The 51,194-nt window shown below is 43.0% G+C and overlaps 1 protein-coding gene across 3 annotated transcripts; it reads left to right on the forward strand.

Moving 5' to 3' along the window:
* Window positions 1–5,326: 5,326 nt before the first annotated feature.
* Window positions 5,327–50,496, forward strand: frmpd4 (FERM and PDZ domain containing 4). Of its 3 annotated transcripts, none has more exons than XM_061692601.1 (17): window positions 5,327–5,414; window positions 32,495–32,611; window positions 37,315–37,466; window positions 37,667–37,769; window positions 38,635–38,680; window positions 39,561–39,665; window positions 40,722–40,829; window positions 41,030–41,161; window positions 41,679–41,798; window positions 41,944–42,080; window positions 43,157–43,283; window positions 43,499–43,588; window positions 43,701–43,883; window positions 44,898–45,030; window positions 45,108–46,061; window positions 47,053–48,220; window positions 48,866–50,496. In XM_061692601.1, exons 1-17 carry the CDS (start codon window positions 5,371–5,373, stop codon window positions 50,034–50,036), a joined length of 4,890 nt encoding a protein of 1,629 aa, XP_061548585.1. In that variant the 5' UTR covers window positions 5,327–5,370; the 3' UTR covers window positions 50,037–50,496. The 3 variants fall into 3 exon arrangements, with proteins under 3 accessions (XP_061548585.1, XP_061548586.1, XP_061548587.1); XM_061692602.1 differs by lacking the exon at window positions 5,327–5,414 and adding an exon at window positions 12,504–13,159; XM_061692603.1 differs by lacking the exons at window positions 5,327–5,414; window positions 32,495–32,611 and adding an exon at window positions 32,886–32,968.
* The last annotated feature ends 698 nt before the right edge of the window (window positions 50,497–51,194 follow it).

A 51,194-nucleotide genomic window follows, 5' to 3' on the forward strand; every position in this document is an offset into this window, starting at 1 on the left:
CCCTGCCGAGGGTGTAGAGCTGGTCCGCTGTTCCAAGGCCAGGACGAAAACCACACTGCTCCTCCTGAATCTGAAATTTGACTTCCTGACGACCCCCCTCTCCAGAACCCCTGAATAGACCTTACCAGGTGATGAAGTCAATCCGGTATTTAGTACAGTATTGGGTATTTAGCATCAGAGCCTTAACACATCCTTAACACCCAGCCATCGCCAGGGGTCCCCTTTGCCTTGTTTGCCTGCTCTGTCGCGGCGCCTCGGTTTACGGCCTAAAAGTGTTTTTCATCCAAATATTTACTAGAATGATGACTTTACCACTCTGTTCTTGTAGGTTAGTGATAGACTAAGGCTCATTTGAATTCAGGTTATGTCGTCGCCTTAGGAACTGAACTCTGTTGTACATCGAGGACTCTCTGGCTTCCTTCTTCGTGGCTGTTCTGTATTAACAACAACAGCATAGAATGAGGGCGACAAAGTCAATGTGGTCATTTTTCACCAGAGGAGGTAGCGGTGCAAATTTTAACACCGGACACTCAATTCCCTGATGTATTTTATATGCCACACCAGACCTATTCGTCACTGTGTGCAAGGTGCAGCAATTTCCAGTTTCATTGGGTTCTGTGTAAAATCTCTCTGATGTAGTGTTTAAAGAAAAAGAGGCTAATGTGTCCATTTCGACCTATTTTGTTCATATTTATTTTCCTTTTGACCAACTAAAACCGGTTGTCCTCCATATGGTCATATGGTCCATAACCATCCTAATTCATGCATGACAGTAGAAACAAAGCTTGACCAGCAGGCTCGGAGCCTGACCCAAAACGTCGCGCGGCGACTGAATTTGAGCATTGGCCCGATGACCTTTGCTAGCTTTCCACGGGCACATTGATTTTTTCTCTCACATTACGGCTAATGGCTGGATGCTGTGAATCGGATCTTCCCGGGGGGGCTGCAGGAAGGGGAGGGGCTTGTGCAGCCGTGTTGACACTGATTTGAGGAATGTGATATCCTGTCATCTCATTGACTGAAACTGACCGACTTCTCTGCACTTCCTGTCTACGGACGTTGCATATTTTTCAGCGTATCCCGGGGTTGTTTTGATCCCTTTCAGAATTGGTCAGCTTACAAAAAAAAAAATTAAAAATCATCATGGAGGAGTTGGTGAAGGCACATCCTTAAATTAGTGCTTGCCTTTCTTTGTCCAGCGCTGTTCATAACTGACTAATTAGAGTTGATTAATGACCTGTTTGGCATTGTTCTTTGTTTGGGAAAAAAAAAAGCAGAGGATATATATGCAGGAGTTGTTGCCAAAGAATGCAAATTACATCCCAGCTTTTCTAAACACGACTGCAACCTTTTAGCAACAGCCAAACAGAAAAAAAAATAACTCACTGTATTAATATGAGATTTTGCTGCCATGCTCTATGCATAGAGCCACTCTCATCATTTTATGCAAATGAGTGCATCTGCTGCTTGCTGTGCATCATAAAATAATGAGCGAGAGAAAAAAAAAGTCTTTCCGCTGCTCAAATCTTTCCCGATAGACTGAAAATCAATTTGTGTAGCACTTCACCCCACAACAACATATAATTGGAATTAATTTCACATTTTGTTTGTTTGCTTTCTTTAGCTGGGATGCATTTTTAAACTAGTTTACAGCACTGGTCTTGTTGGATGGCTTTAACAGAAGAACCGTCACAATTTGTGCCTGGATGCGATTTGCTTATATTTTTACAGTGAAACAAAATATTGCAACCATAACACCTTAATCAACTGCACAGGGAATGTTTTGAGAAACATTTTTATTTTCTTTCTAAAGTAAGTGAACTGATGTACAATAAAACTAGACTTAAGGTGAGAGGTTATAAATGCCAAAGAAGTATGACATCATGGTTGTATTTGGAGGAGGAGCTAAGGTTAGCGCGTTGGTAGAAAGTGACAGAGAGAAATTGTGCTCTATCCATAAGTGAAGGGGGAACATTGATTAAAATTGGAGAGCTGATGTTTGTGAAAAAACATTTTTTAGATTTTATTTGAAGGATATACTGTATCATCCAGTCCTAAATACTCATACAGTGCAATAACACTTTTTCCTCTTTCCCATCACGAGTGCAGTTTTGTGGTGATCACAAAAAACAAAAAGCCAAAGAAAAAGCTTGAGGAGATAATCTTTCAGAGGCTTACTAAACTAAACTACACACGGAGTCTTGTGAGATTAGTTTCTGAGGCCTATTTTTATTTATTTGTTTTACAGAAAATGTGTGATGTTTCCAAACTGAGGTTCCACTGTATACTACAGATTAATCACAACAAGGCAATGCTGTCATCCAAGCCATCCATTCTCTGTACCGCTTCTCCTCACTAGGGTCGCGGGGGTGCTGGAGCCTATCCCAGCTATCTTGAAGCAAGCGGCAGTTTACACCCTAAACTGGTCGCCAGCCAATCGCAGCGCACATAAACAAACAAACATTCGCATTCACATTCACACCTATGGGCAATTTAGAGTCTTCAATTAACCTAGCATGCATGTTTTTGTGATATGGGAGGAAACCGGATTACCCGGAGAAAACCCATACAGGCACGGGTAGAACATGCAAACTCCACACAGGCGGGGCCGGGATTTGAACCCCGGTCCTCAGAACTGTGAGGCAGATGAGCTAACCAGTCGCCCACCGTGGCGCATCATTCAAGCCATTAGAGAAATTTGCCAAGAGGCTTGCAGCATGACATTGTAAAGAAAAATAAAGGAGCAGCCCGTGAAAACTTATTAACCTCGTCTTCAATTGCTGGCCGTTATGACCCCGAGACAACACGCTAAATGCGGGTCTTACTCATGTGCGTTTGGCACAAGGGCTAGTGCACAGCCTCTGTTCTTACTCCAAATGCCGTGACCTGTGTGTCATAGAAAAGCAGGCCACTGATGCAGTGTGGCCTCGGGGTAAGTGCCGGGCCCCCTGATTGGATGGATTCGTGTGCTGGATCTTGCTCGCACAAAAAGGTCTGCTTTTGTCTGCTTTGCACTTTGACCATATGCTCACGCACGGCTACTGCATGAATTATATGTGAGCAGTGAAAGCTGTGTTACAATTAATGGAACTGTAATCGTATATTGTATGATACCACCAAGGAATAAATTGTGAAATTACATGAAAAAAAAAAAAAAAAAAACACACAATATTATGACAATAGGTTTGTCATGCTGCAATAACAAAGACTTTTTATTTATTTTTTTTTTTTTATTGCTGAATTGATGAAAACGATTATGGTAAGAAAATTCGCACATAAAAGAAAAGGTAACAGTGTAATTTAATGTATAACTTAATTCTTGTGATAATATTACTTTATTCTTGTAAAATGTTTTTTCATCAGATTGTTATGACATTTTAACAAAAATTACAGCCATTTTATCAATTAATTGCTTAATGACTTTCTCCTAATATTGTATTCTTTTTCTCACCAAGTTAAAATTGATTCTTGTTAAGTTGCAACTTTATTCTTGTAGGTTAATATTCATATATACATATAATATCATAATATTGTGACTTCAGTTGTGGAAATTTAAAATTATAAAAACTAATTATTGTAATCTTCTGACTTAATTTTTGTAATATCATGACTTACATTTTTGAAAATTAAGATAGTTTTCTCACAAAATCAGTACTTTGTTCTCCTAAAAGTATGACTTTATTCTTTATTATTTTATAGCAATATTTTAACTTAATGATACAACCATACTCAGGGATTTACAAATTCATTGTCTTATATTAAGACTTAATTATTGTGACATTAAATTTTTTTTCCTTCCAAATTATGAACTGATTCTGAACAATTTCTGGATAATTACACATTTTTCTTGCAATATTAAAAGTTCTTGGAAAATTGCAACTTTATTCTCATAATATTTTGACTTAACTTTTATAATATCGTCTTTTGTCTTAGTCTTGGAAAATAAGTCGCTTTTTTTTCTCATAATGTACTGACTTGATTCTTGTAACATTATGATGTGAGATTTGGAAAATCTGTGATTTTTTCCCCCCCGTACAAGATACGGATGTCAGTCCCCTAAAAATACAACTTTATTATAATAACATTCCAACTTAACATTACCAATGTTGAAATGATCTTTGTCAAATTATTAATTAATTATTGCAATACAGTATTCCAACTTTATTATTTGAAAATAAATTAAAAAACACAAAAATAAGAAAAATATTTCTGGAAAATTACAACTTTATTGTTGTAAAATGACAATTCATTTGTTTCCCCTCCTAACACAATATTATTATTGTGATAATATTACTTTCTCCTCACAAATTACCACTCCATTCTTAATATTATTCATATTTCTCTTTAATGAGCTCCTAATATTCAGCCTAAAGGATACAAGTTAAAAAAAAAAAAAAATCCCAGCCTCTTGGAGTCCAAGTTGCGAGCTAAACTTTCAGCGCTGAAAGGCTTCTGCGTGTATACATGCACGCGCCGTGTTACGCAAGCGCGTACATTTGCTTGCAGAGGCAAAGACACGTGCCTTCCCTCATAACTAATGGAAGACTGTGTACGCCATTCTTGCATGGCTGACTGAGCGTGAACAGTCATCATGCTAAAACACCAATGAGGAGAATGCCTTTAAACGGAGAATTAAAATGATCAACTATGGATCAAATAATGATGCCACATTTAGGTTAAGATCCAGTTCGCTGGTTTATATAGGATTTAGGCTTGGCTCGTTTATGGTTGACAGTTGGCAGGCAGATAATGATAGAGTTGGATTATGTTTTCAGCTTAATTTTAAACTCTCCTGCCTGTAACGCATGCCATCTTTAAAAGCCCCATACCGGGATCAGATTTTTATGTCAGCTATTGCAAATCGGTGTGCAGAAAAATGGTAAATAACTCCTCGGCGGTTATTCCTCTACTAAACTGCGTCGTCTCCCTGTCAGCGGCCTAGTGGAGCGGAGGTGAATTTTGCCCAAACAACAACGTGCTCATCGAGGCAGCCTGGGCCGGCGCGGCGCCCCATTGGAGTCCAGCTGTTCGCCATTGATCCCTCTGTTTTCTGATGCACTGGCCTGGAATGTAATGTTATTTCATTACCGAGGCAGAAGCGACAAGCTCGCTCTATTCCCCGGGGGGGCACGGTGCCAGTCGCTTGGACGGGGCCACTGTAGGCAATCAGAAGTGAACGGGGCTCAGTCAGACAAGAAAGGAAAAGTCCAAACAAAAAAGCAAGAGGGTGGCAAACTTTGCCGAGTCGGGGGAGCGCAGGCCGGGAGCGTTTCAGTGCGAGGCGGGGGCGGGGGTGGGTGGGGGGGGCTCTAAATGCCTTGACGGGAAACGCCGGGAAGGAGCACCCGTGCCGAGAACCTGTCAGCAACGATGAACCCGGACGACAACGAACTCGGCATCTTCACTGTCATTCAGTGAGTAGTCCCCCGGTGGCCCTTGTGTTGTCTTGTGATATAACTCAGTCAGAGGTGATCATCACTCGCTCACACTAGATGCCTGTCGTTGCACAATCTTGTTGGAAATTCTCCAAAGTACCATCAGTGTTGTGTTACTCCTGTTGAGTTCTTGTAGAATTTGCAATAGCGTTGTCCTTGAGATCATTTTAGAACTGCATTGCTTTCAACAGCTTCGAAGAAGAGGTTTTTGTTTGAAACAAACATCGCAGGACTACCAGTAGTTCAGGCATGTCGATGTAGCTCCTATCGCTCACAGTACAAAATCGATAAACCGGCAGCGGAGCTGTTTCTAGCTGATGTTCAGCTCTATGCAATTTCGCACTAAATAAATCTTGCTGTTTTCTTCGTTGTACCGGCAATACTGCATGTGTAAACCAGACCAATGAAAACCCATCGTATTATGTAGTGTTCTTCACAACTGCTGCATATTTGTAATGCATAAAGCATTCTTTTTCTCCCTCAAAAACTACACTGTATTCACCCATTTGCATTGTTAAATTTTGATGTATGCTTAAAGTGCAAGCAGGGTGTTTCTAGCATTATTCCCTTCTTCAGTTACACAGATGTCCTGATTGTGGATGTCTTTCCTCCAACGTACGGATTATCGCATAATCGCTGTATCGTGATTCTAGGGTTATCGTCATCATCGCTTGGTGATTAGTATTGCGTATGGAGCCTGTTTGGCTTCAGATCTGTGACAGTAGAGGCAGTGGAGGGTTCAAATTTGGGGCTGTGGAGATAAAGAGAAGAAGCAGACTTCTTTAGTCAAGCCCCTGCTTGCAGCTCGAGGCTACAACGTCCGTGCCTCGAATACATAACTTGTCAAATGTGTGTCGTATTGAGTGAATTAAACTGTATTGTTTGGACTAAAACACTAAACTTCATGCTGGGAGAGGCTAGTTTCCTGGAAACATGAGATAAAAAGGACCACGCTTGCCCTGGCAGTGACCCAGAGGATTACGTTCAGAGTAGTATTACTATGAATTTAACAGCAGGTGAAGAGAATATTACTACTCAACTGAGTAACATTTTATCCGTGCCATCTTTAATTTCACTCCTAAAAAACATTTAATACACTGAATACATCAGCAAAAATGAGTAAATTGCAATGCTTTTGCTGCTGTGGTGGCAGACCGATGTCAAAAATGCAAAACTATCCTGTTCCCATGTCAATTCAGTAGGAAACATATGAAAAGTACACCGGAACAAAAGTTGTGAACTGAGAGATTTTCTATCCCTTAAAATCCCCGCAAAGTGAATTCAGAGATTTGCTTCTAAATACATTATACATGTTTCAAGACAATTGCTGAAAAGAGGTACAAAGACTGGAAAGTATGCAGTGCTCAAATGTGGAGATAAAGCGTTAAACTGTTTTTCACCATTACAGTTTTCCTCATTTTTGGGGTGTGGCTAAAACGGGCCCCACATGCTCCCCAGCTTTATATTAGGCGCCGTCGTTCGAATCAGCGGCCATGTGGTACAATTGCGACATGCAGTTAGCAGCTAGCAATGTCTACACCCGAAACTGCATCTTCCCTTCGGAAAGTCCACTGGCGTGGCCGCTTTGGAGTGCCTGGTTGTCCACCGTGAGTGCGCGTAACTCACGCAGGGAAAGGCAGAAGAGCGAAGAAGGTGGGAAAAAAAAGTCTGATTTGTTCTGCCTGTCACTATACAATGGCATACATAGATAAACAAAGATACATTATTTGTAATAAATATTTAAGACATTTTGGACCAATTAAGTGAACTTGGATCATTTTCCACGGCACACTTGAGGTCACCGCATTCTAATCACACCAAATACCAAACCTTAAGAAAATTTGACTGTATTGACACAATGTCTGAATAGATCTGGACACTCATAATTTGGTCAGGTTCCTAATTATTTGTGGCTTTACCTCGTTTTAAGAGGCTAGACTAGCAAATTTGATCGTAGCATGGTCAAATAAGTAATGCAAGGGTGCTAGTCATGTAGCTTACTATGAAAAGCCTTTTTTTGCAGTGCTTAGTAACACATATTTTGTTGAAACCGATGCAACAGCAATCAGCAATGCGATACACCGTAAAACCTTAATAAAACACATAATTCGTAATGCAAGGCTGCGCCGATTCCCAAATGATGCCAAATCTCTGCATCTAAGTAAACATTCCTGCCCCTGTTGTTTAGCGCGATTAGCAATTCATGCATAACAGCTGCACTCTGCGTATTTTCAGCTTTTAGAGTCCTGCGGTGATCCGAAGGCAGGGTCTTGCAAAATGTAAATACTGATTCGCTGATTCGAAAGTGACTCAGATGTTAGAGTACGTCATCAGCGGGGCAGCGGGATTGGATGTGTAAAGCGTCAGCCATATTCTCCTTAGATCACGCTGCCGTCTGACCTTAATATCCGCTGCCGCTCACGTTGGCTTCGGGCCCGCAAGCCCGAATGGGCAAACACAACTGTCCAGAATATGCTGAGACTCTCAAAAGCTACAGCCAAAGGACACTGTTGCTATATTTAAAGCAAATCAGACCTCATCTCTTCATTCACTTGGTCCATTCCCTGTACCCTATGCTCTAGCAAAGACATTGCTTTTTTTGTCCCTCAACAATCTGAGACATCACGTGAGAAAAACCAAGTGTGCTTCTTATTTTTCCATTAACCTTGCCTTTGCGATGCTGGCCCGGAAAAACAACAACAACAACGGGAGACTGACCCTAAGTCAGAGAGACAACATTCTTTTTTGAGCGTATCAGTCGCAGCAAAGGCATATCAAGTCAGCCTGCAGGAGCTTACAAGTTGTGGCATTTTAATAGGAGGAGAGTTGCCTCTTGACTTGAAGAAGGCAGCTACGAATTGGGGTTCGAAAATCGCCTGCTAACATCTGCCGCTTTTTGTTTTTTTTTTAGTCATCCATTAGCATCGGACATATTTATTGATTTATGTTTATTATTCTGCCGAGCACCCAGCATAGATTTGCAATAATTATACAGGAGGGAGGAATAACTTGAGGAATGTTATTACTATACTGTGGTACCACTGAAATGATTGTGAACGTTTCGTCAGTCGTGAGCCAGGACTGTATGAAATTTGGGGCAGACCTGAGTTTCTTGAACGAAATTATGACTCAATGGCTCAAGCCAATATCTGTCACCATTCTCCACCCACATGCATTGATGAAACAAAAAAAATCTTCGATTGGCTAGCAACCAGTCCAGGGTGTACGACGTCTTGAGCCCTAAGTCAGCTGGGATTGGCAGTGACTATAATGAGGACAATCAGGATAGAAAATGGTTGGATGTATTTGTCTTATATACTGTACTCTAAAGGACGTTATGACACGTAATGTTTAGACATTTCCTGTCACCACAAGTAGCTGTGGCCACTATAGGGAAAATGGCGTGCAAATCTTTCAGGGCAGAACATTCATCATCCAACTTGTCTGGTAATGATTATATTTTTTTGATTTATAAAAATAAAAAAAAAAATAAAAAAATCAAAAATCAAGGGGAAATTCAACTCCCACTCCGATGTATACTTTTGTGTTGCATGCAACAGATCACACACATGTAGACATGCAAGGAGAGCTTCAGAGTGAAAGAAACACTTGAGGGGGGTGGTGGGGATGATGAAACAACTAGTTGCCAATTTTTACATTTTTGCCGATAGTGGGACTCAAACCCAAAGTCCTTACAGACTGAGCTACTGCTAATGTCTTTTTTACAGAAGCACATTTATTGCCAACATTAATTAGCTGTCCACAGCGGGGCAGATGCTCTCAGTAGGATAGACATTGGAAATTAGCGATTTCTAGCAGAGTGCTTCCTTTTCAGCAGAGATGCTGCTTTCATCCCCCCAAAAATCGTCAGAGGTACATGAAGAAATATCAGCCCGACTTGGATCACCGATGAGGCTAATTGACTCTTGGTGGGCTTTGACAGAGGTGCTCCCATCCATCGGGTTTGATTTATGAGGGCTAGTTTTTTGTCGGCGGCACGGTGGCCGACTGCTTAGAGCGTCAGCCTCACAGTTCTGAGGACCCGGGTTCAATCCCCGGCTCCGCCTGTGTGAAGTTTGCATGTACTCCCCGTGCCTGCGTGGGTTTTCTCCGGGCACTCCGGTTTCCTCCCACATCCCAAAAACATGCGTTAATTGGAGACTCTAAAACTGCCGTAGGTGTAACTGTGAGTGCGAATGGTTGTCTGTTTGTCTGTTTGTATGTGCCCTGCGATTGGCTGGCAACCAGTTCAGGGTGTACCCCGCCTCCTGCCCGATGACAGCTGGGATAGGCTCCAGCACGCCCCCGACCGTAGTGAGGAGAAGTGGCTCAGAAAATGGATGGATGGGTAGTTTTTGTCTTTGAGATAAAAGACAGACGGCGATTCTTCATCTGTTGTCAAGATTTAATGAGTGTTTTTTGGATGCTAGTTCTACTAAAACGTAGGCTAAAACTGACATTTGTTTTTCCACTTGTGTCATTGCATGACTTCAAGGTGTACAGTTATTTCCTTACACCTAGGAAATTTAGTTCGTGTCTAAGCAATTAAGTGTGCTATTCAGCAGTAATTTAATTTCACAATCATCCTCCTTTCTTTGATTTACCATGGTGGTTAATAAGCCTTTTCAGGAAATGTCCTTAAGGTATTAATCTGCGCTCTGAACACTTGGGCTTTTCCACACTGCACGAAATGGACAAATTCATAACTGCTCATTGTAAAGAGTGTCGACAGAGGTTTTGGCCCAGATCCATGCACAAATAATAGGAGAAACCATGGCTTTGCTGTTTGTGTTTAGCATTAGCATTCCTTCTTCTTCTTGATTTGTCCGACATTGCGCAAAACCAACAACTACGAGGCCAATGTGGAACAGCAAAAATACAAAGTGCATGCCCAGCATTAGCTCCTAGACCCAAAGCAAATGAGAAAGTCAAGTCAACCAAATTATGGAGCTCAGTGAGAAATGAAGAAATGTTAAATGAAAGTGCAGTCGCTCGTCAACTCTTAAACGCCTAAAGCTGTGCATAGACGGAAACTTCAGAAGTGGCAGCTTAAAAAGTCGGTGTAAATAGCCCACGGCTGTTAGCAAAACGCTAACGAGTGAAGTGCTCACACAGTAAGGACTGACTGAGAGCCACGACTTGACGTCTTCACACTGTTCACAGCGTGCGTTTCGAACTGTTGGCAACTGTTAAATGGTAGCAGCTGCCTCAAAGCAAGAAGTTCAAGTTTCATTATCAGTTGTGCCTTCATCTGTGCCGAAAACCCAAAGAAATAGCAACACTGTCGGGAGCCACATCTGAAATTCATCCGATCGCTGTACGACTGGACGGGAGCAGCCAAATGATTCTTGTTTCCTCGTGAGGACGTCAAGAGTGCCGACTGTAATTGTCGTCCATTGGGAATCAGGGTTGACACTGGTTATATTCACACAGTACATTACGCACAGTATGCCCAGTTTTACAGTCCATACAATTTGGATGATATACCGCAGGCTGCATTTGCTTTTAAATTATGTTAAAGTTAAAACAAAAGATATGTAAGGTGCATCTGGAACACGACTTCCACCTTACATATTACGCCTCCTCATTTGTCAAAGTCAGTCTGTGCTGTATTTCATGCTTTGTGTGTTGTTGTTTTTGTTTCCACTTGTATGATAGACAGGAATTTTAAGTTTTAAATTTTGTTTTTATAGTGACAATTTTGGATTTGCAAGCAATTGTTCCAAATATCTAACTGATCTCCGTGGGAAATATTGTTTTGAATTGACTAAATTAGCTTCACAGAACAGATTGGGAGCAGCATGGTATGCTTTTCTTTTCTCTTTCACTCATTTCCTCTCTTTGTATGATCACAATACACCCACAGCGACCAGAGTAATGTGCTTCTACCTTGTCAATGCCATGTTGTTTGGGGTTCAATAAAAATCAACATAGTCGAGCATATGAGAAGAGCCAAAACAGTTTTTTTCCCCGATAAGAAAATCAGTGATAGCAGTTTTTCCATTCCAGTGTATCAGTCAATGTCGCAATTGGTTCAGTTTATTGAAGATGTGAGTGTGAATAGTTGTTTGTATATATCTGCCCTATGATTGACTGGCAACCAGTCGAGGGCATACCCCGTCTCTCATCCAAAGTCAGCTGGGATTGGCTCCAGCTCACTTGCGACCCAGATTTTCAGGTTCGGGTTTTCAAGGTGTTGGAGGCAAGAAAGTGGAGGACCAAATTGCATGACAGCAGGGAAGCAAGGCAGGAGTGTCAGAATCTCAAAAAAGTATTTATTTATAAAACCAAAAAAGGCAACCAAGGATCACTGAGGCAAAAAGCTAAATGAACAAAGTCCAAAATCTTAACACAAAATAACAAAGAAACACCAGGGAACAAAGAACTGAACTAATCTCTCCACCAGAAACAAGACGGGACTAAGGGGACATGACGACACATAATGATCGACCTATGAAAATGCAGCAACACAGACTGAAAGAAAGCAGGGAATCAAATACGAAAAACAAGAAATACCAGGACAAGACACAAGTGGCTGGAGGGAGCTGATTGGTTGACACGAGGGAGAGGGTTGACAAGAACAGGTGGACACGTAACCAAACAGACACACAAGACATGAACAACATGGGACACAGAAAAACATGAAACAAAACTAAATAAAGATGATTCTGATTCTGACTAATGAGGACAAGCACTATAAAAAATGAATAGAGGGAACGGATTGTGTTCGACTTTGAGGGTTCCGCTAGAAGCGCTTGATGCCCTTTATAACGCTATAGATAACAGTCCTCGATGTTATCATCTCTGTGGCCCCAAAAATGTGTTTGGATTCAAGTGTTTGGACGCCCATCGTGATGTGGCATAATGGAGAGGAAGCTTTAACAGTTTTGAAAGGTCAAAATCATAAATGCAGACTAGAGTTGTCCTGTGCAGCTGTGAGCACAGTTGGAGAAGTAGGGGGTGGTTTGTTTGATGGAGGGGTGGAGGGCGGTGGGCGGGGTTGGGCGGGGGGGCGTCTACATTAGGTGCATGCTCGCTCTCCAGCTGTTGCTTTTTCCAGCAACAATATATTGCACGCCACGCTGCGTCGTGGCTGCGCAACTGATTGATGACAGCAGCCTTCGGGGACTTCTACGTAGCCGGCTGCATCCTTTAGATGGAATTCCTGTGGCTCCTATGCACACCCTTTCACATTCCCACATCCGTGTACCTCCCTATTTCCCTCCCTCTCATCCATCCATCTCTCTCTCTCTCTCTCTCTCTCTCTCTCTCTCTCTCTCTCTCTCTCTCTCTCTGTCTCTCTCCCTGCTTCTCTCCAAAGCTGTTGTTCCTGCGCGGCTCCCGCACATAATTCCGCCGCGATGGAAATTAAATGAAGGTGGCTTAACGCAGGCATGCTTTGAAGGATGTAACCAGCGGGGGGAAGCTCCACACACACTGCCAGATCCTTTTCCATGCGCTGTAGTGGATTTGCGAGGCGAGGACACAGCAATCACTCAGCCATGCAGAAGCCCAGACAACACGAATAATCTCTCCACCTGACTTGTGGAAGCGCCACTTTTTTTCAGGTGTGTGTTGTTCTTGAATTATTCACCCCTTTGCTGTCAAAGACGGTGTTCGGACAATGGAGCACGAGTGAAGCAGTTGGCACATTTGTTGCCTCGACTGCGACCTGCAGCACACATGGATGTGTTCAGCTTTGTGAAGATGCCAAAGCTGTCAGGGTGAGTCTGCTGCTACTGCTGATGCTCATGATGCTGTGTGTGCCTGCGCTTGTCACTAGGTGCTATGCGTGAACACCGGCATCATTTTAGAGAATTAGAAAAAAAAGAATTGTAATTTGTCATGGTTGCTCAAACTGGAAAGTGATGAGGAACTGATGTGGTGAGCTAGTGGATAAGCGTGGGGGCAGATGCAGGAGATGGTAGCGCAAGTTAAAACATGTGGTATACAGTTACACTCAACATTATTATTCATGTCCTGACCCATTATTGAGTTCAAGTGTATTTTCGTACGGTGAATGAGAATCTTTCAGTTGGAAATGACACAAGAAAGTGGCAAAAAAAGATATCGTGAGACAGCAGGGGTGGGGAACCTACGTACGGCCTGTGGGCATTTGGCCTGGAATGTAATTCTAAAACAAAATAAAACCTGAATGGTATAAAAAAGCCAATCATTTAACTCAGAAATCTATATAATACAAAACATTTGCTCACCTTATTACAACCCCAATTCCAATGACGTTGGGACGTTGTGTTAAACATAAATAAAAACAGAATACAATCATTTGCAAATCATGTTCAACCTATATTTAATTGAATATGCGACAAAGACAAGATATTTAATGTTCAAACTGATAAACTTTATTGTTTTTAGCAAATAATCGTTAACTTAGAATTTTATGGCTGCAACATGTTCCAAAAAAGCTGGGACAGGGTCATGTTTACCACTGTGTTACATCACCTTTTCTTTTAACAACATTCAATAAATGTTTGGGAACTGAGGACACTAATTGTTGAAGCTTTGTAGGTGGAATCCTTTCCCATTCTTGCCTGAGTACAGCTTCAGCTGTTCAACAGTCCGGAGCCTCCGTTGTCGTATTTTACGCTTCATAATGCGCCACAGATTTTCCATGGGAGACAGGTCTGGACTGCAGGCAGGCCGGTCTAGTACCCACACTCTTTTACCACGAAGCCACGCTGTTGTAACACGTGCAGAATGTGGTTTGGCATTGTTTTGCTGAAACAAGCAGGGGCATCCATGAAAAAGACGTTGCTTGGATGGCACCATATGTTTCTCCAAAACCTGTATGTACCATTCAGCATTAATGGTGGCTTCACAGATGTGTAAGTTACCCATGCCATTGGCACTAACACAGCCCCATACCATCACAGACGCTGTCTTTTGAACTTTGCGTCCATAACAGTCCGGATGGTTCTTTTCCTCTTTGGTCTGGAGGACACGACGTCCACAATTTCCAAAAACAATTTGAAATCTGGACTCGTCTGACCACAGAACACTTTTCCACTTTCTGGGTGTTGTTGATAAATGGCTTTTGCTTTACGTTGTGTGCGCCCCCACTAGTCTAAACACGGTGTTCTGATTAATATTGCGTTCATGGAATAAGAATTAAATTCATGCATAGTAAAAAATGCATAGTAGAGTTTCAAGTTGAACTTACGGATGCAGCGCAGAACTGTATTTACTGACATTGGTTTTCTGATGTGTTCCTGAGCCCATGTGGTGATATCCTTTACACATTGTCGGTTTTTGATGCAGTGCCGCCTGAGGGATCGAAGGTCACGGGCATTCAATGTTGGTTTTCGGCCTTGCCGCTTACATGCAGTGATTTCTCCAGATTCTCTGAACCTTTTGATGACATTGTGGACCGCAGATGATGAAATCCCTAAATTTCTTGCAATTTTACGTTGAGGAACATTGTCATTAAACTGTTCGACTATTTTCTCATGCACTTGTTCACAAAGAGGTGAACCTCGCCCCATCTTTGCTTGTGAATGACTGAGCAATTCAGGGAAGCTCCTTTTATACCAAATCATGGCACCCACCTGTTCCCAATTAGCCTGTTCACCTGTGGGATGTTCCAAACAGGCGTTTGATGAGCATTCCTCAACTTTCTCAGTCTTCTTTGCCACATGTCCCAGCTTTTTTGGAACGTGTTGCAGCCATAAAATTCTAAGTTAATGATTATTTACTAAAAACAATCAGTCATTTATCAGTTTGAACATTAAATATCTTGTCTTTGAAGTGTATTCAATTAAATATAGGTTGAACATGATTTGCAAATCATTGTATTCTGTTTTTATTTATGTTTAACACAACGTCCTATCTTCATTGGAATTGGGGTTGTAGAATCAATTCGATTCATCCAACCAAATCGATTTTGCGAGGCTATCTCATACTCAAAAAGTATTTATTCTGCTATGTTTTTAGTGATCCTGGTCACAATCCGCTTCCCCGCATACAAGGTCTCAAGGACACGTGCCCGAAAATGAACAGGAAGGTTAAAAGCTTTTGGTCAAAAGCACAGCTTGTTGGCCAATTCCACAGGGTTGTACTTAAACCAACTCCTTCAAGGGAATCACACTCTGTTTGTTGTCTATTTATTTGTGTTTGCTTTTATTTGGCTTTGTTTCACTCTGCTGCCAGCTGCCAGGTTGGCATTTCTAATGAGAATCTGTTCTCAATTTGCTTACCTGGATAAATAAAGGTTAAATAAACTCAATAAATAAGTCAGTCAAATGAGCCCTATTGGAAATCAGGGATACTAGATGGATGACCCATGTATAAACTGTGAGGGTTTTGAGTTCACACCGCAGGATGTGGGCGGTGCCTTTTGTGATTCGCCATGCAACACGAAATTGAAATAACTTACTGTCGATCCAAAGGATGGAACTATATGATTGCACCAAGTACTGGATGCATCACACCACAATTGTGTGTGATTTTTAAACATTTTATGTGTGACATTCTGGTGTTAGGATCAGGAAAACAGGCCAAAAATCCACTGCTGTCAGAGACATTTGGAGTGGTTTCCTTATTCAAAATAGTCACCTAAACAGTTTTAAATTAATTCCAAATGCCATAGAGTATAATCGTTTCAAAAGGGAACTTGACCCGAATTTTCCGTGGGAGCAAGAATACATTATGTGCGCCCCCACTAGACTAAACACGGTGTTCTGATTAATATTGCGTTCATGGAATAAGAATTAAAATGCATCAGTTTTCATTGAGCTCTAGGGGCCGCCATGTTTGGCAATATCACCCTCTGCTGTCGACCGGAATTAATGTTACAAAGTCTCTCACGCTTCGTTGCAAACGCCACGTGACCCAACCCGTAAACCAGGTCGCGGATCCCTCGTGTATGCTGCGATAACAAGCAGAACGATGGGTTGGTTACATGATGGTTTGAAGTTCGGGTTCAAACCATAATGTAATCAAAATTTATTTTTGAGTTTATTTCCCCTTTAAGATAATCAAATATAGTATGTTCACATTAGTAAAAAAATATAACACAATCAGAAAACGCAGGGTAACCGCACTCTAAACCACCTTTCAACAAGAGAAAACCACTATTCAAAACGCTTTGAATGTCATTGGCAATAAGAAACAAGCAACTCTGATGAATTAACGAATTGTCAAGCAATACACTTTATCAAAGAGTACACGCTCCCATGGGTGAATGTTTGAATGTTTCTGATCTTCCCCCACGGACTGTACAACAAAACCTCCTATGGGATTTGTCTCCTTTCGAAACACCACTGTTTTAATATTATTAAAAATGTTCAACTCATCTTGCTCAGACTGTTGGTGGCTCATGATCTTACTTGAATTATCAGAGAAATAATGTTCAAAAGTACTTAAAACAAAAAAAACAATACAATCTTAGTATGTATCACTGAAGTGCTTATTTATTTTACTCTGTTGAATGTGGAAAGCTGGGACATAGCTGGAACAACATATGGACAAAAGTATTGTGGAACACCTCTAATCAATCAGAGGTGGAACTGGAGTGACTCGCTGTATTGTTTCTTTCCACTTACCAAGGCATTTTTGGACGATTCCATGCTTCCAACTTTGTGAGAACAGTTTGGGAAAAGCCCTTTTTTACAGGCATGTGTTGTGGAAGAACCTGAGAAACCCCTGCTTCCCAAACACACGCTTCAAAATTTTGCTGACAGGCATCATGGCCAGTTGTCCCAATACTTGTTTTGTTTTGCCGGTGTCTTTCTATGTTGTGCGCCAGCGTGGGTGGCGTTTACAAGGCGTCTCTCGGTGGACCCCCGACGTCACTGCAGACCGCCAGCGTTAATAGGGGCCACACAGCACCAATCCCTTTAACGTCGCCATTATTTTTAGTTTTGTTTTTCTTACCCCCAACCCCCCTTGAGCTGCCAACTAGAATTTCAGTCAGCAGAAAGCTATTTAGCTCAGGTTGATGAAGCGTTTAATGGGCAATGTCTGCATTTATTCCAGACATCTACTTGTAAAACTGTTAGGTTTTCCTGTTTAATGATCATTTCATGATACATGGGGATGATTCAATTTTTTTGTTTGGTCTGTGAACAAAAAAAAAAAAGCTCAGTTAATCACGACGTCTCCATGGTTTGTACTGATCAGCAAATAATTTCTGTACTGTCACATGCCACTAAATCACTGGGATTATCTGAGTGAGCTTGCTCGCGTTTCATAGTCTACGTCACCTGATATAAATCAAGTCGGTTTTGCCACATCATTAAAAACATGTTCACGTGTCCGTTTTCTGCAACATATGTGCGTGTGATCCATAATTGGCTGGTGTGGTCTCATATTGATTAGCCTAAATGTTCGTGAGCGTACACAAGGGCTAAACACTCTGTCATTCAAAGAAGAATCTCAGAGGAGGAGGAGATCAGAAATGGGAGCCAGCTGGCTGATGGATGAGGTTTTAGGCAACTGTTTATAGTTTGTTCTGTCCTTTAGCGCTCAGCGTCAAAGCCAGTGAAGAGCACAATGAGGTACACTGCGCTGCATCCGTGACATCTCGAGGAGAAACAATAGATAAACGCAGTGACCTAGCTTCGGGCTAGGACGGTCACTGAGTGATTACAATTCCTGTAGGTGCAACATTTGATAAGAAGAAAGATTTCTAAGAACAATAATAAAGTCAATTAAAGTATCTCTAAAGTTAAGATAAGTCTTCTAAATTTGACACGACACAAAGTATGTGAAATAAGGCTTCACAATTATGAATAATCAATTCGTTCTCTCCGCGCTCGAACATTGTGGTTGTGTTCACTGAATACGCCAAAACCACGCCCCGCTCAATTGTCAATTGCCAATCAAACACCACTTCTGTGACATATAAAATGGATACTACTGGGCTATATCCCGCAGGGTTGTCACAGGGCTTCGCCACACCGAGACAACGAGGCACTCTAAAGTGGCCACGTCAGCACAAAGCCCCTGTCCACACGTTGGCTGTCAAGTCGAACTTTTTAAACTTGAATTTTATTCCCCCCTCACTCTTTCACCTTCTCTCTCTGATGAAGCACACAATCACGACTGACAAAGAGGTGCTCTAAAGCAGCCACGGCAGCCGTTTTAGCCACACCACAAAAGAAATCTGGAAAAGTGAAAAGGTGAAAAACTCCACAATTGAGTACTACATAGTTCTCAGTCTTTGCATATGTTTTCAGCAATTATCTTCAAACAAGTAGAATGGAATTAGAAACAAATCTCCAAAATCAGAACACGGTCTCAAATTATGTAACTACTGACTCAAATGGTCACCTTCATAAAACATTTACCAACAGTATAGGCAATGTTTGAAGTAACATATTACATTCCTAATTGTCATCCGTGTTAAGAGAAGACAATATAACAAATAAAGCCATACCGTCAACTAGCTGCGTATTATAAGTAGTTATGAATTAATAAGTGCTGTATGTTTAGATAAATGCATTTATTTGTACAGATTCATCCATCCATCCATCTTCTACCGCTTATCCGAGGTCGGGTCGCGGGGGCAGTAGCTTTAGCAGGGATGCCCAGACTTCCCTTTCCCCAGCCACTTCATCCAGCTCTTCCGGGGGGATCCCGAGGCGTTCCCAGGCCAGCCGAGAGACGTAGTTTCTCCAGCGTGTCCTGGGTCGTCTCCGAGGTCTCCTCCCGGTGGGACGTGCCCGGAACACCTCACCGGGGAGGGGTCCGGGAGGCATCCGAATCAGATGCCCCAGCCACCTCATCTGGCTCCTCTCGATGTGAAGGAGTAACGGCTCTACTCTGATATCCTCCCGGATAACCGAGCTTCTCACCCTATCTCTAAGGGAGAGCCCGGACACCCTGCGGAGGAAACTCCTTTTGGCCACTTGTATCCGGGATCTCGTTCTTTCGGTCACGACCCACAGCTCGTGACCATAGGTTCCCTCACCGGGAACGGGTCCGACTTACTGCCGGATATGAGGACCCAACTCTGACTCCGGTCGTACAGGGACCGAACAGCCCGTATCAGGGGGTTCGGTACCCCATACTCCCGAAGCACCCAACACAGGACCACCCGAGGGACACGGTCGAACGCCTTCTCCAAGTCCACAAAACACATGTAGACTGGTTGGGCGAACTCCCATGCACCCTCGAGGACCCTGCCAAGGGTGTAGAGCTGGTCCACTGTTCCACGGCCAGGACGAAAACCACACTGCTCCTCCTGAATCTGGGATTCAACTTCCCGACGGACCCTCCTCTCCAGCACCCCTGAATAGACCTTACCAGGGAGGCTGAGGAGTGTGATCCCCCTGTAGTTGGAACACACCCTGCAGTCCCCCTTCTTAAAAAGGGAGACCACCACCCCGGTCTGACAATCCAGAGGCACTGTCCCCCGATGTCCACGCGACTTGAAACACTGTGTCCGCGCGACTTGAAACACTGTCCCCCGATGTCCACGCGACATCGGGGGACAGTGCCTTACAACTACAACTACAACAGCCCTACAACATCCCTACAACTACAACAGCCCTACAACATTCAGAGCCTTGAGGAACTCCGGGCGAATCTCATCCACCCCCGGGGCACCGAGGAGTTTTTTAACCACCTCAACCCCAGAGATAGGAGAGCCCACCTCAGAGAACCCAGACTCTTCTCCCTCATGGGAAGGCGTGTCGGTGGAATTGAGGAGGTCTTCGAAGTATTCTCCCCACCGGCTCACAACGTCCCGAGTCGAGGGTCAGCAGTGCCCCATCCCCACTATACACAGTGTTGATGGTGCACTGCTTTCCCCTCCTGAGACGTTGGATGGTGAACCAGAATTTCCTCGAAGCCGTCCGGAAGTCTTTCTCCATGGCCTCATCGAACTCCTCCCATGCCCGAGTTTTTGCTTCAGCGACCACCAAAGCTGCATTCCGCTTGGCCAGCCGGTACCCATCAGCTGCCTCAGGAGTCCCACAGGCCAAAAAGGCCCGATAGGAGTCTTTCTTCAGCATGACGGCATCCCTCACCGTTGGTGTCCACCAATGGGTTCGGGGATTGCCGCCACGACAGGCACCGACCACCTTACGGCCACAACTCCGTTCGGCCGCCTCAGCAATGGAGGCGCGGAACATGGTCCACTCGGACTCGATGTCCCTCGCCTCCCACAGAACATGAGCAAAGTTCTGTCGGAGGTGGGAGTTGAAACCCCTTCTGACAGGGGATTCCGGCAGACGTTCCCAGCAGACCCTCACAATACGTTTGGGCCTGCCACGTCGGACCGGCATCTTCCCCCACCATCGGAGCCAACTCACCACCAGGTGGTGATCAGTTGACAGCTCCGCCCCTCTCTTCACCCGAGTGTCCAAGACATGCGGCCGCAAGTCCGATGACAGGACCACAAAGTCGATCATCGAACTGCGACCTAGGGTGTCCTGGTGCCAGGTGCACGTGTGGACACCCTTATGCTTGAACATGGTGTTCGTTATGGACAATCCATGACAAGCACAGAAGTCCAATAACAGAACACCGCTCGGGTTCTGATCGGGGGGGGGGGGTTCCTCCCAATCACGCCCTTCCAGGTCTCACTGTCATTGCCCACGTGAGCATTGAAGTCCCCCAGCAGAACGATGGAGTCCCCAGCGGGAGCGCTCTCCAGCACCCCCTCCAAGGACTCCAAAAAGGGTGGGTACTCTGAACTGGTGTTTGGTGCATTACACAAACAACAGTCAGGACCCGTCCCCCCACCCGAAGGCGGAGGGAGGCTACCCTCTCGTCCACCGGGGTGAACCCCAATGTACAGGCGCCGAGCCGGGGAGCAATAAGTATACCCACACCTGCTCGGCGCCTCTCACCGTGGGCAACTCCAGAGTGGAAGAGAGTCCAACCCCTCTCGAGAGGACTGGTACCAGAGCCCAAGCTGTGCGTGGAGGCGAGTCCGACTATATCTAGTCAGAACTTCTCGACCTCACACACCAGCTCGGGCTCTTTCCCTGCCAGAGAGGTGACATTTCACGTCCCTAGAGTCAGCTTCTGTAGCCGGGGATCGGATCGCCAAGGTCCCCGCCTTCGGCAGCTCGCATTGCACCCGACCCCTATCGCCCCTCCCACAGGTGGTGAGCCCATGGGAAGGGGGACCCACGTTACCCTTTCGGGCTGTGCCCGGCCGGACCCCATGGGTGCAGGCCTGGCCACCAGGCGCTCGCCTTCGAGCCCCACCTCCAGGCCTGGCTCCAGAGGGGGGCCCCGGTGACCCGCGTCCGGGCAAGGGAAAACGTAATCCAATCATTTTTCTCATCATAGGGGTCTTAGGAGCTGTGCTTTGTCTGGTCCCTCACCTAGGACCTGTTTGCCACGGGTGACCCTGCCAGGGGTGTGAAGCCCCAGACAACTTAGCTCCTAGGATCATTGGGACACACAAACCCCTCCACCACGATAAGGTGACGGCGCAAGGAGGGGTATTTGTACACATTTATGGCATAATACTAAACAATATTACCAGTATATTACAATTCATGTCAAGTGGAAGACAGGGGAAAATGCAGAGAAAAAGTAAGAAATGAGACATAAACATGGACACACACAACACACTCTACACTCACCTTTATAAAATCTTTGTTAACTTTACAAGCAATGTTTTAAGTAACATTTCCACGTTCTTAACTGTCAGGTGTAAAGAGAAGCAAAACTAAAAAAATAAAATGAAAAAAAATAAGTACAACTACTCACCCTTTGAAGATAACTGACAACACAAAATGAAGTGTAAACAGGAAGCTTTTTGCAAAACCCATACTGTCACTTAGTGATGTTTTATAAGTATTGCTGGAATTAATAAGTGCAATATATTAACAACAGTCTAATGAACACAAAGATAATGTAAAACTACTCACATTTTAAAGAATCCTGATGAGACATAATGGACTGGGAACAGGAAGGTAGAGCCATACAGTCACCTAGAAATATTTTACAATTATTGGAATTAATGTTGAGAAAAAAGTATTTATTTGCATGCATTTTTGGCATAATACTAAACAATATTACGAGTACATTGTCATTGATAATGGAGAAATTCCGAAAAACAGATCCGTCAGCTGAAAGACTGTTCATGTGCTGCAGTAGGTGCTGCTGTATTGGTTAGCAATGAGGTTTAACTGGGCTTTGTAATGTTCGTGTGTGAACAATAGCGTCAATGAACTGAGATTATTACTACTCAATTTTTTCCCCTAATAGGAAAAGGGAGAAGTCAATTTGAGGGTTAAATAGATGAGGCATCTGGTGATTAATTGGAAGGTCAGCCACCATTTGTTTCATTCATTCATTCATTTTGCATTCCACTTTCTTGTGCTATGCTATGCAACATGGCTTAAATTTAATCTTTTTAAAGACTTGAAAATGAAAACTAAAAAGTAAAATTAATGTACCATTTGTTCCAATGAGAATTTTGTTTATTAGAAACCTGTAAAACTATCACATCAATTTATACTATTACAGTGCTGCAATAACGTAGCCTTTTTCGTATTCAGTGTTTTATTAATCAGTTTGACATGCATTTTATTAATTTGATTCTAATTTTCATTTCTTCGCTGTGCTCGCCCCGAGAGAGGCAGCGAGATTTGGGAGGCTCGCTTACTCACAGGTCAATATCCGAGGCTCATCGTGGGTGGTTCCCTGATGCAGTTTTATTCCCACCCAGATGAGATTAGCTAACCAAAACAAAAAAACAAACAAAAATAAAAAACAACCTATTTCTATACAGAGAGCTGCTGAGAATACCCTGGTTGCCCATGGCAACAAAAGCAGAGCTTATAAAAGACAGGCAAACACAGTATTTCATGTGGTAAAGTTGAGATACACTGGCCTCGCTCTCACCAAGTGAACGTTATTCAGCAGAAACACTTTTCAATATGAGTGTGATTGAGTGTGTGTGTGTGACCATAGGTCGTTGCTATGACACAACGGTCTTCTTCTGATGTCTAATTGAGGCGTTATTGTGATCGAACACTCCAGACTGGATCAAAGAGGTGGTCATTTGTGGAAACTCCTTGGTCATATTTAGTAATGTTTTGAAGCCATGAGTCTCATTCTGGTAGTTGTCATCTTCAACTGAAGTGATCCTCAGATTAGAAAGGGGCGGAGAAGGAGAAGATCACTGATTGACAGGTTAACTGCTATGAAGCGTTGAAGTGAACAATGAATCCAGTGTGGTCGCCCCCTGCTGTAAATAACAAAGAATGCAGGTTTAAGACCTACTCTTCAGCACAAGCCTCTCATTTAATTCAGACAATATCACTGAATCTGCTGGTTGCACTGCAAGAGCACAATGAAGCCGGTCCTAACAAGCTCTCATTTTGACCGGGGCGGGATTAGCTACAAAGTAGTGGGAGGAATAGAAAGGTTGGGGGTAGTGGGGCATTTTGTGAAACAAAAAAAAATGGTTTTTGCTCTTCAAAACTAAAAACGAGTCATAGAGGAATAAAGCCTTTAATCGGCGAGGTTCCTCTCGGTCTGAGCCACTTCTCCACGGGCCGCTTTGCGGGAGGCGCTCCTCTCATCTGTCGTCTTTCTGCAGCTTTCACACGCAAACAGAATCGCATTAGACGTCTGGCTCTGCATCTATCCATGTCGCTCATACTGCACATGCAAAGATAAGAGCAGCATGAAGACTATATGTTCAGTAGGCAGTCGATTTGGAGAAAAAGCATTTATTTGCTACAGTATATACTCATCATCATCATGGTGGTCGCTGAAGCAAAAACTCGGGTATGGGAGGAGTTCGGTGAGGCCATGGAGAAAGACTTCCAGACGGCTTCGAGGAAATTCTGGTCCACCATCCGACGTTTCAGGAGAGGAAAGCAGTGCACCACCAACACTGTGTATAGTGGGGATGGGGCGCTGCTGACCTCGACTCGGGACGTTGTGAGTCGGTGGGGAGAATACTTCGAAGACCTCCTCAATTCCACCGACACGCCTTCCCATGAGGAAGCAGAGTGTGGGTTCTCTGAGACGGGCTCTCCTATCTCTGGGTTTGAGGTCACCGAGGTAGTTAAAAAGCTCCTCGGTGGCAGGGCCCCGGGGGTGGAGGAGATTCGCCCGGAGTTCCTAAAGGCTCTGGATGTTGTGGGGCTGTCCTGGTTGACACGCCTCTGCAACATCGCGTGGACATCGGGGACAGTGCCTCTGGATTGGCAGACTGGGGTGGTGGTCCCCCTTTTTAAGAAGGGGCACCGGAGGGTGTGTTCCAACTACAGGGGGATCACACTGCTCAGCCTCCCTGGTAAGGTCTATTCAGGGGTGCTGGAGAGGAGGGACCGTTGTGAAGTCGAATCTCAGATTCAGGAGGAGCAGTGTGGTTTTCGTCCTGGCCGTGGAACAGTGGACCAGCTCTACACCCTCGGCAGGGTCCTCGAGGGTGCATGGGAGTTCGCCCAACCAGTCTACATGTGTTTTGCGGACTTGGAGAAGGCGTTCGACCGTGTCCCTCGGGTGGTCCTGTGGGGGGGGCTTCGGGAGTATGGGGTACCGAACCCCCTGATACGGGCTGTTCGGTCCCTGTACGACCGGAGTCAGAGTTTGGTCCGCATATCCGGCAGTAAGTCGGACTCGTTCCCGGTGAGGGTTGGACTCCGCCAAGGCTGTCCTTTGTCGCCGATTCTGTTCATAACTTTTATGGACAGAATTTCTAGGCGCAGCCGAGGCGTAGAGGGGGTCCGGTTTGGTGGCCTCAGTTTTGCATCTCTGCTTTTTGCTGATGATGTGGTTCTGTTGGCTTCATCAAGCCGTGAGCTCCAACTCTCACTGGAGCAGTTCACAGCCGAGTGTGAAGCGGCTGGGATGAGAATCAGCACCTCCAAATCCGAGACCATGGTCCTCAGTCGGAAAAGGGTGGCGTGCCCTCTCCAGGTCGGGGACGAGATCCTGCCCCAAGTGGAGGAGTGGAGCCACTTCATCCACACTGGATGAAGTGGCTGGGGAGAGGGAAGTCTGGGCATCCCTGCTAAAGCGACTGCCCCCGCGACCCGACCCGGATAAGCGGTAGAAAATGGATGGATGGATGGATATACTCATCACGGGAGGAAGTTGAAGTCCATCCCAGCCAACTTAGGGCGAGAGGTAGGGCACACCTTGCACTGTTTGCCTGTCACTCAAAGGGCACATACAGTCTAGACAACAACAAAAAAACAGTCACACTCATGGGCAATTTAGAGTCTTTATTCAACGTAAAATGCATGGTTTCGGAAGGTGGGGTCTAAATGAAAAAAAAAATGAAAATCAGGGTCTAAATGTTGCAAAAAAAAAATCTACAAAAAAGTAACAGTTGATAAAACATCCTTTCAAATCTTGTTAATATTTTCAGCTGGAAAATGTAGATTGAAATCAAATAATCATAACGTGAATGCAGACTTATTAATTACTAGATAAGTTTGAAGATAATAGCTGAAAGCGTGTACAAAGACTGAGAACTGTGTAGTACTCTTCTGTGGAGCTATAGCGACAAACAGTTTTCCTGATTTTTGTGGGGGCGTGGCTCAGTGAAGCCCTTTAACCCTGGCATGAGCCACCCCTGCACCACTATATAAGAACTTGCCTTCTTCCTAGCCGTGCAGTTAGCTAGCTAGCTGTGCTTATACCCCAAAAATGCATCTTCCCTTTTTAAGGCACCTCGTTCTCGCAGCGTGAAAAAGCCCTTTGACACTCCTGTGAGATATACGGTATTCCAGTCACCGAATACATACCTTTAAGCGGATGCAGTATACTTTCGCAGCTCAAACATGAAGTTATGTGTAGGCATCGGAAATATGCTAGACAAACTAGCATCCATTTTTCCAGGTTGTCATAGTAGAGTTTGATTGATAGTTAATAGTTGAGCAGGGCCTGGTTTGAGCGCATTCAACAGACACGCCCCACAGCATTCGAGAGTGGAGACAATGGCTTGATTTTTCATCATTTTGAAGTCTCATTTTAGACACTTGGCAATTTTCTTAATCATTCAAATTTGGCAAGGCTCCGAACAACACTCTTCTCTGTGGTGTGTCAAATTTAGAAGACTTTTCACTTTCCTGTGACTTAAGTTATAGCATGTGTATATTTGTAGAATATGTGTTCATTACAAAGCCTTCAATTAATGATATTATTTTTTCAATGAGTCCCACCCCCATGAAAAAAGGACATCGGTTGGAATTCCGAGTCTTTGTGCCATCGAAATTTTGGGGCCTTCGACTTGCATCTACTGTAGCTTCTAATATTAGAATGTACCACACCAAACCTGCGCTACAACTGACAAGAGTTAATGTGGTCTTTGATTGACGGTGGCACCTCTAAAACAAAGACGAGAGAGATTCATGTGGCTCCGGCTTGACGCGATGCATGCTGGGAAAGCCACGTGAGCCAAAAGAAAAGAGTTGAGCCTTCAGACACAGCACATAACTAGAAGGGAGAAAAAAAAATGTGCGCAAAAGGGAGCCATACAGTAACACTTCCCTAATGATTTTACAAAAAAAGTGGAACAAATGCTTGCAGGTCTTTGTGTGGTTTGATTGTATATAGCTACACATAATGGGCATAATCAATGTGATTTATGCAAAGTAGTTTGAGTACGTGTGTGCGTGTTGGGATGTGCTCCTCTTGGGATATGGCTTTTCTTTTCTATAATGCATAGACACCATGCGCATGAACAGGATTACAGCGTTTCATAACACACTAGAAGCCTTCATGCTATTCAAAAGAGATGAAAGCGAAAGTGAACTACAGTGAAAAAGCAAGGATCACGTTGGTCATGCACATTTGATGAAGGGCTGAAAAGTGATCCGTTCCCATCTCCTACAAAGCATAACTCAAAGTACTTACTGATAACTTTGGAAGACATTCTAATTAAGATGCAGGAAGTTAAGTCTTTTAATTGGCTGGATTTTGATTGTGATCTGCCATTCAAATTTTAAATCAACTGCTCCCCTTGAACCGTCATATTTAGAAAGAAATCCTTTTTATTCATTGTGAGTCAGCTTTTCTCATTATTCTTTTTTGGTTTCTTCTGAAAAGAAGTTTGTAAAAAGTGACATGCAAACAAAAACAAGCATTTGAAAGTACTCAGTGTTAATTTGACATCAAAACATCCTCGAGGGACGCACATTTCTTAATTGTCCACACTGTGACTCTTGGGTAAGCTGTTCATGAATTGTGCAGCATGGTTTACCCACTTGGCTCTCGACTACTTAGTCCGGTGCGACTGTGCAGCCATCATTTATTTATGCGAGCGCGGGGAAGATCATTTTCACGGTGAACCCTATTTAGCGTCTACACAAACCTGGGTCCTGCAACTCAACGGCATCGTGCTCAGGAAAAGTAACAAGAAATCAAAGATCACGGGATCTATTGTGCTTCAGCGAATGTGAACGGAAAATGGATTTAAAGAGACAGTTTGTCAATTGGGAGAAACATTTTGAGGGCAAATCATCTGAAACTGTAAGTACTGTATCAAGCGGTTGTTTGTGTTAGTTTTAATGCTTCAATTAGGGTTTCAAAATTCCAGGATTGTTTTTTTTTTCATAGTTGTAAACTCTCAATACATAAGGGAAATTAATGGCCAATAATAGGACTAACATATTTCTGCAAATAGTGGCCAGGCGCGTTTATTTACTCAACTTCAGATTGGGGAGGTGTCAATTAGGGGGAAGCCTTTATTTGGATATACACATTTTTGGAATAACAAAGCATGTTACTGATGCATAAAGAAAGTGAAGGAGAAGTTAAAAACCAAATTAAAAAAGGGACTATTGTGGAGCGATTCAGAGAAATGCAAGAACTAAAATAGAGGAACGGTCAGAGCGAATAAGGCATCTAGATGCCCGGGAACATAAACAGGGATCCTCACAACATTGCAGGCTGATCATATGTCAGAGTGCTGGAACCAAAGTGTTTTTTAAAGCTTTATCTACCTAACATAAAATTATCTAATCGTAGTGTAAAGGGAACTGGTTATCAACGTGTGGTAAGACTCCACTCTTAAATTCATCTCAGAGACTGTTTACATGTTGCTGTTTTGCTTAGCAACAAAGTTGGCAACGGAGTTCAGCAGTTAACTATTTAATTCATGTGTTTAATGTCCAAAATTGCAACATTTGGACGTCATTTAAAGGGGCCAAATATAATACTTTTTGTATAAGTATGTTTTTGTTGTCACAAACTTAAAGTACTGATTCAGGACCGTTCAAAAATAAAGCAAAGTACAATAATTAAGCTAATCAAATGTATTCATTCTTTCGAATGGAAATTTTGAAGTCGTCGTGAAAGCCTTTAATATCTTAGCAACATTCTTGGACAACTGTATAAAACAAAAATTATTTTTGATAAATATCTGTTTTTTGTCTTATAATAAAATGTGCAAATATGAAAGATAAAAATCCACCTCACTTTTGGTACCTCAACAGCTTGCTCTCGTGTCCACACACATCATTTGAGCTGCAGGAAATGTGTTCTAAATATACACCACTGATGCCTTCTCCCAGCAAATGTGCTGTGTGTCAAACATGCATCTGTAAACTCATATACACCGCGAGCACATTTTTGCTTTGGGAAAGGAAACACGTTGCCTCAGATGAACTACTAGGCAAAAACATTATTTCTGATACCTCATCACCTACATACATTTTGTTGCAAAACACTGCTGTGGTGCTGATGAGAGGGCGTGATAGTGTTCACATCTCATGTTGCGGGCATGTGCACACATGCGAGCGGGGCATGCCAGCGGACACAACCCGCATTAACATACGCACCCATGCAGACGCGAGCGCACTGCACACAACTTATTATGGCCACTACAATAACTAGGGAAGCATTTAGAGGGAGAGACAGGGAGGCTTTGAATAATGGATGTGAAGAGCCCTGTTCCACAGAAGACAAGCCTTTGAAGTGACATTACTTACTGCCACTGCTTTCATATGGAAGTCAGGGTGCAGATACAAAGACAGGGAAGAAACCAAGAAAAAAAAATATCCAAGTACAGGTACCAGTACGAATTATTTTGCCAATTTATATCAGGGGGTAGGTAGTGGTCACAAAGAAAGGCAAAATTTAGGGCAGTGTACAATTTCAAAAGAGGAAATATATAGTTGTAATAGTAGTAGTGCGAAGATCACATAAACCAAAACCCCCCTTAAAACCAAGACTTTGACAAGATCAGACTAAGTCGAGACCATGACTTTGACAAGATCAGATCAAATCTTGTTACTGACTACAAGATTTTGAGGTGAGTCGACAAAGTCAAAAGAGCAAGATTTCGAGGAGACAAAACCGATTCAAGACCAAGATTATGAGGAGATCAGACAAAGTCAAGACCAAGACATTGAAGAGATTATGTCAAGTCAAGATGCAAGTCGAGGCGATGTGAGACTAAGTCAACATCAAGTTTAAGAAGAGATGAGTCCAAGGCTGAGGGAAGTCAAGACGAAGGATTTTAAGAGCTGAGACCAAATCAAGAACAATAAAGTTTGAGGGCATGAAACCAAATCAAGACCAAGGCAACGTGAGACCAAGTCAAGATGAAGGCATGAGAGGATGAGACAATGTGAGTAAGTAACCGAGGCTTTCAGTCAAGAACTAGACCAAGGTTGGTCGAGACCAAATCGAGATCAAGACTGAGGCAATGTGAGACCAAATCTTGGAGGAGATCTGACAATATTTTGAGGAGATAACTCCAATTCAAGACCAAGACAGAGACAATGTGAGACTAAGTCAAGAACAACACTTCAAAGAGATTAGATCAAATCATGACCAAGGCTGAGGTAATAACAGACCAGGTTTTTGAGGAGAGCAGAGAAAGTCAAGACCAAGACCTTGAGAAGATGACACCAATTCAGGACCAAGGCTGGGAAAATGTTAGACCAAGGACATGACTTCAAGGAGATGAGACCAAGATAAAACCAGGGCTTTGATGAGCTATAACAGTGAAGAACTAGACCAACGTTGGTCTGGACCAAATCAAGATCAAGACAAGGTTAAGCCTTGCATTTGTAAAAATCTACAAAATGTAAGTGGGAAAAAAGTATAAATACATGTAAAGGAGTTGGAAACCAGATTGCAGATTGCATTTATTCATCCAAGATCTTGAATATTTGTTTTCATTAAGAAACATACAAAGTCCTCTTGAAAGTGCTTCCTTTTTCATCTGCAACTAGTCACTGAGGACAGTAAGGGCCCAGGACACACGAAGTGTCAAGACAGGACCATGTGCCAGTCTGTGGCCTGTTGGTCATGAACCGCCACTTGGGACAGCCACTGTCCTTCAGAGACTCAGCTAGGGCTGATTGTTTTGTGGATAATTGTTGCCTTTATTCTCTGATCAACATTTCTGAATCCTGTTGAGTTTGGCTTTTGCTTTTGTGTGCATCAGATTAAAAGTTATTGAGTGGAGAACTAGTTGTCCAGGCCTCTTTTCGTCAGAATGTGCTGACTTTCAAGAAATCAAAGCCAATTTCATGCCTGTCATAAGAACAAGAGTGAATCATGCTTACGTAATTAATTTGATCTGTATTTTGTAGTGTCCAGTTCATCACGTTGCAATTTCTTATCGCTTATAATTCAGATATCTCGATACAGAATACATATTTTTTTGCATTCCTATGTTGCTAAATGGCTGAAAGAAATGAAAATAGTGTCGACCCCCCTTTGAGCTCATTTCAACTCATGCTTCAGGCGACATGCAATCGTCTCCTATTTTAAGCGTATTGAATCACATCATATGTTGAAGCCTGTTTCAGTTCAATATTTTTGTATCTAATGAATGAATCTCATGAAAGTTACAAAACGTCCAACTGATTGAGTCACAGCAAAGTCACATTTTGTCTATTTAGACCTGCTGCTTTGTCTAATGGATGGTTAAAGGTTTCACGACAAAAGGATACCCATTCACATGGACCTACAAAAATGACTGAAAATGCTTTAATTGGTATGCCAGGCTTCTGAATTTCTGTAGCAGAAAATAATCATACACTTATTACTGTGGAAAGTACAAAGACAATAATTGCCGCGAACAAACTCAACATGTCTTTCCGAGGACCCCTTAGCTGCCCGACAAGGTGCCTGACGTGAAATGAACAAAGTTCAGCACTGAACGATGCATGCACATAAGCAGCAATAATAGGGAATGAGTGACTCACTCAGTCTGCATTGTACTGCCTTGCATATTTCTGGCTGATATGTTCATCACAAACACAGACAGGCTCAAAAGAAAACAATAACTGCCGCAAACCAACTCCACACATCTTCCCAAGGACCCCTTAGCTCCCTGACAAGGTGGCTGTTGTAAAAGCCACAATGTTTGGTACCCAACAATGCATGCACAAAACACAGCAATAATGGGGACTTTACAACAATGACCTCTTTTGAAGAACCTTTTTTCTTCGTCGGCTGTGCTTCAAATCAGAATAAAACTGTTGTAGAATCGGAGGGTGGCAGAGGGGTAGGGAGCCGGGGGCCGAGGCATAGCCTACGTCATACTGTATCGAAGCGACGGCTCTGTTGTTGTAAGGCAGAATTCAAGCCTAGGGGGTGCCAGAAGTTACATATTTCAGCTTTATTCTGAGGTGTTTCAAAGGTTTTTCCACAAACATCTCAAACCAAGTCTTTGGCTGTTTGTGGGCTGAAATAGCCCTACACATGACTGCGGTTACGCTCTGCAAAAATGCCATTGCATAGTTAGAGTGACTGACAGAGCAACATGGCAGTCCCGCTGCGCTTACACAACACACACTTATCCAGGTGGATAGAAGTCGTTCCCGTCAATCGCAAATCATTTAGACAAGAGCTCAGTAGTTTAGTTACTTTCCACTGTGTTCCTGTTTATGATATACATTACCTGAAGTGAATGAACTGAGAATCGATTTAAGAGCATAATGATTTGGTATCGGAGGTATGAATATTTCAGTATCAATCCGCACATCACATTTCAGGCTCCAAGACATTGTTCCCATGTAAACAGAGACGTTTTTATGAAAAATATTTGTATGCAAATTTTTCCTCTGGGTCTGAGTTAAAATTCTGTCTAAAGGCCACGACTCGTTTTTCACAATCCTTATTTGATCCCTCTCTTCTTCCATCCTCCGCAGCCACAGGACCAAGTCGGCAGGCTGGCCGCCCCCTTCAGGGACGTGGGGTACCTCGCAGGGACCCCCCAATGGATGGGACATGGGCACCAATAGAGAGGGGCGTGACTTCTACATCAAGTGAGTGTATAAAAGAGCTTCAACCCACAGATGTTTCAGACCACTTGGCAAAGCTATGATTATTCCAGCAGCGTCACTGCCTCCACGGCGTCTCCATCTGTGCATTCGGAATACTGATTCGCCTTTCCCTAGCCTGCTGTGTGCTCTCTCTCTCTTTCTTTCTCTTTTTCTATGCCCTGCACACCACACACTCCCTCTCACACACCCACAACACTCTGCACGCAGTCTTCCGAGTGCAGAAGAGGACTTTTTTTTTTTTTTTTTTTTTTTTTAAACCAATTTCACCTCGGCGGGAATTTGCTTTTGCACTGCCGCTTGATTCGTTCATCAGAGGATTCTGGCTTAATTAATTGTCAGGTAAAGGGAAAGAGCCTTTGTTGTGCATGTCCTAAAATAATGTGAAAGTGTTCTTCTACAGACTGGACTTATTATGACATACTGTGCTGCATACTTCTTGAGATTTTGTTTACAGAGAAAGTGCTTGTACTGTAGGACCCGTACCGGATATTCTATGTATTTATTTTCAGTTCGCCTCTCTGTCTTGTGTATTTACGTGATGCACCAATGAGGAGGTGAAGCCTAGTCACACAAGGGTTGTAGCCCGGCGTGCGTGATGTGGAGAGGTGTTATATAAGAAGTGAGAGCGCTGGATGCAGCCCGAGAGTGCATCTGCATGAGGCAGATTCACCGAGGCTGTTCTGGCTTCAGACCTCGGTCATCAAAATTTGTGCGAGACTCATGAATAATCAAATGTCCGCTTGTATGTCTGTCACTGGCCATCTGAGCGTGTCCAGGCCGCCGGGCACAATGAAAGTTGGTAACATTCCTTGAAGGAACGTGTCTGCGTGACAGCGGCGCATACAGTACCAGTGGCCATTTATTATTAACAGTATGACACAGAATTAAAAGGATGTGATGCAGTCGAGGGAGTGATTCTGGAAGAGTGCTGAAAATCATCACAAATACGATTTGACAAAGACTTCTTATCAGATGGTCTTGGTTAAGTACTGCTGAATGCAATGAATGCAAGGATGTCACGTCTCAATAAGTCATTGAATAAAAAGCCAATAGAGTGGTCTTTAAAAGGATTGACAATTACGTTGGAAATTAGTGCATTGATGACATTAAAAATATATAATCTACTCTATCCTCAGCTCTTACTAGTCAGTCGTGTCAAAACAGGTTTGCAACAGTAATGAGGCACAGAGAAAAGCATAATCCACATTCTCCAAAATACGCTTGAAATGTCCAGTAGCCTGGTTGAGGTGTATCTAATAGCAAAGGGTTTTTTGTAAGCTGCGGATAACTCTTTATATTACAGACGAAGTGGGTGTCTTACACAAAATAGCACTGTTGCAAACACATCACAGTACAGTAGTTTTCCACCATCCGGGTGATGGCAAGGATTCAATGTTGAAGGGGGACACAAAATGTTGAGGGAAGACAAAAACAATTAATAGTACTGTAGTATGGGAAATCAGCGGTTTCAGAGATGCAATTTGCGCAAAGTGCAATGTGCGCCATCTACCATACTTCATCTGACCATTACAGACAAATGAGATGATACAAACTCACCAACGGAGTATATAGTCTTTACATTACAGATCACTACAGATCCACAGGTTAGCTGCGTTTGCATTATGTGTAGAAACAGAGAGTGATGCGCAATGCCACAGACTTGTTTAGCACACTTTTGCACTGCCACACATGAGCAGCAATTATGGTGGCCCGGAACTTTCGGACCTAAAGGATCAAAGAGGAGACTGGCCTGGTGGTGGAAGAGATCCAAGGAGCTCTACCCACACTACTGTACTCTCAGTACATCGATGATTCTGGCTGAAGCATACTGTTCTTAAACGTGGACAATTAAAGGATGAAACGTCAAACAAAAATGCAAAGGAACATGAGTCATTATTTGTGAATGTGGCTAGAAAATGTAAGAAGCAGGTGTGAGTAGAGAACGGGGATAAACATAGCTCTGTCCTTTCCAACATGTACATTGTTCTTCTGGAACAAATGTTGTCGGCGTGATGCCACAGTTGTCTGTTTTTTTGGGGGCACTGCTCCAGTAAACAAAATGAAATGCAAATCCACACAAATCGCAAATGTTCTCCGCACACCTTTCAGTTTGGAGCTATGCTAGCTGCTAATGGGTATAATTAAGGGCCGTCACATGCGTGGCTGTCGACATAATGGGAAAGAAGCCATGTTTAGCAGGTGGCCGATTCTGGGGAAGAGGCGGGACAGGTCCATATGGTTTTAACAATCTGTTTAGTTCCTCACTTGGAGGATTAAAAAAACAAAACAATGAATGATAAGTGCTTATTGTTGTCAAAATATGTCAAATACTTTTAGAGACTGAACAATTACAGGGCAGAATGGCCCCATGCCCGTCAGGGACAATTGAAAATTAAGTGGTACGTCAGTTAGACTCGATGTTGGAAGGTAACCAGCGCATCAAGATTTGAATTATTGCAGCTATACATTTCTGCCACTAGGTCAGGGGCTATGAATCATTTCAGGACGGGACCTTTGTCACTTATATGAGGTGTTTGATCTGGCTCTGACCTTGTGAATTTGAGTTTTGTATTTTGTCGTGAGTCTTGCAACTTAGCACAACCCACCTGGTCAAGGTTGGTTCAAATGTGGTCACAATCACACAAAATCTCAACGATAAATTTGTGTTTGAAGGACTTTAGGATATAACCAAAATTACCCTAAAATGATCCCTTCAAACCGAATGGCAGACTCCATGTGTCTTTTCAGGCATGACTTTTTGATACTTTTTTTGTGGGTCTTCTCTTGATAAGACATGTTTAACAAATTAAATTTTCCTGAATGAAATCCCAGGGGGACAGTATCGAACCGATTTCTTCAGTGACTCCTACTAAATGTACATTTTCACCATGGTGAACACACTTGCCAGATTTTGTCAATTTTCGAGTATGAAAACAGTCCTAAAATGAGTGGTTAATTTAGCCTATGAATAATAACAACAACAAAGAAACACATTTCAAGAGGCCCTCCGTAACACATGCTCGGGGCCCAATAAAAGCTGACTCTGTTTGTTTCATAGCCAGAGTGTGCTACCGGAAGATAGTAAGATACTAATTAAAATCAGTGTAAACATTTCCAACAAGCGTAATACAATAATGCTACACTTTACCACCAGGCATTGCATACATCACAAGGGCCCCAAGGGCTGTTGAGCATTGTCCTGCACCTTTGCCCCATTTCTTGTTTTGGGGCGACCGACAGATTTTGCTGTGTCTTTGAGTCGTGACCGGTTAATTGTTAGTAATTATTGTCGAATAGCACGTGTGTCAAGAATAAATGTGAATTACAAACTGTCTGACAAGGCAAAAGGCTTTAATTAACCAACATTGCTGGCACCATATAGATTCTCCTTGTGCTTCTGTGCTGAAAAACTCTTGACAAGGTTAAGGATGGAAAATACAAAATGCTTTGCAGTTATGAATGTTGTGATTGCCATAGAATGAGCGAGGACAGTTCCTGCCATTATCATAGCCTCTTGTAGAGATTATATTACAAGAAAACCAGGTGTTTTCGTAACGTTGCCCGAACTGCCACAAATGACTGAAAATGGTGCAATATATAGTACATGCCAGGCCAGTAGTTGGAATATCGGAACAACTGCTCACTTTGGGTCCTTTTAATGCCAATTGAAATTACTATTTTCTAGGGCCGCTGTCAGTCATGGACCCTGAGAAACAGCGTCACTATTTCTCTGTTTAGGTGTCACTGTCCACCAGATCAGACAAACATTTTCAGAGTTTACATAGTAATAATGGTGTCATTTTGAAAAACATCCACTCTTAGGGCCTGATTTTCTAATATCGCAAACATCGGATGCTAAACAGATTTCTGTTGGCAAAAGTTGTAGTAAAAAGGGCTACAAACTAAACAATGTATATGCGAGACAAGAGATACTAATTGAAATCTTCTAGGGAAACTACATAAGCACAACAATCTTTGATTAGATAATTGTACACACTCTAAACTTGAGACAGTACACCTGGAAAACTGCTCTGAGGGAGTGCAGCACCATTTGGAACCGTGCGCTGAAATAACCCAGATGTAAGGAAATGCAGAGAAATTAGTTTTGTCATCGGTTGTCATCGATCCAAGTCAGCCCTTAGATCATTCAGAAGCTCCAAAATTGTAATGCTATCATTTTGATTGGCTTTTAAACAATTCGAAAAGTTATTCTCCGCCGTCTCTCATCTTGCCTGCGCTACGCTAGCACTACTTTACACCTGGTTTGTAGCGCACCTGCCTGTCAGACCAACTATTTAAGATGTGAAATTCACCAGCACATTTGCACAGCAAAATGAACTGCGCAGCAATTTAGCGCATTTGGCAGACGCAATCCTTGGTTGCGCCAGGTTCATACCTCAGCTTGCTCATCTGTTTTCGGGCACAATCACATTTGCACTTGTTGTTGCACATGCAAACCTTTAGTAAATCAGACAAACAAAATCAAAAAATTCACCAACCAATTATCAAGTATGCAATTCCGACAGTAACATTGAGGAACGTTTTGATTCAGGCTGGCATATTATCAGTATTTGTTCTGCATGCAAAACCACCTCAGAGAGCAAAAAGACTACTTTGCAGTAAAACAAAGTTATTTATTTAACATAACGACCAAAATCCTGATGTCATTTTCACTGCCAATTCAGCCAGAGCAACTCCCTGGAAGAGGTTCGCCTAGATGGAGACAGGTTTGTGCCACCAGCACCCCGGAAGGTGGAGATGAGAAGAGACCCAGTGCTTGGCTTTGGCTTTGTGGCAGGCAGTGAGAAACCCGTGTTGGTCCGCTCAGTCACACCAGGTAAAGTGACTCAGCTTTTACTACAACAGTGACTCATCCCATTATCAACAGTTTAGCCCCGGAGGAGGGCAAATACTCCCAAAAAGCAAAAAGAACAAAAATCGATTTTAACAAGACTCGATGAGCAAGCGCTCATAGGTTGTGACACAGGAAATGATGACTGATTTATATTTTTAAACATGTTTGGTGTGTGCGAACAGGGGGTCCCTCAGAAGGCAAGCTCATCCCAGGGGACGAGCTCATCATGATCAATGATGAGCCAGTCAGTTCCGCACCCAGGGAGAGGGTTATTGACCTTGTCAGGTAGGAGAACACAAGAAGACACTTTTACTTCTCTGTATAACACGATATAGCAGTTCTCATACATTTTCATGCAAATTATCAAAATGTTCAAATCAGCCTACTATGCGTAATGATTCAGTTGGCGGCCACCATGCCTGGAGAGTAAGCAGTCTGTAAAAGCCGCCTTTAACAAATTAGATGTTTTGTGTGATGATTTGTATATTTCTTTATACTTTGACATACAGTACAGTGGAACCTCGTTGTACACCGGAATTTGATAAATAAGGTCACCTCCAAAGCTGCACAGAACGTGGAATTCTGCATTTTACAAAAGTCCTCAGCAGATTTTGCGAGATGTCAGCAGTTAAAAATGCAGTTAAAAATATTCAAATCCAAAATAAAAAAATAAAAAATGTATGTTTTTTTTTTTGGAAGACGTTATTTATATGTCCTTACAGAGAAATGGTTTCAAAATACAAAGCTCGACTAGCGTCCCGGAAGGAATTGCATTTGCCCTTGTAATTGTTGACTGACTGAAGACAGGTGGTGGCACATTAGAATGAGGATGATGATGATTCAAAACAATAACTCTGTTATCATGGGTTTGGGATGATGGGCAGAGAGATTGGCAAAGAAATCCAAATCACGTGTTGCATGTGTCCACAGTACAACACGTGACATAGATGAGATTCATCTAGGGAAAAGCGCCCTGTGTGGCTGCTCCTTCGCAGCTTCTGTTGTCTTCTGCGAGGAACACAGAGCTGCCAAGAGCAGTACTGCAGTCCAATAATTAAAATCCAAAACAGGACAATATTTGGTTGGATGAGCAGTCCTTCATGACCCAAAGCATAAGGATGTAATCTATCTATGCGTTATTTTTTTACAGGAGCTGCAAGGAGTCCATATTGTTAACTGTTGTTCAGCCATACCCGGTAAGTGTTTCAGTTAGATGCTCATTTGTTTGGTGTTGACACAAAAATATGTCACTAGGCCAAATGTGCTGCCACTGTAAATGTAGCATCATATCTTTGTAAGACCGCAGATGAACTCAATGACAAGCCAACACTTCCCAGCCACCAAACACCAGATGGTGACCAAAACTGAGCCAAATGTCAGTCAGTTGAATTGTAGTTTTTTCCATTTTCCATCAAAATAAGCTTGAATCATACTACAGTTTCCTCCCACATCCAAAATGCAGGGTAGGTTAATTGAAGACTCTAAATTGCCCGAAGGTGTGAATGTGAGTGTGAATGGTTGTTTGTCTATATGTGCCCGGCGATTGGCTGGCGACCAGTTCAGGGTGTACCCCGCCTCTCGCCCGGAGATAGCCGGGATAGGCTCCAGCACGCCTGCGACCCTAGTGAGGAGAAGCGGAACGGAAGATGAATGAATGAATGAATGAATGAATAAGCTTGAATCACACGTTTTTATGTTAGAGAGACTGGTATATTTTAATTGTCTACAATAATCAGACATTAATCAATAGTGCTTTCTATGATTAAACAATGTATTGACTTCAATAAGCAATTAAATTTATAGAAGGATTTCAATTGCAGAAAGGAAAGGATTTGTGTAGTTTCATAATACTCAAGAGGACCAAGCAGCTCTTCTATTTGAGTCTGTAATTACTTCCATTTACCAGACATTTCTTTGCAGTCTCAATGACACACTTGATGGTGAGCGGGGTTATTATGTTTCAAAGAAGGATACATTTTGAATGCGGGTAAAGATGGGAACGAGTGTATAAAACTCATTTTAAAAGGACCTGATTGTCCTTTAAAAATCTCATGTTTTCTCCTTTCACTCTCAAAGTCACCCAAGTCAGCGTTCATCAGTGCAGCCAAAAAGGCCAAGTTAAAGACAAATCCTGTGAAAGTCCGTTTTGCCGAAGAAGTCATCATCAACGGCCAGGTTCCTGTAAGTTGCACACGCAATGTTTTTGTGTTCTCAAAGCTGACACAGAGCAGATAAGCAAATATTTCTTTTCATCAATCTGGAATAGAAAGTGTGTAGGCGTGACTGACAGATGGAGGCACTTGCTCTCACAAAGCACTTTACTGGTTTATCAAATGTGTCACAAAGAGAGAGCAACTGCAAAGTGTGTTAACTGAGGGAACTGATTTGGAAAGGAATGATACATCGCTCTACTTTGCATTAAGAGAACTAAAAATAACTGTTATAAAGTACTATAGTGATGAGTCAGAAAGAGTATTACTAGGAACCTACAAAGAGGAGATAGTGGGCCAAACTTAACCATTAAAACCCCAAAACAGACAAGCTCATAAAGTGATGAATCTAAGGTCCACTAAAAAAAAAAAAAAAAAAACATTAAGTATACCGTATTATCGCTCACATAGCATTGATGTACCAGCACGAGAAACTGTATCTACACTGTTGCTTTTTCTCCATGTATTTCAACACTGATTGTGAGAGTAACAAAAGCATCAAGAATGCAGTCATTCCTTTGTTTGCAGTAAAACCAGTGCTGCATTGGTGTAATGTTTTGAATTGAGAAAAAAGACCAAAGATCCAGTTTTACTAAACCGAGTTTGATTGATGCATGCATACAGGTCAAATTCGAAAGCCTACATGAGGCTTTCAGCTGTGAATTATGATTCAAAGCAAAATGCATTGATTACATTAGAAGGTTTATTGGAAAATTGCTTTAATTTGCTATCTATTGTTACAAATTGAGATATTAAAGAAAATAGGAGACTCGTAGCTCCTAATTACCTGCCTAGAACTTCAAATAGTGTGTTCAGTTTGCAAGAGGGCATCTTGATAGGTGGTTATGTTGTTTGTTATCCCTTGGCTAGGTGAAAAATGATAAATAGCCAGGCCAGCTGTTTCCAGTCTTCTTTTGACCCATGTCTCCACACCGCAGTAAAACAAAAACAGCCACAAATTGAAAAGAGTTTTTCTGTTCTTCCATGTTTTCCTCTGAATGGTCTTTTGTTTTCATTCCTCTCTCAGGAAATTGTGAAGGACAACTCACTTCTTTTCATGCCAAATGTTCTCAAGGTCTACCTGGAGAATGGTCAGACTAAATCGTTTAAATTTGACAGCAACACATCTATAAAGGTAGGTGGCAACTCTATCAAATATAGTTGTATGATCTGAACTTAATATGGCAACCACAACAAAACTGTTCACTGTGGCCTTATGGGTTGTATCTGAAGTCAGATTATCCGTTTGAATTTGACTAACTGTTACATACCTGTAGACGACGGTCTCCTGCATTACTTTGAAGTTGTAATGACTTCACATTTCTGTTTGGAAAGGATGTCATCTTGACGCTGCAAGAGAAGCTATCCATTAAGAGCATCGAACATTTCTCTCTGATTCTGGAGCATAGAGTTGAAGGATCGGCCAGCAAACTGATGCTTCTGCATGAGCAAGAGATGCTAACTCAGGTGAATCAGCAGACGTCAGTAGTATCCTAAAGTTAAAAGTTGAAGGGTTCTTTTTACATCGGATGCCTACAAGCAATGACAGCACTTGGGAAATTACTGCTCTAGAGAATGTACTTTAAAAAAAATCCCAGAAAACGGTTTGATTTTATACTTGAGCAGCGTTGTCGCGATCCAATCTTGTGATTGGAAATCACAACAAAACATAACTTCAGAGGCATATTTATTCCAAATATTTTGATCTAATTCTGAATTTTACGACTGTTAAATTCAACTTTAAAGGTTCTATTATAATCTGACCAAATGAAACAACTTATTTTCAAGATGCCTCCATCGTGATATTTACTATCCACAAGGAAGAAAACAATCATGCAACATCAAACATTATCTTGTGATACCAATTGATCCTGTAGTAGGTCAATAATAAATGGATGACGCATGCTACACACGCTCTCATAGAATATGCAAATACGAATGTTTAACTTAATGTGACACTGTTTATCTATGACTAATGCTCTAGGTGACAAAGAGGCCAGGGTCACACAAGATGAAGTGTTTTTTTCGCATCACTTTTGTCCCGAAGGACCCATTAGAGCTGCTGAGGAGAGATGCTATAGCATTTGAGTACCTCTTTGTCCAGGTGAGTAACAATAGATCAATATTATAGATACGGTAGTACGTACTGCCAAGTTTAATTAGATGCATGTTTATTGTAAGAGTTGTGCCCTTGTAATCATTCAGTCAGTAATGTACCATCTTGTCCTCTCCCTCTGTGACATCTACAGAGCTGTAACGATGTGGTACTAGAGCGATTCGGGTCAGAGCTGAAATATGACACTGCCCTCCGTCTGGCTGCCCTGCAAATGTATATTCTAACCATCAATACCAAGCAGTCTCAGAAAGTGTCCCTCAAGTATATTGAGTAAGTAGAAAGGATTTCACATCGCGTGACATGGGGCTGAAATTGAAAGGGAGAGTCAGAAAAATATACAGCCATTTTGTTGTTTACATTTACTCATTCTTGTCCATGTCCATAGCAATATATGTTAATACTGTAATGATATAGTGGCGGCACGGTGGCCGACTCGTTAGAGCGTCAGCCTCACAGTTCTGAGGACCCGGGTTCAATCCCCGGCCCCGCCTGTGTGGAGTTTGCATGTTCTCCCCGTGCCTGCGTGGGTTTTCTCCGGGCACTCCGGTTTCCTCCCACATCCCATAAAAACATGCATAAATTGGAGACTCTAAATTGCCCGTAGGTGTGATTGTGAGTGCGAATGGTTGTCTGTTTGTATGTGCTCTGCGATTGGCTGGAAACCAGTTCAGGGTGTACCCCGCCTCCTGCCCGATGACAGCTGGGATAGGCTCCAGCACGCCCGCGACCCTAGTGAGGAGAAGCGGCTCAGAAAATGGATGGATGGATGATATAGTGCTCGGTGGATACCGCCATTTTCCACTGCTCGGTATCTTCTCGGCTCGATTCGCTGCTGCTACTTTTTAATTGATACTACATGGTACAATTTCTAGTATGTGGTCAGCCAAATGTGTCAAGCCACTACCATATGGGTAAACCACTGCTGGCCACTCCTCCCTGATTTGTCATCATCACAACATTTCGGGATACACAGCGGGAAATGAATTGGAAAAAACAAAATAAAACACATGCAATTCTAACACCAACATATCCTGTTACTCTTATTTGGCTGTGGACAAATGTTCTCCTTCATTGTTGTTGTTTGTTAGCATGTCTCATTCCATCTGATGCATTCATTGTGTCGTGGTTTTCAGTTTCCAATTGTAGGTACTATTTGAAGTGTAAATCCGACCACCTGAGCCGAGCCAGTGCTGTGCAGTGCAAAAGCAGCATGAGCTGCTGATGAGTTGATAACCCAAATATTGACATGCCAGGGCCATATACGCTGATTAGCATAAATGACGGCTACTGTTCTTCCCTCACAATTGATTGACCTTCTGTAATGTTTATAAATTGCACATCCACAGGAAGGAGTGGGGGCTAGCCTTGTTCCTGCCTCCTGCAGTGCTGTCCAGCATGAAAGAGAAGAACATCAAAAAAGCCCTCACTCACATCCTCAAAACCAACCAGAATCTGGTTCCACCTGGTAAAAAGGTGAAACGAAAAGACTTGCATTCATAGTATTTCTGTCATCTGCATCTATCCCTTTACCCTATGCCCCCGAAAAAAATATTTCTCTCCACCTGGAGTTTCATAACACCGCTGATATGGTTGTGGAACAAAATGTTTTACTCTGACTAAGAAAAAGGAATTGCTGAGAAATCCTCATATGAATCATTTCTGACTGTATCTAATGTTGCACATTGCAGCTGACCGCCTTGCAGGCTAAGGTCCATTATCTGAAGTATCTGAGCGACTTGAGGCTTTATGGAGGTCGGGTGTTTAAGTCTACACTTATTGTAAGTGAAACCATCGTGTGTATCAGACTACTTTTAACATGTGCCATGAAAACATTAATTCTACTGTTCAGTATGCATGGGGAAGTGATAGTAGTGCTTATTCTTTTTACAGCAAGGTGAGAAGCACACTGAAGTGACCTTGCTGGTTGGTCCCAAATATGGCATCAGCCATGTGATTAACACCAAAACCAACCTAGTGGCACTTCTGGCTGATTTCAGCCATGTCAATCGCATCGAGATGTATGCAGAAGATGAAAACAAAGTTCGAGTGGAGCTCCATGTTCTGGATGTTAAGGTTGGAATCTTTTCTACAGCTTTACACCAACACAAGTCAATTTTATTGTCACTATAAATTATTATGAATGACCTATTTACAGTGGGAGGAAAAAGTATGTGAACCCTTTGGAATTTCTTAAATTTCTGCATAAATTGGTCATAAAATAAAGTCTGATCTTCATCAAATCACAAGAATAAACATAGTCTGCTTAAACTAAAACCAGGCCCTGTGGCATGAACGCATTCCCACACCATGATGCTCCCTCCACCATGCTTCACAGTGGGGATCAGGTTGTGATGTTAGTGTGCTTTGCCATTTTTACTCTACACATGGAGTTTTGTGTTCCTCCCAAACAATTCAACTCTGTTTCATCTGTTCACGGAATACTTTTCTATTAGTGCTGTGGAACATCCAAGTGCTCTTTAGCAAACTTTCAAAGTGCAGCAATGTTTTTTTTTGGGGGGGGGGGGGGGGGGGGGGGGGGCAGTGCTGAAGTTGCTCCATTTATGGACAACATGTCTAACTGTGGACTGATGAATATTGAGACTTTTAGAGATACTTTTAAGACATTTTCCAGCTTCATACAAGTCAACCTTTCATAATTGTCGGTCTTCTGAGAGCTCTTTGAGCAAGGCATGGTACACACCAGGCGATGCTTCTTGACAAAAGACAATTCTAAACTGGTGTGTTTTCTTGTGGCCAGAGCAGCTATAAGCCACCTCCAATCTTGACTCATTGATTGGACTCCAGATTGGCTCACACCTGAAGAGAATCAGGAGAATCCTTATCCTAAAGGTTCACTGACTTTTTCCTCCCTGTCCTGGGAATGTTTACATTATGTTCAATAAAAATATGAATGCATAATTGTTTGTGTGGTATTAGTTAGGCAGACTGTTTGTTTATTCTTGTGATTGAGATGAAGATCAGACCACATTTTATGACCAATTTATGAAGACATTAAAGAAATTTCAAAGGGTTCACATACCTTTTTCCTCCAACTCTAATTAGTTTACTTATCTGTCCCTTTCACAGCCCATCACTCTTTTAATGGAATCCGTCGATGCAATGAATCTGGCGTGTCTGACTGCTGGATACTACAGATTACTGGTGGACTCTCGGCGTTCCATCTTTAATGTGGCCAAGAATACAGACAGTATGGATACAAGTATGTCCGCAATGTTTATAAGATAATATCTTGGGGCATTCCATAGCTTTATTTACCATTTGTGCTCCTCTTTGCAGGCCATGCAGCAAGGATCAAGCAGAACTACCAGGCCATCGAGTGTACATATAGCACACCTCAAAAGGGATATGAAGACAGAAACAACCAGAGGTATAGCCAGGATTTCTCAGACCTGGAGTGTGAATACCTTGACCGAAGCAGAAGCGAAGCCCAACCATCCTACATGGCTGAGATCCACCAGGCTCAGCACTCAATACATATGGTTGAAAGGGCAGAGTTCTTCAGGGTACCACCCACCCAAACATACCTTAATGTCCCAAGAACCAAAGGCCAAGAACCCTGTAGGAGTGCAAAGGTGTCTTTCATATTTGGAGATCCTCCCTTAGACACCGTAAACCCCCAAAACCTGGGCTACCAGAGACTGATGGATGACAGTTCAGAGATTTTAGACAATAACAGCCCAATGTACAGGCGTCTTGAGGAGGACTACAAGATGATGGATGCCTTAGAAGACGGCGATGGGTATCAATATTCCACCAAAATGTTTGAGGAGCCGCTGCTGCATGATATCTGCTATGCAGAGACAACGGATGACGCAGAAGACGAGGATGACATCAGCTGCGAAGAGGACATGGTGATGAGTGACATTGATAAGCCTACATTGCTCTCCCTCTCTGGGTCCAGTGATGACATCATTGACTTGACCTCCCTCCCCCCGCCACCGGAGGGTAACGATGAGGAGGATAGTGACGTACTGCTGCACTCTCTAAACCTGGCCATTGCCGCTCCTCCGCCCGGCTTCAGGGACAGCTCTGATGAGGAGGAGCAGCAGGAAGCTGAAAGTCAAGCCCAGGGGGGCTGCAATGATATCCCAGTGTCCCTCATAGATTCAGTGCCGGTCCACAGAGCTCAGAACCAGGGGGAGCCCCTCGATGAAGCTGTTGTGTCCACTTTGCAAGCACTCGAGGCCCTTGCTGCATCTGAGGAACCCGCACAGTCTGAGAACAGCACAGGTTCCCCATTTACTATTGTAACATTCATTCATTAACATCACAAATACTCCAGCCATCCACTTTTTGTTTCTTGCTGTTCATTTTTTCCAATAAAGTCCATTTCGTTCTATATTTCCATTTGTGTGAGTTTCTTCATTCATTTGTGCATACACATTCACGTTCATTACCATACTGTTCATTTGTGAATATTTGTTGTTGTTGTTTTTGTTCCTTTGCACCTCAAGATAAGGTGTTTGTTACTACTTGTACCAAAATAATCGTAAATTAACATCTTTCAAGCTTTGCAGCTAGCTTCCTTGATTAAGGTCTTCACATTTGGAAAATGTTTATTCAAAGTAATTTTTCAGCGCTATCTCAAAGTAGGACCTGAAAAAAAGCCTTTGTACCCATCCTTACTATTGCTTACTATTTTGATTCTTATTACAATTAATTGTTTTACTCATGAAAAAGAATGTATGTCTTGCTATCAAGAAAGCTATCATTTTGTATTAAGTATTATCTAAAATAAGTTAGTCATCAGGGCGGCACGGTGGCCGACTGGTTAGAGCGTCAGCCTCACAGTTCTGAGGACCCGGGTTCAATCCCCGGCCCCGCCTGTGTGGAGTTTGCATGTTCTCCCTGTGCCTGTGTGGGTTTTCTCCGGGCACTCTGGTTTCCTACCACATCCCAAAAACATGCATTAATTGGAGACTCTAAATTTCCCGTAGGTGTGACTGTGAGGGCGAATGGTTGTTTGTTTGTATGTACCCTGCGATTGGCTAGCAACCAGTTCAGGGTGTAGCCCGCCTCCTGCCCGATGACAGCTGGGATAGGCTCCAGCACGCCCGCGACCCTAGTGAGGAGAAGCGGTTCAGAAAATGGATGGATGGAAGTTAGTTATCAGTCAACTACCATCTTTCCCTTTCACTTGTTTCATGATATGATTGTTTTATAGTTGCCTACAATGACTGTGCTTATTAATTTATATTTTGTGTCTTTCTGTGGCACGTAGGTGTAGAAATATCACGAGCGTTTAGTCCGGAGTCATCAGATTCTGGCAATGAGACAAACTCATCCGAGATGACGGAAAGTTCAGAGCTGGCCACCGCCCAAAGACACTCGGACCACCACTTGAGAATGCATGTAGCTGTGACGGATGGTTACCAAGCCACGAATGATGAAAAGACAGAGGGACTCGGTGAAAGTGGAGCCAGGACTGTGCAGGAGCATCAGGGTGAGGAGCTGAAATCCGCGGCCACTGCCTCCTCCCAGCTTTTCCACTCTGACGGTGGTGAGATGGAGCCAGAGACAATGGAAATAAAATCAGTTAGTGAATACTTCACTAAGATGCATATTGGCTCACTTATGAGCAGACACAGAGCAAAACAGGGGGACATAGAGAACCAAATTCAACGAGACACCTGTGACCCTTCAGAAAGATCGCATGTGACTTCCCAAGAGCTAGCTAAAGAGAAGCCTCTGCATCTTGTTGGGAAGTATAATACCTTCACAGTGAGAGATTCCTTTTATGTCAATCAGCTTGATCTGGGGCGAACTTCCCTCAAAGACCGGGATAAAAAATGGCTGCACAGAACTCCAGAAAACAAAATGGACGAGGCTCTTTCTCCAGAATATGTGAATGAGTCACAGGCCTCCCACACAGACAGGTTGACAGTGAAGGGAGGGAAACAGGACTCAGATGAAAGAAGCCAACCGTTAAATGCCCAACTCTGCTCTCCCTCCAAAGGACCGGAGGGCGTTGATACTTCACGGGATGGTGAGCAGCAAATTAAGATGACGTCATCGGAGCAAGATGTCACAAGGATATACGAATACCACTTGAGCAAGCGCATGTCATCCTTGCAGAGTGAGGGGGCTCATTCTCTCCAAAGTTCTCAGTGTTCCTCTATAGATGCCGGATGTAGCACAGGTAGCAGCAGCTGTGTCACGCCAATGGACTCTCCCCTTTGTGTCACAGACAACACGCATGTACTGTCCGAGTCCTCTTTGAAGGGGCTGAGTTACGTAACTTGTGCTGAGGAAAAGGCCTATGTTCCCCCGGGCCAAAATAAGGAACCCACGCAACTGAGGAAGACCCAGGGAACGACCAGTGCGGATTCTGGATTTGGAAATAGCCGAGACAAGCGGTCACAGATTATCAAAGATCAAAGAAACCACAGGTAAAACTAAGTAATGCCATGCCGCTCAATGACTTCCAACAATTAAAATACAGATGTATTAAACAAACTCAAATAAATTTCATTCTCTCTACACAAGACGTACGTTTTTACACGACAGCAACATTTTTTGGAACCTGAAAACACGAACAAACACTTTCAAAAAGGTTTTTGAAAATTACAAGGGGTCTCGGTTTGCAGCAGTCCCGATATATGACGTTTATCGTTACGAACGCTCCACGATGAACTAGTTTCCGTAGCTGCGTATATGGAAAGCCATTTCAGCATTTATTCCATGTCCTTGATAAGCACTAAAGGTCCATGTGCTAATATGCTCTTTTTCCTCAAGACAATTCAGCACACTAATAGAACAACTACTCTATTAGTTTTTTTTCCTCACTACTGTATGACATTTTTTGCACACTAATAGTACAACTACATGTGACTTGTGAGGCAAAAACTACTTGGCATTTGGTGCTACTTTAAGGGTCCAGGCGGCTCCTAGCACGTGACGCATCCCTACTAGTTGGCCCAAGTAATGTAAAACACATTGTAAAACATATATTAAAAATAAGAACAGTATATAGGAATTTGTCAAATGCTGTCAAGTGGATGCTTAACAGTTCTCTGTTTTCCTCCTCCCCCTAGTGTAGCCTGCGCACAGCAGAGGACGCTTGGAGAAGAGACCTCTTTAGTGCTCTGTCATGAGACCAGTAACACCAACACAGTCATGTCACCATCGTTATTAGCAATCTGCACAGAGCCCAGTGGGCTAATACGGGCCAGACCTGAGTCCAACCCACATGCCCTGCCTTCCCCCTCTAGCGGACCCTCACGTGACCTTCTCAAAGGCAGCCTCAGGAACCCACGCAGGGTTCCGATACGCAGGAGGAGCTGGAGCGCCATAATGCCAGGCTCCAGGAACTTCGAGGCATTGTTAGAGAGGACCAAAGCCACGTTCACAGGGAAGAGCGCCGGTCAGAAATTGGAATCACAACATCGCTCAAAAGCTCAGCGCATACTGTATGCCAAAACTGTCCCCAAAAGTTTGTCACATGGTTTGGCCACCTTCAATACAGCTTGCGGACGGCCGCCAGAGTCAACAGCACGGCTGGATACAGGTGCATGGAGACGTCGTAGGCCGGTCATTTGCTGCTTCATTTGGAGACAGAAGAACACTGAGCATGATAGAAGGGATGCCTCCCAGCTCATGTTCTCTGTCAGTTCAACTGGCGATAAGAAAGCCGACAATAAAGCGGTGCAGAGTAACATGGCTGAAATGAGCCTGGAGGAGAGGTTGGCTCATGTAAATTCAATGAAGGGAAAAACCTACAGCCTTCGTACGGGGTTTGCACTCGCACGGACGGATGCCTTAGAGATGGTTAGCTTGCTGCGTTCCAGTAACACGTCTCAAGGTAAGAACATGGTGGCTGGCGATGCCGACACGGAGACCTTCTCTCAGCTGCTCGTCACGCAGGCTAAAGTGCTAAGCAGCGCCTGCGGTCAGATGGACGCAGAGTACGGCAGCCCGGAGGAGTTGCTTCTCACGCTGACGCACAGTTTTCACACACTCTGCTGCCTCACTCAAGCCTGCATGTCCCTCGCGGAAGGCCTGCGCAGCGACACACAGCAGCGCGAGGTGGTAGCCAAAGTGGATGACGTAATCATCAACTACGTGTGTCTGCTGAAAGCCGCCGAGGCGTCTTTGGTCAGCTCCCCAGAAGACCCAAGTGTGAAGGCACTGATGCATCACTCTGCCAACATGTCTGCCATCATAGACACACTAATCCACGTAACGACAACACTGTGCAACAAATAATGTATCCAAATTATTGATTTTAAAGCCATAACATAAGAGACATGGGTGTAACTACCAATGTGAACTGCTGTGAGAAAAAGAAATATATTGCCTTGTGTACACTATATTTTATTAAACAATGTAAAAATATTGGAATCATAGAATTTTAAAAAGATTTAAGCCTTCTATGATGATGCATACAGACCTCCACCCAAGTATTTAATAGTATATAATAAGAAATATTGAAATTATATATTGGTTGTATTAAAGACTTCTCATAGTTATGTTGTTTTTTAAAAACTATAAATACCTAATATGTTGGAGAAATACTCTGTACCTGCTATAGACAAATCATTGCACAGGATGCAATTAAATTAAAATAATGCACTTTTTTCATTTGATTACATGGACACTGTATACACTTTCCTGTCATTTTTGGTCAGCATTATTAAAACTTTAAAATACCTCAAAATAAGACTCCAATGTTTACTTTTGTGTGCAACCCCATCACATTGTTCCATTTAATATGCATTTGCACATGCACATTTATAATGTCTTATTTCTGTCTGAGGCGTCACATCTGAATAACACAATGTGAGTGTATGATGAGTTTGTTGAACAATTTGCATTACTCTCACACAAAGCTGCATGGGTAATTTCATAACTATGTAAAATAATTCATGCTTTTACCATTTACTCTGGCTTGAGTACTGGTGATGCCTTTTGAATTAGTGATGGTGATGGGCTACTTCAGCATGAGTGTGCAGAGTTAAGGGTAAGAGCAGAGAAGCACATTGCAGTAATGTTAATGCGCCTGGATGAGGGAATGGGAAAGGGGGAGGGGCTATGATAAGCGGAGGACCTGGGGGAGCATTTTGAATATGTTACTTTTGTGCAATCAGAAATGGAAAAGATTAAAAGCCAGTACACTTTAGCGATGGTGCTTCATTGAATTCAATTACACGTTTGTATTCTGTGTATTTTTGCGTGTAAATATCATTAAATAATCTTGGGAAGGGCGGCACGGTGGCGACTGGTTAGAGCGTCAGCCTCACAGTTCTGAGGTGTGGGGTTCAATCCCCGTCCCCGCCTCTGTGGAGTTTGCATGTTCTCCCCGTGCCTGCGTGGGTTTTCTCCGGGCACTCCGGTTTCCTCCCACATCCCAAAAACATGCATTAA

The sequence above is a fragment of the Phycodurus eques genome, chromosome 12, assembly GCF_024500275.1.
Source record: "Phycodurus eques isolate BA_2022a chromosome 12, UOR_Pequ_1.1, whole genome shotgun sequence".
NCBI lineage: Eukaryota > Metazoa > Chordata > Actinopteri > Syngnathiformes > Syngnathidae > Phycodurus > Phycodurus eques.

Coding starts and splice junctions, on each gene's coding strand:
- frmpd4 (XM_061692601.1), top strand. CDS start 5,371: ATGAACCCGGACGACAACGAACTCGGCATCTTCACTGTCATTCA. Junction 37,770..38,634: donor AGGGTTATTGACCTTGTCAG/GTAGGAGAACAC, acceptor ATTTTTTTACAG/GAGCTGCAAGGAGTCCATAT. Junction 48,221..48,865: donor AAAGATCAAAGAAACCACAG/GTAAAACTAAGT, acceptor TCCTCCCCCTAG/TGTAGCCTGCGCACAGCAGA.